We start from the raw sequence: 72,089 nt of genomic DNA on the forward strand, positions 1-72,089 counted from the left end.
TATTTTCAGCATTCTGTTGGTTGTGTAGGCTGAGGATGACGTTTTTTAAATGCTATTTGTTCGGCCCGTCGACCCATGTGGATCTTTTGTCCCTCCTGGCACCATATTGTATGAACCTGCGTGTAATTGGAATGGCGGTTGTGTGGAATGTTGTGTGTGAGGAAAGGAAGATTAAGGACGTCACAAATATCCAGTCCCCAGGCCAGGGATACTAATCATTACAATTAAAAACCCCTGACCCGGCAGGGAATCGAACCCCGCGGCCGCTGGGTGACAGGCGGACGCGTTTCCCCCTACACCGCGGGGACGGACTGAGAATAACTTTGAATAAAGCCTAAAATTAAACCCGTATGTTGAAGTAATTTGTGGTAAAGTCTAGATCTAAAACTTACCAAAATTGGTAAATACCACATTTCCCCTACAACATTTAATGTTTGCTCATTTTATTTCAAGAACGCAATAAACCTGGTTCGCCTGTTTGTTATGTAATCCCACAGCAATTTTCACATGCATTGAAGCGCACGGGGACCGTTCGTATTACAAATTGCACTCTTCATACGTTCAGAACGTTAGAACATTGTTCTTGTTTCGTATTTGCTAGCCTAGTGTATTGCCTGGTTATAACACAACGAACTCTGGCGGAGAATGTGAAACTCATTAAAAGGATTTCCAACTGACAATAATCATTTTAGGCTGCTATAATCATTATAGTAATAATTATTTTGTCGCTGTTATTGTTTAATTATGATTACACAATTGCAGATGTGTTAACTAAATAATTAATAAACTAATAAGGTGTGGTGAGTCGTGTGATTTAATTATTGAGTATTGCCAGGTAATGGCTATTTAACGAATAATTCATTAAACATGACTGAGTAATTTTGAGATCAAAAAAGAGGGAGCTGGACAGACAGAGCGTGTTTATATTCTGGAGAAGGTGGGTTCGAAAACCACCCTCGGCGCCACATTTTGAGCGATTTTTCGGTTAGTCTGCAGGTATCAGACAGAACTGTGAAGAAGAAGATAGAGAAACTCAGATGGAAAATGCTCAACTAGAAGGAAGAAAGTGCTCGTATGCTGCATATCAAGGACCTAGGCCGAACGACCGAGTAAGTTGGTTAGGGTCACGCGTAGCTGTGAATTTGTATTCGGGAGAGACGGTGCTGACTTGTCCACTTCAATCAATCAATCAATCAATCAATCAATCAATCAATCAATCAATCAATCAATCAATCAATCAATCAATCAATCAATCAATCAATCAATCAATCAATCAATCAATCAATCAATCAATCTTCTTATTCTGCTTCCTCTTCTTATTTATCTGTTCACCCTCCAGGGTCGGTTTTTCCCTCGGACTCAGCGAGGGATCCCACCTCTACCGTCCCAATGGCAGTGTCCTGGAGCTTCAGACTCTGCGTCGGGAGATTCAACTGGGTAGGATGACCAGTACCTCGCCCAGGCGGCCTCACCTGCTATATTGAACAAGGGCCTTGCGGGAGGATGGGAAGATTGGAAGGGATAGAGAAGGAAGAGGGAAGGAATCGGCTGTTGCTTAAGTTAGGTACCATCCCGACATTTGCCTGGAGGAGAATTGGGAAACCAAGGAAAACTACTTCCAGGATGGCTGAGGTGGGAATTGAACGCACCTCTACTCATTTGATGTCACGAGGCTGAGTGGACCCCGTTCCAGCCTCCGTACCACTTTTCAAATTTCGTGGCAGGGCCGGGAATCGAAACCGGACCTCCGGGGGTGGCAGCTAATCACACTAACCACTACACCATAGAGGCGGACCAATAAATCAATCACCAGTGATCTGCGTTTTGGGCAGACACTTACATGGTAGATTCCTTTTCTATTGGTTTTCTTATATGATTGCAAAGAAATTGGAAATCCATTAAACATCTTCTCCCTTGGTAAATTACAGTATTCCAAGTCCTTATAAAGGACTATTTTACCCAATTTGTCCTCCTGAATTCCGGCTTTATCTTCATATTTTGATGTTTCCTGCTTTTTAAAATACCACTGAAACTTATTCGTCTACTAATGTCATTACACTCCATCTATCCACTGACAGCTCGGAACATACCACTTAGTCGAGCAGCTCGTTTCCTTTCTTCCAAGCCTTCGGAGCCAAAACTTCGCAACATTTTTTAACGCTCCTCTTTTGTCGGAAATCAAACAGAACAAATCGAGCTGCTTTTCTTTGCATTTTTCCAGTTCACGAATCAAGTGATACAGGTGAGGGTCCCATACACTGGAACCATACTCAAGTTGGGGTCTTACAGAAGACTTATATGCCCTCTCCTTTACATCCTTACTACAACCTCTAAACACCCTCATAACCATGTGCAGAGATCTGTACCCTTTATTTACAGTCTCTTTTATGTAAATTACCCCAATGAAGATTTTTCCTTATATAAACACCTAGGTACATACACAGTGATCCCCATAAGGAACTTTCACCTCATCAACGCAGTAATGAAAACTGAGAGGACTTTTCCTATTTGTGAAACTCACAACATGACTTTTAACCCCGTTTATCATCATACCAAGCCCTCCTGTCCATCTCACAACATTATCGAGGTCATTTTGCAGTTACTCACAATCTTGTAACTTACTTATTACTCCATACAGAAAATCGTCATCCGCAAGAACCCTTACCTCTGATTTCAGTTTATTATTCATAACATTTATACATATAAGAAAATATAAATTTTAAATAACACTGGCTTGAGGAATTCACGTCTTAATTATTAAAGGCTTGGATAAATCTTTGCCTACTGTAATTCTCTGAGTTCTCTTTTCTTGAAGTATGTATAGCTGCCCATTCAGTCACTCATTTCACACTCTCAATTATCTCTATCTGGAATGGAATAAGAAGATTAGAGTTTATATAGAGAAATTAAACGGGCGGCTATTTGGAACATACGAAGAAATGTCTGTCCAGTTCTTTATTCATAACATTTATATATATAAGAAAACATAAATGTGCAATAACACTGCCTTGAGGAATTCCCCTATTAATGATTACAGGATCGGTGAATAATCCGTATTAGCGAAGCAACCGGAAAGATTGAGCGCATAATGCACTGCCTTGCACAATTTTAAAGAATTTGTATTCTTTATACTTCTTCGTGTTATAAAAGTGGATTACTTGCAGGTTCAGAGAAGCTTCCATGAGAATCATAAGCATCTGTGTGGAGCTTTGATACTCTACTCTACTCACTATTCTTATTCATATATTAAATGTATACCTTTGCTGGCGAGATGTAGTGTTTACGGTGCACTATGTCTCCTGGTATGGGCTATATCAAATTTGTTACTTTCATTGACCTGTCTCAGTCTCATCCTTGGCTTTGACAATATGAAAGTGACTGAGGTATGAGTGATGCTAGTAATACCATTCCTTACGCAGCCAGTCCCTGTTATGAATGGTGTGAAAATATCGCTCATAGGGTCGGTTGGTGCATACATTTCAGTGGGCTTGGCAGACTGATATGTAATAGCAGCTGCTGGCTCGGTGAGGAAAGCCACGGGAAACTACCTCACTCCTCGTTTCCCTAGTACGCCTCTTCAGTGACGCCTAGGCTATTTATGACAGCTGTTGGCGGAGCTGCAGAGGATCAAACCAGCTTTCGGGCTGATTACCCAACATACATACATACATACATAATAAATGTTCTCGACGTTCAAGTCCTTGGCTGAATGGTCAGCGTAGAGGCTTTCGGTTCAGAGGGCCCCTAATTCAATTCCCGGTCGGGTCGGAGATTTTAATCGCGTATTCTGACTCGGGGACTGGTTATTTGTGTTCATTCACCATTCTCCTCGTCATATTCAGACAACACGCTACACTACCCACTATCACAGAAAGAGGTAATAATGATTATATCTCTCCATATAGGTTTGACGTCAGGAAGGGCATCCGGCCGCAAAATAGGGCCAAATACACATGTGCGGCACAACTCGCACCCGTGACCCCACAAAATGTAGGAAAAGCGGTAGAAGAAGATTAATGTTCTCGACCTATGATATGACTACGGTTTGAGCCCCGCGTCTATCTATAATAATAATATCTCAATACAATATAGATGTAAGACTTGATTTCAACTCCCTCTGGACAATGTTGGATAGAACTAAGCTGTAGAAGTTTGATTCGAGGCAGGTGTTCCATATATCGCACCGCCTACTCTTGAGGAATGTCTACGGGGGATAACAATTGAGTATTCCCATTTACCGGGACATTTACCGGGCACGGATAGGCTTTTAGGAAGGGGAGATAAGTGCCCTTTGTAGTAGCATACCAATGAGGCTGTTCCCCCTGACGGGACGTCGTGTATCAATAGACATGAGCTACAGTACAATATATCTCCTCCGTGACAGACTTCAGCAAGTGAGGCTTGTCGCAATATAAACTACTCTTAGTGGTTGTGATTATTGTTTTAAGACATCACCTTTCTTCCTCGTATCGCAAGGAGAATTACAGAATTCCGTTTTCTGTACTTCAGCTGTAGATATAAGAAACATCGCTGACAGTGAATTTTCAGTGCTTTTCCACTTATAGTAAAAGCTCCTTAAAGTGCTTCCAATTGTAACGCTATCCTGTTCGTAATGCTAATTTTATACGGTCCGTGGATGATTCATATGAAATTTTCCATAATATTACCCTCTTACAATGCTTCCAAATTCCGCTTATAGCGTTCCATTCCAGATAAAAAATGAGAGAACATTTCGTGTTGTACCCCTTTCTTACCACAGGGGTATGGGTGGAGAGTAAATCACATCAACTTTCAATATTTAAAAGCATGGTTAATAAATAATTGCTGTGCTTGTATTTGTGGTCATTGCACCTCGAAAACATGACCTAAATTTCAACCAAAAAGTGTGAAATTTCCCTTTGGGAAAATCAAATGACCTTAAATATATGTCTCAATGATTAAATCTCTTCATATAAGTTTGACGTCAGGAAGGGCATCCTGCCGAAAAACAGGGCCAAATACACATGTGCTGCAAAACTCGCACCCGCGACCCCACAAAATGTAGGAAAAGCGGTAGAAGAAGAAGAAGACGAATGTTCTCGACCTATGATATGTTTACGGTTTGAGCCCCGTGCCTATCTATAATAATTCACATTGATAGCGGTTAATTTACTTGCATCTAACGAATCGTTTTCGAAAGGTATCTGTATGGAATTTGGCGCGGTGTAGGGGCCGCGTGCTTGCGTCTTACCCGGAGGCCCCGGTTTCGATTCTCGGCCAGGCCAGGAATTTTTACCTGCATCTGAGGGCTGGTTCGAGATCCACTCAGCCTACATGATTACAATTGACGAGCTACCTGACGGTGAGATAGCGGCCCCGGTCTAGAAAGCCAAGAATAATGCCCGAGAGGACTCGTCATGCTGACCACACGACACCTCGTAATCTGCAGGTCTTCGGCTTTAGCAGCGGTCGCTTGGTAGGCCAAGGCCCTTCAGGAATGTGGTGCTATGGGGTTTGTTTGGGGGGGGGGGTAGTATGGAATTCGGAGTTGGAAAGTGTAGGATTTAATACAAGGAAAGGGCTAAACTGACCTATGGCTTATGAAACTATCACAAATGAAATCATCAGTTCTCTAGACGGGATGATGCCTCTCGGATGAAAGACCCTTCTGTATGTATTTCAGTCATGTCGATCCATTAACACTTCAAATCACAGGCTGCAAGATCACATCAGCCATCATTACTCTATCGCCCCTCTTTGAGAATACGTCTTTCAGTCATGCCCACCCATCAATATTTCACAGCATAGCCTGCAAGATCACATAGACCATATTCTTTTTTTTTTCGAGCTTGCTTTACGTCGCACCAATACAGATAGGTGTTATGGCGACGATGGGATAGAAAACGCCTGGGAATGGGGAAGCGAGTGGCCGTGGCCTTAATTAAGGTACAGTCCCAGCATTTGCCTGGTATGAAAATGGGAAACCACAGAAAACCATCAGGGCTGCCGACAGTGGGGTTTACCGAGCTCGATAGCTGCAGTCGCTTAAGTGCGGCCGTTATCCAGTATTCGGGTTATATTGGATTCGAACCCCACTGTCGGCAGCCTGAAGATGGTTTTCCGTGGCTTCCCCATTTTCACACCATGCAAATGCTGGGGCTGTACCTTAATTAAGGCCACGGCCACTTCCTTCCCACTCCTAGCCCGTTCCTGTCCCATCGTCGCCATAAGACCTATCTGTGTCGGTGCGACATAAAGCAACTTGTAGTGGGGTTCAAACCCACTATCTCCCGGATGCAAGTTCACATCTTTGGGCGCCTAGCCTCACGGCGAACTCACCCGGTACGACCATCTTTACTCTAACGGCATTCATTGAAATTACGTCACTCAGCCATGGGCATCCATCAGTACTTCACATCACAGGCAGCTCGGTTACTAAGCAACATACCGTCACACATTTTATCGCTAATTTCGTAATGCAAATTTTCATATGACCCCTAGCCATATGTAATATTTATGTCAAACACCCTCCGGTCAGTGCCGTTCAGGAAAGGGTGTAATTTACGCCTTAATGGTACTTCCCTTTCCATGAATGGAAATTAACACTCAAGAGAATCGCTGGGAGATGTCAAATTAGGAGAGTTAATATCTGTTCACAATGCAGTGACGTCAGAAAACCACGATATCGATGAAATGATTGTGGATCAAGCTACCGCTATTGTCCAAGATGAAGACGACGAGGAAATTGAATCAGCAGGGGAAATTGTCCCCCACATGAAACGAAACGCTTCGAGCAGAAAAACTACTTCGAAAATACATCAGTGGTGTTACCAGTGCTATAGTGATGCTAACAGTTACTTGAACCGCAATAGAAAATATTATAATTCATAATAGCAGTGCACACAAAAATCAAAGACTTTTCAGAGGAAATGAGATCGTACTTACACCAATATAAAGGCCAATGGCAGGCATTTATACAAGTGGAGGCACATGCTTCCCCTAGTGCAGCGTCACTGCATTGTCGTACATAAGATAATTGAAGTGGTTTCTCAACGCACATTAGCCGCCAGCGTCCCGGAAAGGTGTGGCAATCTAACTGATTAGCCGACTACTACACTGTTGGTAATTTCACGATTGAAATGGTCGAAAGAGATTAAATGTTTTTTTATCGTTTCACTGAATCTGCTTAATAATAAATAAACTTCCTATGAAGTGATGTCAAAGTTTCTTTCCCCATCTCATTGCATTGCAGAGTCCCACTATTTTAAGCGTTTAAATCACCGTCCCTTGGGGAAATATTATTTATTTATTTATTTATTTATTTATTTATTTATTTATTTATTTATTTATTTATTTATTTATTTATTTATTTATTTATTTATTCATTCATTCATTTACTTTACAGGGTTGGTCGTTCCCTTGGACTCAGCGAGGGATCCCACCTCTAACACCTCAAGGGCAGTGTACCGGAGCATGAGACTTTGGACAGGGGGCTTCATCTGCTATGCTGAACAGGAGCGTTGTAGGGGGATGAAAAGTTCAGCGGGGATAGACAGGGGAGAGGGAAAGAGCGGCCGTGGCCTTAAGTTGGGTACGACCCCGGCACTTTTCCTGGAGAAGAAGTGGAAAACCACGGAAAACTACTTCGAGGATGGCTCAGTTGGGAATCGAAACCCCTGTACTCAGTTGACCTCCCGAGGCTGAGTGGACCCCGTTCCATACCTCGTATCACTTTTCAAATTTCGTAGTAGAGCCGGGAATCGAACCCGGGCCTCCGGGGATGACAGCTAATCACACTAACCACTACATCATAGAGATGGATGATGATGATGATGATGACGATTATTATTATTATTATTATTACTATTATTATTATTATTATTATTATTATTATTATTATTATTATTATTATTATTATTATTATTATTATTATTACGTTTCTATGAATGGAATTGTCTGGACCCACGGTGTAGAGGGCATCGCGTCCGCCTGTCACCCGGCGGCCCCGGGTTCAATTCCCAGCAGGGTCAAGGGTTTTTCATTGTATTGATTTATATCCCTGGCCTGGGGGCTGGGTGTTTGTGACGTCCTTAATCTTCCTTTCCTCACACAAAACATTCCACACTACCGCTGCTCCAATTACACGCAGGTTCATACAATGTGGTGCCAGTAGCGGCAAAAGATCCATATTGGTGGACGCCCCGAACAAACAGCTTAGAAAAAAATATGAATGGAATTTAACACTCAGAAAAAACCATGGGAATGCCAACTTAGATGATTTCAAACCTGTTCACAATGTAGTGGCGTCAGAAAAGCACGATATCTATGAATAATAATAATAATAATAATAATAATAATAATAATTATTATTATTATTATTATTATTATTATTATTATTGTTACGGACATATCCGTGGTAGGTAGAGGTGAAAGAAGGTGCGGGTGTGAATGGGTTTCAAGCTACGGAATTAACGTGCAATGTAAAATTAATTTAAAATTTAACTAGGTTATATTTTCTTTTCAAAAACAAGAGATAACAATCATAACAGGTACAGAGTAGCAAAAATGTAGGTACAACATTACTGGATTCGGGCTCAGTGCCCTTACTTCATAACTCTTGGGCAATCAGCCCCGCCTTGCTCCAAAAAAATTTTTAGCCAAGGGGCAGAAAACCCCATTCATGCCCAGGAGCACTGGCTCCAAACATTACACATAAAGCCTGCACGAGGCATACAGAAACAAATTTCAAAGAGCGATCCGCTCTCAAAATTGTAAGCCTATCACAAGGCCACACCAAACTCTACCTTCAAGCTGTCCTCTAAGGACGTATTCACAGGGGTAAAATACCCAACCTACGGAGGTCTATTACATGAAAAGAAGGTTGATTACATGACCTCTAAAATAACAATTTGAGAGGAGGCGAACTTGCACTCCTAATACACTTTGTTTTTAAAACCTAATCTGGCTCTGGGCCACTAACGCAAGGGCTAATCCCATACTACAGAGGTGACTTAGAGAAGAACACTTTACCTTACATAAACGAAGAATAGTTTGAGAAAATAAGTTCACCTCAAAACAAATGTGAGTGGGAGCTCGAGAGGGTTAGCACTCTCTATCCCAATATGTAGCTTTACAAGAAAAAGATGAAAAGAGTAATTACATTTTAGGAGAAGGTTACATGATGGAAATGCTTCGAACCCGCCACGAGTGTTAAACTGCCGACCTAGCAAGAAAAGAAGTTATTAATAGGCCATTACCTTGTGTTGAACGGCTGAAGAAGAAAGAGGCGCTTCCCGCCTCCTGCTATGTACTTAATACACTGAAAGATGGAACAGAAGTGGCCCGGAGACCCCAAAATCAGCAGTTTAAATACTCTCGCGGAAGTTTCTAGGCGTTAGGGGAATGAAAACACCCGCCCACAATGTTTTTATTGGATAGGACCCCGCAATCGATTCAAGTTGGGGGAAGATACATCTGATTGGATAGAAATTAATTTAAGAAATTCGGGATTGGCTACATGCAAAACAAGGGGAAAGAGAGGGGTATACAGCCAACTTAAACAATAACAGAAAGAAATTTAACAAGAAACAAACTTTTGAAATAAAAATTACTCCAACAAAATAGTTCTTTGACTCCGCACTAGGGTGCGCTATTGTTGATCTTCAGTAGTGTCCTCTAGAAGAGAAAGTTCACACTTCTTACTTCAAGCGAAACAAAAACACATCAAAAGTGACACAGTTCAAAAACTCAAAATTTTCCACGTGGTGACATCTTCTGAGAAAGTAGAGAATTAATAGAATAGATAAAGTTCAACCTTCCTCCAGAAGAGGAGTTTCAACTGGCGCAACTTTTAAATAAACGGTGTAGAGGTGTACCGCCCGGTACAGACCTCCCCCCCCCAAAAGTTCCTCCAGGGGTGACACATGAAATCAGTTTGAAACAAAGTCCAAGTAATGATGTTGATACGAAGATAGATAGCAGAAGCATTTACAAGATTTCTTAATTCAGTTTCAAAATGTTGTTGTTGCAGGTGAATGAAAGTCTTTATGTTTGTAGAATTTGAATTTCTGAAGATAAACTTTTAATACTTAAAGGTGAAGAAACATTTTGCAATGTCCACCAAATATTGTTGTTGAATTCCCAAGTGTAGTTATTGCTTATGGTGACTGTCCATGTAGTTGATGTAGATTGAGTCGGATGCCCAGACCGGCCGTTGCAGCTTGCGTCCAACGGAGGCCGCTCGGACCCCTCAAGTACCCTGAGATACCGCTCGCCCGCACTATGAGGGGAGCAGAGGTGTTGAAGTACGCCGCGCCCGCGGTGAACAGATACAGGCTGCGGGCATGTAGCAGGTCGTGCGCCGCACATCAGCCTTGGCCGGGAGGAGAGCTCCGGCTCGCCGTGCACATGTCGTCCTCGCTGGAGAGGAGGGGGCCCATCCCCCTCCCCAGTCGCTGCACGGCGCTGCGCGGCTGCGGGGGCGCTGAAACATTAAAGCTAGGCGGCAGAATTGTGTTGGACTATCATCTTCTTTGAGGGTACAGGCTTGTGGAGAGGTTGAGGGGCCAGCGGCGTGTAGATATCCATGGCATTTACTATTATGAAGCCACAGTGTAAGGTGGAGCAGGAGACGGGAGCGTGGTAATGGCCGTGGCAAGAACAGGATGGCAGTTTAACGGGTCGGGGCAGGTTTTACACAAGGCTTACATCTAAAACCAAAATATTACAGAAGGGGCAGAATGCCTTAAAAGTGAAACTCAAAAAAAATATAACCTTCATATCCTTTCAAAATAATATGAAGCAAGTTAACACAGAAATTACACCGGTTTCACCTGGGACAGGTGAACTCTAAATATCCTCTCGGTGGCTGGATTACTTAGCAATAAGGTAACCGGCGTAAGAAAATCGAGAATGATACAAGGCCCATGAAATCTGGGGGCAAGCTTGCCCGCGGGAACAAAATTTTTGACCATAACCTGGTCACCTACCTTCAAAGTGGTGGGTCTCCGTCCACGATCATACCTTTCCCTAACCTTTTCATGAGACACTTTAAGATTGGCTTTAGCCTTCTTCCAAAGATCTTTAATGTTATCCGGATCTATTGTCTCGGGTAGAATGTCATTCAAAGACCAGAGGTTAGAGAGCGGCGAGTTGGGAACAAACTTGAACATCAAAGAAGCTGGAGTAAACTTGTGAGATTCATGAACCGCCGAATTCAAAGCAAAAGCTATCCAATGCAGGGACGTGTCCCACCTGGAAGGATCTTCATGATGATAGGCAATGAGTGCGGACCTGAGATTACGGTTAACCCGTTCAGCCAGAGATGGTTGAGGGTAATAAGCAGAAGTAGTTACATGAGAGATGGACAAGTCAAAACAGAATTTACGAAATAAATTTGATGTGAACGCCTTAGCATTATCAGATACAATATATTGACACGGACCAAAAGAAGCAAAAATAGAATTTAAGCAAGTAATGGTTGACTGAGCGGTAGCCAGCTTAGTCGGAAATAACCAGGAAAATCTTGTAAAACCATCTACACACACAAAGATGAACTTGTTGGCATTGCCCTTTGACTGGGGGAAGGGTCCCACATAATCAATATACAGGCGTTCCATGGGGCGCGACGCTTGATGAGAAGACAAAAGGCCTACTTTAGTGGACATGGTGGGTTTACTGATCAAACAAGATTTACAAGCTTTTACGAGTTCCCGAATTTCACCGTCCATACCTTTCCATATGAACATTTCACGAATCTTTTCACGAGTTTTAAAGATTCCAAGATGCCCCCCCAATGGGGTCTCATGATAGTATTTGAAGATCATAGGTACAAGAACCGCTGGAACAACAACTTTCATCAACTTATCATGCCTCGAAGGGCAACATAGAACACCATTCCTCAGAACATAAGGGACAACATGTTCCCCAGAAGAAAGGGTTTCCATTATCGGAGCCAGCGTAGGATCTTCACGTTGGTATTTCTCGATATCCCTAAAGAGCATGGGAGCATCGGTTAGGATGGCATTAACCTCGGATAGTATGGACTCGGAAGGTGATGAACTGTCGACCGGTTCATGGGTCTCGACCTCGTTTGAAAACATACGGCTGAGTCCATCAGCCACAACATTTTCGGTACCTCTGATATGCCTGACATCGAATTGGAAGGCGGAAATACGGATGGCCCAACGGGCTATACGACCAGTACGACGCGGTCTACCTAAGACCCAGCTTAAGGCTTGGTTATCTGTCTCCAGGTCGAATTTGACATGTTCCAGATAGAGACGGAACTTTTCTAAGGCGAATAAGACTGCCAACCCTTCGAGCTCATAGATGGAATACTTGGCTTCTTGAGCCGATAGAGTCCTAGATGCATAGGCGATGGGACGCCTCCCTAGTTCAGTCTCTTGAAGAAGGACTGCAGCTACAGCTGACGACGACGCGTCCGTTTGGACGATGAATTTCTTCGAGAAATCAGGCATAGCAAGTACAGGGGCATTACAGAGAGCTAATTTAAGATCTTCGAAAGCGGCTTGTTGAGAAGGTCCCCACTCGAATTTGATGCCTTTCCTACGAAGAAGGTTTAAGGGCGCCGCTCTATTAGCGAAGTTAGGAATAAACTTCCTGAAGAAATTCACCATACCAATGAATCTAGCGATACCTTTGATGTCCTTAGGAGGTTTAAAATCACGGATGGCCTGTGTTCTAGAATGATCGACAGCTACCCCATCGGGTGACACAATATGCCCTAGGAATGACATAGAGGGCTTAGCAAAGGCAACCTTGGACAACTTGACAGTTAACCCAGCCTTACGAAGGCGATTCAGAACTTCTCGCAGATGATCTAGATGTTCTTCAAAAGTCTCGGAAAATACGACGACATCATCCAAGTAGTGATATAAGTACTCAAATTTGATGTCGGAAAAGACCCTATCTAGTAGCCTAGTGAGCACAGCTGCCCCCGTGGGGAGCCCGAAAGGCACGCGGTTGTATTCGTATAAGTTCCAGTCCGTGGCAAACGCTGTAAGATGTTTAGACTCTTCGGCAAGGGGAATTTGATTATAGGCCTGATTCAAGTCCAAGATGGTGAAGAACTTGGCCTTACGAAACCATGAAAAGCAAGAATGAAGGTCGGGAAGGGGCACAGATTGCAACACCACCTTCCGATTGAGAGCCCTGTAATCAATGACAGGCCTGAAGCCTCCTTGAGGTTTCGGGACTAGAAAAATAGGCGAAGAATACGCTGACTTAGAGGGCCTAATAATACCATCCTTCAACATCTGATCGATGATTTCTTTCAGAGCCTTCATTTTAGGTGGAGATAGCCTATACGGTGGAAAACGGACAGGAATCGAATCCGTGACCTCAATTTTGTATTCAATAAGGTCAGTAACACCAAGAGTATCAGAGAACACCTCGGGAAACGACTGACACAGTTTCCGAATACTATCAGCCTGCTCCTCAGGTAGATGTCTAAGGTCTAACAACATCTCATCCTGGGTAGGCGAAATAGATGAACATGATACAGAATTACACTTTAACAAGGGAATTCTACAATTGGACGCAAATTTGAATGTGCACGACCTACTCTGGAGATCGAGCACCAGACCAGTGTGAGAAATGAAGTCCGCTCCCAATATGATGGGGCAAGACAAGTGCTTAGCCACAAACAGTTTGATTTTCCATGTAAATTTAAAAATACGAATTTTGACCAGTACGGAACCTAGAATTTCTAATGGCGATGAATTAGCCGAAACATATTGAATAAGAGCTGAGACATGGTCAGGTAGTTTACAAACAGATTTCAATTTAGAATACCATTCAGCCGAAATAATCGAACAAACACTGCCTGAATCTAAGAGAGCTGTTATAGGCTCGTTATTTAACTCAATCTTAAGAAAAGGAACAGGTGCGGGGGTATCCGCCGCAATCCTAAGACATTCTTTAGGGCATTCAAAAGATGAATTTGAAGGCTGATTGTTCTCTGCATTTACAACCTGTTTACTAGGGGCTGAGTCTCGGGAAGATGGATTAGTCGACTCAGCCGATGCCACTAGTCACTTTTTATTATTGGCATAGGTGGAATTTGCACCAGAAGTTGAGCAGGAGGGGGTGCTATTTGAGTTTGGGCAATTTTTGGCGATATGTGAGAAGGCCCCACACTTAAAACAGCCTTGTGATGAACCAGCTCCATAATTTGCCCTACTAGACTTGATCAGAGGACACTTATTGCGCAGATGGTCAGGCGACCCGCAAGCATAACATTTACGAGGGGTGACTGATCGGCGAGGTGGAAGCCGAGTATTACCAAAAGAAGGCGGGGGTTCTTTTGCCACACGCAAGGAATCGGCATACCTAACTCCTTCCGCAGAGACGGCTAATGCTTCCAGTTCAGAGAAGGTTTGCGGGCACGCCGCGAAACACAAATATGACCTGTAGGATGGTGAAATCCCTTCGATAATAGCTTGCACGATCTGATCCTCAGGGAAGTGGAGAGCAAACACCCTAGTATAAAACTTAATATCTTGGATGAAGTCTGCCAGGTTTTCATCCAAGCGCTGTACCCGATAATAGTATTTCTGAATAAGAGATGACCTCGCGCGGGCAGGAATAAAATTTGCAAGCAGATGTGCATGGAAATCTTCGATAGATGACTGTTCAGCTATGGCTCTTACTATTTTATCTGAGAGAACCCCAATAGCATAAGGATAGATAATTTGCAAAATTTGACATGGGGAAAGAGAAAACACAAGGGCATGATCCTGAAATTCCACTAGAAATCTTAAAAATGAAATTACGTCACTGGTGGTATTAACGGAAAACTTGGATATACCTCTGAGCAATATTGCCAATGGATGAGGCAAGCTGCTAAACCCGGGCGACATAGTAGGTAAAGGTTTCAATGGCAAGGAAGTTAATTCAGCACGTACATTGTTCAACGATGTGCGGCGTTCAGACTCGTTGTCCAATGGGGCAGAGATAGTTTGAGCAGCAACGGTTATCCTATTGCCTTCTCCCTTAGCAGGTTCTTCCTCACTACTTACATTCACTATGGTGGGCTGATCAGATTTGGGAGGAACTTCCCCAGTTAACAATTGAGTGACTTTACTAGACAATTCAGAGATAGTTTCAAGGAGCGTATTAGCTTGCTTCCTCTGAACGTCATTCACCTTCAGAGACAACAGATCATTAACTCTATTTGAAAAGTGATATAATCTGCCTTGCACACGCTTAATTTGGTTAGGAGACGGATCATTTTCATCAAAAAAACTAACTACGGAAGCTAGCCCAGTAATATTCTCCGTGATCGTGGAAAGAGAGTCGTCAATTTCTTTCTCTCCCAAATTGGGGATGGAAATGGGCAAATCAAGGGACTCTCTAAGCTTGTTAGTGTCTATTGCAACCGTGCCTCCAGATTGAACGTTTCTGATAGTTAACTCGTATATCAACTCCTCTTTGCGCAAATAGTTAAGGAGGAGAACATCGCGAGGGCCGGACATGATGACAGAACAATTTAAAAAAAAACTCTAAAAATTCCAGCAACTGAGAAAATTGTTAGAGTTCGAATTAAAGCAATGTTTAGCCGTCAAAAGGGGCTAAATTGAGACCCATTCAACCACGCTCTGCTACCACTTGTTACGGACATATCCGTGGTAGGTAGAGGTGAAAGAAGGTGCGGGTGTGAATGGGTTTCAAGCTACGGAATTAACGTGCAATGTAAAATTAATTTAAAATTTAACTAGGTTATATTTTCTTTTCAAAAACAAGAGATAACAATCATAACAGGTACAGAGTAGCAAAAATGTAGGTACAACATTACTGGATTCGGGCTCAGTGCCCTTACTTCATAACTCTTGGGCAATCAGCCCCGCCTTGCTCCAAAAAAAATTTTAGCCAAGGGGCAGAAAACCCCATTCATGCCCAGGAGCACTGGCTCCAAACATTACACATAAAGCCTGCACGAGGCATACAGAAACAAATTTCAAAGAGCGATCCGCTCTCAAAATTGTAAGCCTATCACAAGGCCACACCAAACTCTACCTTCAAGCTGTCCTCTAAGGACGTATTCACAGGGGTAAAATACCCAACCTACGGAGGTCTATTACATGAAAAGAAGGTTGATTACATGACCTCTAAAATAACAATTTGAGAGGAGGCGAACTTGCACTCCTAATACACTTTGTTTTTAAAACCTAATCTGGCTCTGGGCCACTAACGCAAGGGCTAATCCCATACTACAGAGGTGACTTAGAGAAGAACACTTTACCTTACATAAACGAAGAATAGTTTGAGAAAATAAGTTCACCTCAAAACAAATGTGAGTGGGAGCTCGAGAGGGTTAGCACTCTCTATCCCAATATGTAGCTTTACAAGAAAAAGATGAAAAGAGTAATTACATTTTAGGAGAAGGTTACATGATGGAAATGCTTCGAACCCGCCACGAGTGTTAAACTGCCGACCTAGCAAGAAAAGAAGTTATTAATAGGCCATTACCTTGTGTTGAACGGCTGAAGAAGAAAGAGGCGCTTCCCGCCTCCTGCTATGTACTTAATACACTGAAAGATGGAACAGAAGTGGCCCGGAGACCCCAAAATCAGCAGTTTAAATACTCTCGCGGAAGTTTCTAGGCGTTAGGGGAATGAAAACACCCGCCCACAATGTTTTTATTGGATAGGACCCCGCAATCGATTCAAGTTGGGGGAAGATACATCTGATTGGATAGAAATTAATTTAAGAAATTCGGGATTGGCTACATGCAAAACAAGGGGAAAGAGAGGGGTATACAGCCAACTTAAACAATAACAGAAAGAAATTTAACAAGAAACAAACTTTTGAAATAAAAATTACTCCAACAAAATAGTTCTTTGACTCCGCACTAGGGTGCGCTATTGTTGATCTTCAGTAGTGTCCTCTAGAAGAGAAAGTTCACACTTCTTACTTCAAGCGAAACAAAAACACATCAAAAGTGACACAGTTCAAAAACTCAAAATTTTCCACGTGGTGACATCTTCTGAGAAAGTAGAGAATTAATAGAATAGATAAAGTTCAACCTTCCTCCAGAAGAGGAGTTTCAACTGGCGCAACTTTTAAATAAACGGTGTAGAGGTGTACCGCCCGGTACAATTATTATTATTATTGTACCGGGCGGTACACCTCCACGCCGCTAGTTCATATATTGCGCCAATTGAAACTCCTCTACAGGAGAAAGCCTGAACTTTAAAGAACTGTATTAACTCAACAGTTTCTCCGAAGATGGCTCTGTGTGAATTTTGATGTGCTTTTGTTTGTAATTGATCAAGAAGTGTGGACGTTCTCTACCAGATGTCTCTACTAAAAACTATGATAACGCACTCTGGTGTAATGGAGTGTACTCTCCTGAAGAAATATTGTATTCCTAAGTTTTGTCTTTACTAAATTTTGTTCTTTTATTTTTGGGGTTGGCAATATTAATCTTCTGTCCGCCAGTTTTGAACTCAGCCAATCCCGAATTTCTTTAATTAATTTTTGACCAATAGTGTCTTTCTTCTTCGATGTTGATGTGTAACTTTTAGCGACCCAATAAAATTGAGGGGGGTGTCTACTCATTCCTGAAAGGTCTCGAATTTTCCACGAGGGTATAAAAACTGGTGATTTTCTTGTCTCCTGGCCACTAGTATAACATCTACTCTGTGTGTGTGACTATGTAGCAGGGGGCGGGAAGCCCCTCGTTCTTCGGGCAGCGACTCTCCTACAAGGTAATGGCCTTTTAACTTCTTTATTTGTTTTTGCTAGCTAAGCAGTTTAACTCTCGGAGAAGGATCGAAACCTTTAATATGTAATCCATCTCCTTAAAATGTAAATCCCTTTTTCTGTCATGTAAAAACTACTATTTCTTGAACTGTAATTCGGGGATAGAGAGTGCTTTACCCTCTCGAGTTCCCCTTCATTTTGAAAATTGAGGTGACTACGCTTTTCTAACCGTTTTTACTCTTCCTTAAAGTGTTTAAATCTTTCAGACGAGTCACCTCCTTAGCTTGGGACTAGCCCCTGTGTATAGGCCTAGAGCCACCTAGGGTTTAATATGTAGAGTTAGGAGTGCAAATTTACGCCTCCATCCCCTTTGCTTTGGGCCAGTAACTTAACCTGATGGTTTGTTTTATTTACGTGAAGGCCCGGTAGGTTGGGTATTAAATACCCCTGTTTCTTTGTATGCCTTGATGGCAGTTTGGATAAGAGACTGTTATTGCCTTCATGGGCTTAAAAGATCGAGAGCGGGTCAGCTCTTTATGGAGTTGTGGTAAAGGTGCCTTAGAGAGGCTTGAGGTTAATAGTTGGGAGCAAGTGCTCGTTGTATGAAGGGGTTTTCTGCCCCTGGGATCTGATTTGTAACCTGGCAAGGTTCAGCTTGCAGCTCGTGGAATGTAAAACGGGGCTCGAAGCCCAAATCTTATTACGAACTGTAATTTGTAATTGCTTTATTTGTTGATCTGCTACATGGTACCTGGTAATACTCTGTTATTTGTTGAGTTTGAAAAGAAAATATAACCTTTGTTATAGTTTAAATTAACTTTAATTTTGTAATTGAGACCCATTCCAGCCCGCACCTTCTTTCACCTCTAACTACCACGGATATCTCCGTAACAATTATTATTATTATTATTATTATTATTATTATTATTATTATTATTATTATTATTATTATTATTATTATGATTATTATTATTATTATTATTATTATTATTATTATTATATAATTCACAATTTTATAATTGGGTTCATGACCTTCTTCGGTACAATGTACATGGAAGAAGTACTATTTAGTACTTACGCGCATATGCTTCATACATATCGGTATATACTTACATTGTTGACATATAAACTTGACAGATATTTATGAGATATTTACTACATATAATTGATCAAAATTATTAGTGGACGATTTTCATTAGTCCTCTGTGTATGGTGGATGGTTCATGCCAATAAACTTCCTTACTATATGGTAAGTAGGGCCTGCCTGGCCGAGGCGGTAAAGGCGTGCTCGGTTCGCCCGGAAGGACGTGGGCTCGTATGCCCGTCAGGAAGTCGTAAAATTTAAGAAACGAGATTTCCACTTCCGGATGTGCATATGGCCCTGAGGTTCACTCAGCCTACACCAAAAACGAGTACCAGGATAATTCCTGGGGGCAAAGGCGGCCGGGCGTAGAGCTAACCACTCTACCCCATCACGCGCCGAGGTTAACAATGGTGGTAGCCTTTACATTCCACCCCTCCAAGGGCCTTCATGGCCTGTACGGAGGTGACTTTGCTTTGCTTTGCTTACTATATGCTAAGTGGCCAGGATTGCTGCTTTTTGTAATTCTCTGTAAGTGAGAGGGTGGAGAATAAAAGATTCAATGCTCCTGTGTAGTGTCTTTGGTATAATAGCATTACATCCAATCACATTGTTGAGTTTCCACATGGTTTTAATCTCTGTGGCCAGATCTGTGTATTTGGAAATCTTCTCTGTATATGTTGATTGGAGCTTGTGAGTATTAGGGCATGCTATGTCAATTAAGAAGCAGATTTTCTTGTTTTTATCTACAAAAGTTATATCTGGTCTATTGCAGGTAATAGCTTTTTCAGTAATGATACTTCTGTCCCAGTAAATTTCGTAATTTTCACTTTCCAAGACTGATTGGGGTTTGTACTTCCAATATGCTGTGGCACAATGGATTAGGTTATTATTATTATTATTATTATTATTATTATTATTATTATTATTGTTGTTGTTGTTGTTGTTGTTGTTGTTGTTGTTGTTGTTGTTGTTGTTGTTGTTGTTGTTTTGCATACCATAGTAGGGTTACAGTTAACAATCAGATAGAACATTATAGTGAAAGCTTATTAAAAATGTGCTGAATGCTAGAATTAGAATAAATAGCAACGTTGTTTTGTTGGTTTACACTGTATGATTCGGTTCATGTTGAAAATAGTTCAGGTGACCGCCTAGACTGTGCCTTGCTGTTCCAAATACAAGACATTTATAAAACGTACATTCAAGCGCGGTTCGGGTTATGATGCTGTGAGCTTGCATTCACTAGATGGTGGGTTCGAATCTCAGCATCAGCAACCCTGATGATTCCGTAGTTTCTCAATCTCACACCAGCAAATCAGTGAGGGCTATGACCTCTACCTTCCTAATTGTGGATCTTTTCCATCCCGGTATGGCCGAAAACTATATACTTGTCAATATTGCGTTAACCAATAGCAACGAGATGTAATCACATATACAATACATCCGTAATAGACTTACACCTTTTAGAAGTTAGTCTGCAATTGTCTGTGAATTAACTCTACCTCAGTGACGTCATTCAGTTCAACGCCTCTTATATTTACGCCATTAAAATTTGAGTCTGACCCACCTGGTAGAGCTGACACCGTGGTTAGCCGGTTCGAGTCCCGTTGGTCGAAAAATGTTCACCATCAGAATGCTCACTGGCAGGGTAGGAGAGGTGGTGGTATACAATTTCTAATCATTAGACTGCGTGCCAAAATCCTGGATTAAATTCTAAACCTTCCTGCAGTGTTCATGTGTTGATGGTGATTCGTCCTTCGGATGAGGACATAAATCCTTGAGGAGACTTCTTGGTGCTATTCGACGGGAGTAGGCTATGTGTCAGCACTGGGTTTCACTCTCTCCCTTCCTATAAGATATCACGTCCTTCATTTCATCTCATTAACTTCTCTGATGAGAGCATCCGGTCGTAAAATCTCGCTACTAAGATTCATCTTCGTATCTGTGTTCGTTTTACGGGTTCATTTGTGGTACCCATAATGAATTAATAGTGGCGTTCACGATTCGTACTGTATTCTAGCCCGTAAACACACATCTCGTTATATTACACCGGTTTGCGCTTGCTGTTTAAAGGGGCCCAACATCCAGGGCATTGGCCCTACCCCGCTTTAGGGAAGAGGGACCGATGTATTTCAGAATTGTAGGAAAATCGGCGGGATGCATAAAACTAAATTGCAAGAAGCTGGTGAACCAACCGGTATAGTTAATACTAGCTGGTGTAGCCTACCCGCTCTTCGCTACGGAATTACATTGTATACGGAATTCTAGGTTAGGTAGTGTACGCGTTATGAGCAAGATTTTGTTGAAGTGCATAGCTTTTTTAATGTCACCCTAGAGACACGATAGGGAACTCCCAAAACGTCTTTTCTCATATGAAGACTGTTTTAGGGAATTTCATTGTAATGGTAGGCCTGCCTGCCTACCATCAGTCACATTCAGGTTGGCGAATTTTCATTATAATGGTGGACCCTCACTCTCCACCTACGTTTTTAAATCCTCAGAAAGACTGTCTTAGTGGTTTTCCCAACTGAAATGAACATACGTTATTACAATAACGTCAGTAGAAATGGCGCGATTAATTCCAATGCCATCACATGAAATACTCGATCAAATGAAAAACTACACATTTTCTCACTTATAACGAACAGGACTACGCTGCCGATCTAACAGTCCAAAGTTCCAGAGCTGGAATGATCAAAGCCGCAGACATCCGTGATCCGTGAACACTCTTCGTTCTTTTTTCGGTGGGGAGGGGGTCGAATTGTAGAGACTCCCACGGCAAAAACCTTGCCATTTTACTAATCTATTTACTAGGAGTACCCGATGAGTCGAAAAATCTTAATTCACTACACTGGCGGCGGAAAAATCTATCTGACTTGGAGGCAAATTTTTCCTCCAAGCCAGAGGAGAAAACCCCTCTTTACTGCTAATTTGAATAAAATGAATGCAGAATTTAATAAAAGTGAAGAGGAAGAAGCTTTTCTTAAGAAACTGCTCTTTTCAGAGTTGAATTTTGAGTTATTTAGTTAATTGTGGTGCTATAATTTGGAATAGGCCTAAATTGTTACTCTAGACCAGGCCATATTACTACTACTACTACAACTACTAAGTGAGCCTCTGCCTTAAGTATACACACTGCTCGTTCAAAATAGCGCGTCAGAGTGGGGATAGAATAGCTGGAATACTATGATGAACCAGTGTGTTACGTACCAGCTGTATCAGAATATGTATGAACCAGAGGAATGGCATGCTAAAGAAGAAAGATTTCTAACTCCCCAGCTATTTCCCGCCAATATTCAGCCAGACTGTTGTACTCAGTACGCAGCAGTAATCCCATCTATCGGAGTTGAGAGGCAGCATAAGAGACAAAGAAAATCACAACAAACAATGGTCAATGTAATGTTATTGTTGATCAATGTTACGCGCTTTTGATATTGTAAGCCTTCACATTTAGTTTTCATCCGACTCTGAAATACCACTCTTACCATAGTCGGTACGGTAAAACTTAATAAAACATAAGTGATCGGAAAATGTATTCTCTATAACTTTTGTTATGTAATACTTTTCGATATCACCAATAGCATAAGTATTTAAAAATTGCATTTTAGGCGCCTTCCCCTAAACTACCATTTAATCCAGCGTGAATAAAATTATTTATAGTCTAGATTGTATCGACTTGTTCTCCAAGTTCGCATACCAATTTTCATTAATATAGGACCAATAATAACATAAATGTTTGAAAATTAAATTTTAGGCCTTCCCCTAAACTACCATTTCTATCAGAGTAAATAAAATTATTTATAGTCTAGATTGCAGCGACTTATTCCTCGACTTTGCATACCAATTCTCATTAAATTCGCTTTAGCCATTTTCTAATGATGCGTGTGCAGACAGACAGACAGGCAGGCAGACAGACAGACAGACAGACAGACAGACAGACAGACAGACAGACAGACAGACAGACAGACAGACAGACAGACAGACAGAATTTACAGAAAAGTAAAAAGTGCATTTCCTTGTTACTGTGGACATGACTCATACATAAATACCATTCTTTTCAAATTCTGAGCAATGTACAGAAAAAACTCTTATTTTATATATATAGATTATCGTTTAAACTTGTTCAACAATCGTAGAAGTTCTCTTTTTCGCTGGAAAACTGTTGATAAACATTCTTATATTAACTAGCCAAGAAATCTGTGCCACAATATGCTCCTTCTTGTTTCTACTCGGAGACCGATTTTCAGCCGATGACTTCTTGTGTCAGAAAGTGTAAAACGCCCAGAATAACGCGTGATGCGGAGAATAATTGGCTTGTGACACTGTGTGCTCCACTAAACAGGATACTTATCTGATGAAAGATCAAACGTGTAATTACATGCTTGATTAGAAGAGCAGAGGATGCTATTAGAGCAGGAAAATAAGAGTGGACATAATTGCGCGAGAAGTTTACCACGATGCAAGAGAAAGAACTACAGTATGGAGACGCAAGGTGGTCAGTAAGTAACATCTGATTCAAATTAAATGGGACAAATCGCATGAATTTGAAAGTGAAACCGCACCCATGCAGGTCTTGGAAAACTCTACCGCTACCGCGCCCGCCTTTGACTCCACACATTAATATGTTTCACAATTCTGCAGTAGAATGAATGAATACTTGACAAGATGTAGCATTCCCTCGTCTCAGTTGCCTCCTTATTTTCAGAATCTCTCAACCAGTCTGCTTGTGTGATCACCAAAATCTCCTCTTCACAGACCATAAAAACATTTAAAACTGGATATTTTGGCTGGGGGGTCTAGGTCTACCTGGCATTAATGTCATCAATCTGCCGACACCATTGTAGTCATGACAACCAGTGTTTTGCTACGTATACTAGGTCAGTAGCGTCATATTGTCACCGTTCGCTTTCTTCCCGTAACTAAGAGCTTGAGGAAATCTCGTTCTACTCCTCAGTCTGGAATTAAAATTATTGAACTGGTCGGCAAACGAACCCATGGCCTTGAAATAAGAGACAGGCAAGCTACTTCTACACCACAGGGTCCGCTAATAATAATAATAATAATAATAATAATAATAATAATAATAATAATAATATATGTGGGTATTTCGATTTTGAGAGTCAACTCAAAACCTTAGCGGTCCCTTTGATGTTAGTCAGACTTCTGGGGTGAAAAGGCTTCCGCAGCGCCAAATGGTTCCCTAGGTTTGTTACTTGTTCCTGAAGTCAGGAGCTTTCTTCAGTTTGGTTAGATATTCTGGTGAACTGACTTGACGAATTAAAACATTTTGTCCTGTATAAATATGGAAAATATATCACATGTTGTATGTTATTCGGGTTGGTTACCAACTCTCATATTTCATACGTAGATGGCTATGAATACAGTAGTTATTGTTCTCAGTGGTGTATGTAGCAAAATAATAATTATTTAATATGATATTGATATCGTATTGCACTGTGTACTTAGTGAGCTTTGTTCGAGTTCATTCCATTGCTGATAAGTTCGCAAAATATGTGCGACGTTGAAGATGGATCCAAGAAAACTGTTGGCAATACTGGCTTCAACAGCGTGTTCAGTATTCATAATGGCAGCCAGCTGTGAGCAAGACGTGTGTGATGCTGTGACGCTTGAGTCCCCTGTGAAATACTTTAAAAGCAAACAAAAGTGGAGAAAAATTAAGTAGGAAATCTAAACCAAATTGTTTTAAACTTTTACATTAGCCTACGAGATTAGAATCCGCTGTGGACTGTGGAAGACGTGAAAAGGACCGCGCAGCTGACTGGCGTTTCTGTGTACAGTGATTACGCCGCTCGCTTGGAATTTAAACTCCACGGAAAATCCAAGTCTCCACCGAAAGGTCGATGTATCAGCTCATTTCAAACTATGCACAGGAAGGGCCTTAACACGGAATAGGATCCTTGGCGTAATCGATGATAATAATAAGAAGGAGAAGAAGAAGAAGGAGAAGAAGCAGCAGAAGAAGAAGAATTTGTACTTTATATTCGAAACCACCCTCTACCTGCAGAAATGTTGTCATGAGGGGATCATGAGTTCGTTTTTACCTTCCGAATGACGAGACTACAATATTTACAACATTCCTGGAAACATTGTATTTTGCAATCCCACTCACGGGTGAGTTTTTCAGCTTTTTGAACTGTGAGAAACTGCCACTGACAGTCGTTGCACGAAAGCAGAATCGTATACTTATGTTGTAAGTCTCCATGTGCCTCACACAAATTGCAATGTATGTATAGCCTTCAGCCCCAAGGCTGGTTGGGTCCTCAACAGCTCTGCCATCAGCTGTCAAAAATGGCCTAGACATCACTGAAGAGGCGTACTAGGGAAATGAGGAGTAAGGTAGTTTCCCATTGCTTTCCTCACAGAGCCAGATGTTGATATTACATATCAGTCTGCCAAGCGCACTGAAATGCATACACCAACCGACCCTATGATCAACATTTTCACACCATTCATAGCAGGGACTGGCTGCACAAGGAATGGCATTACTAGCATCGCTCATACCTCAGTCACTTTCATATTGTCAAAGCCAAGGATAAGACAGAGACAGATCAATGAAAGTAACAAAATTGCTCTAGCCCATACCAGAAGACATAGTGCACTGTAAACACTAGGTCCTGCCAGCAAAGGTATACAAAATGCATTATGAAATAAAAATAAACCTTGCTTTTCTTTCCTCGGTATTCGTCAGTAATCTGTAGCATTTACATGGTCAATAAAGGAATACTGGAATACTAATAGGTAGGGTACGTAATCAAAGTACAGCTATGTGAAAGGAAGTTATTTCGTTTGATGCCTCACTATTTCAGACTGAAGTACTTGTCATATAGATGCACGGCGTTAATGATAAGCTGGTTGTGGTAGTTGATGGTGAACTGGGACGGGAAGGGGGAACTGGGGACGTGCTCGGATGCGGAAGGCTACTTTTCCTAAGCTCTTGAGTGGAATTTCAGTATAGCCGAAAGCAGCCGTTGTAAGGCAGACCGTCCGACGATGGTGGGCGGCATCTGACTTGAATAGGTAACTGCGTGTTGTTGTGGTGGAGGATAATGTTGTGTGAGTTACAGGGATGTTGGGAACAGTATAAATACCCAGTCTCCGAGCCAAGTGAATTAACCATTTAAGGTTAAAATCTCCGACCCGAGAATCGAAACCCGGGCCTTCTGAAATGAATAGCGCTGCGGTGATCATTCAGCCAAGGAGCCGGACAAAATAATAATAATAATAATAATAATAATAATAATAATAATAATAATAATAATAATAATAATAATAAATACAGTGGTTGATCATATTATTAGGGCCACTAGGCGAATGTTGTCATTTTCAAACTTGGTAAGACATATACAATTAAACTTCACTGAAATATATTTAATTAATCTAAAATTGACTTTTGACAAACATATTACACAATTTTACATTTGAAATATTAATAAAAATCAAGAAAACTAAGGAAACTAGGAAAATCTAATATTTTGTAACACCTCCCTTCGCAGCAATTACCGCTTGGACTCTATCTGGCATACTACAAATGCATCTGAGGCAGCTATTTTTAATTTCATCATCGTGATGCTACACATCGATTAGTCTTTATATCAGTTGGATCTTATTCGTGACATTATGAGCACAAATTTTCCTCTTCATTAGCCCCCAAAGGTTATCGGTCGGGTTGAGGTCAGGAGAATTGCTAGGCCACTCCAAAACCTTCACTTTATTGTCCATAAGAAACTTTGTCACAGTTTTATCCTTGTCACAAGGTGCAGAGTCATGTATAAACACAAATTTGCCATCTGGGAACTATTCCCGAACTTGTGGAAGTAGCCGTTTCTCTAGAACCTTAATGTACTGGTGTTGGTTCATGGTTCCTTCGACAATATACGGGCGGCCGGTTCCATTGCTACTGATGATGGACCACACCATGACACTTAACGGGTGCTTAACGGTCTTGACAATGCAGTCACTATTGTATTTATCACTCTTGCGCCTCCACACAAATGCAGATCTGTCAACAAGGATGTGTACTGATGACTCATCCGAAAAGCAAACCTGAAAAAAAATGTAGTTCTGTATAAAAACCTGTTTACGCCAAGTTCGATTGAGCATAACAGGGAGGAAGTAAACAAATTATAATTTTTGTGAACAGCTTTCCCTTTTCCATTCATTTGAAGTCCAATTTCGATGTTGTTTTGCCCATAATAGTCGCTTCTTCATCATGGTCGGTGTCAGTAATGGTTTCTTTGCTGGACGAAGACAAGCTCTTTGATTCTCCGACGAGCTGTCATTGAAGATACGTTGATCGCTGCTTGTCGAATCTTTGTTGAAATGACTTTCATTGAAGCTTTTCTGTATTTAATGACGATGTTTCTTAACTGGCGCTCTGCTCGTAGAGAAGTGATTCTTTTGCGGCCACATTTACTCGCCCGTTTAGGTGCCAAATTCGTGCCTTGGTCATTTTTTTTCTTAATTATATCCACTATTGACTTTCAAACAGAAGTGATAGACGCTAATTTTCTATGAGAATAATCAGTATTCTTTAAAATTGTTTTTATTTCCGAAATTTTACTGGGAGAAAGGTCTTCAGCTTTCCCCATGTTTGTTTTCCAAATACCAGTATTTTCAAGTATATACTTAACTATAACCACCTCACCATATCACATAGAGAGCAAAATGCGCACAAGAAATGTAAGGAAACAAATCTACAATAAATCACGTGTGTTACTCCAACGACAGTCAGCAAGGAACTGTAACATAAATTAGCGCCTTTCTCAATTCTTGACCAGAGTTTTCATTATTAGGCTTCTTAATGTAGGGCTGATTGTTGAATTTAACTATAGAAATGTGTAATTAATAAAATCCAACCACAAAAATAAGCAATAAGTAAACACTTACACGAGGGTAATGATCCAAACATAAATTCTTTCATTTTTACCAAGTGGCCCTAATAATATGATCAACCACTGTAATAGTCTATATTTACGAGGTCCAGAATGCCTTTCATCATCTCACAATTCATGAACCTTACCATTCTTTTGTGGGAACACTCATTTTTCTTTCGATATCGGAACTTTATCTCCCATATGCGTAGAGTCAAAGGATGCATTATCTGTACTCCCTGCAAGTCGTTAGAGACTACTAAGAGGGGAACAACCAAATAATCTGTGTTCACTCGGATGTCTTCAAAGCCTAAAAACGTATCCATGTTTATATCATATGCTTTCCCGTGCAGCGGAGAAAATGTACAAATGCGAAGTTTCTTGTTTGTTTGTTAAGAAAGAAGCCATTCTTTCTCAGTGTCGATTCTGCTAATATGACATCCGTTCTTTCGGTGTGTTGAAAGATGACATACAACACTTAGGACACTATAAAATACTTGAAGGTTTTCTTTACGAGTAACATGTTATGATGTTCTAAGTATGTTTCGACTGCTTAGAAAAATGTATAAATTATAATACCGAACCTGCAACACCTAGAGTTGATACCTTCCCATAGACAGAACATAACCTGCTCTAAATTATTCACTGTTACCACAACCTGACAATGGAATCCTTATACCAGTAGACGTCAGAGGCAAGTGTAACAACTCAGCTTCTAAGCGTGTATGAGTAGAAATACTACGAATATGTAAATAAATCATGTAGTGTGACCTTTAAACTTCCCCCTTTCTTCGTTATGATATCCCTCTACGATTTATGGATCGTTTTCTTCCTCCTTTTTAATTTTCTTTCTCTTCCCCACTATATGGGCAACTGCAGTGAACAAGGACCTAACAGGTATCTCTGGTACACTGATTCTAGAAACTTCTGGTCGTGAATACACGGGTTAAAAGAATTTTTGGAAAAGAGTGAGAAAAAAAGTACTTGTATTTGAAGATGACATATCAACTATACTACGAAAAACGTAAGATTAAGCAATTTCCTCAATTATGCCGAAAGTTGAAGGGCTAAAGGGCCCAGAAAGGTTTGTAAGTTCTGGATAGCTTTCTTCTTCTTTTCCTACCGCTTTTCTCACACGTGTGGGGTCGCGGCTGCCAACTGCGTCGCACATATGGATTTGGCCCTGTTTTACGGCCAGATGCCCTTCCTGACGTAAACCCTATACGGAGGGATGTAATCACTATTGCATGTGGTGTTTGGTAGTGTAGTGTGTTTTGTGAATATGAAGAGGAGAGTGTTGAGACGGACACAAACACCCAGTCCCCGAGGCAGAAGAATTAATCAGAAGCGATTAAAATCCAGGTCCCGGCCGGGAATCGAATACGGGACCCCCTGAACCGAAGGCTGACCATTCAGCCAACAAGTCGGACAAGTCTTGGATAGCTCTATCAAACTAAAAAATACGATAATCACTTCCGGCCTAAATAGAGTTCCAGTAAAACAGCCAAGAATCTCTTGTTTCTTTACTTGTTTTCTTATTATTCAAATCCTAGAAAAATTATCTTAATTCTTTCTATAATGTGTTACTTGGTTCAATACCCTCAGGCTTAGTCTTTTGAATTTTTGAGAAATGTCCATACCGAATATAGTTATAAGGGCTTAAGTGAAACTCTGCGTAGACTCACATTAGCGCTCGTAGTGCTGTTTAAGTGAAACAATGCATCATCCAACATTAGCGCTCGTAGTGGTGGAAAAATGCAAACTGCTAATGTAATCGACCGGATAACGATTTTAAGAAAAGGACTGTAATTTTTAGGAATAAATAAAGAATATATTCTCATAACTTATTATATTTTACTTACCTAAAATTACTAGCTCATGTCCCTAGGGTATTTTCAACATTGACTTGCTTGCCTGAAGGACTAGAACAGTGGATTTTTAATATAACTAGGTTAGATTATAGCCGGCCCCGTGGTGTAGGGGTAGCGTGCCTGCCTCTCACCCGGAGGCCCGGGTTCGATTCCCGGCCAGGTCAGGGATTTTTACCTGGACCTGGAGGCTGGTTCGAGGTCCACTCAGCCTACGTGATTAGAATTGAGGAGCTATCTGACGGTGAGATAGCGGCCCCGGTCTAGAAAGCCAAGAATAACGGCCGAGAGGAATCGTCGTGCTGACTACACGACACCGCGTAATCTGCAGGTCTTCGAGCTCAGCAGCGGTCGCTTGGTAGGCCAAGGCCATTCAAGGGCTGTAGTGCCATGGGGTTTGGTTAGGTTTTTTAGGTTAGATTATTGCGGTGAAACACAATTTTTGCTTATAATCCGAACGTAATTCGTGATGTTAAAAATAATTAGCTACAGTACCATTTAGCGGAATAAAATCACAGTACAGAACATTGTTAATTAAATTCTGGTATCTATACTGTAGTTCTAATGGAAGAGCGCAGACAGGTTTGTAAGTCTTGGATAGCTCTTTTCTTCTTTTGCTACCGCTTTTCCCGCAACTGTGGGGTCGCGCGTGTGAACTGCATCGCATATGTGGATTTGGCCCTTTTTTTTACCGGCCGGATACCTTTCCTGACGTCCGGTTCCATGGCTAAATGGTTAGTGTGCTGGCCTATGGTAACAGGGGTCCCGAGTTCGATTCCAGGCAGGGTCAGGAATTTTAAACAGCATTGGTTAATTTCGCTGACACGGGGACTGGGTGTCATGTGCCATGTGCTAGAGACGACGAATCCCCCCGGCCGTTATTCTTGGCTTTCTAGACTGGGGCCACTATCTCTCCATCACGTAGCTTCTCAATTGTAACCACGTAGGCCGAGTGGACCTCATCCTCATCACGACGCGCAGGTCGCCTACGGGAGTCAAATCAAAAGACCTGCACCCGGCGAGCCAATCATGTCCTCGGACACTCCCGGCACTAAAAGCCATACGCCATTTCATTTCATTTACCTTTCCTGACAAATACTGTAAGCAACTGTGCCTGCCCTGTAGTGAAGGGATAGCGTACCTGTGACTCGCTCGGAGGTATCGGGTTCGACTCCCGACAAGGTCAAGGGTTTTTTTTAACAAGGATCGTAAGTCTGGTTCTTTTTTTACAACTTGCTTTACGTCGCACAGACACAGATAGATCTACTGGCAACGATGGGATAGGAAATACTCAGGTGTGGGGAAGAAGCGGCCATGGCCTTAATTAAGGCACAGCCCCAGCATTTGACTGTTGTAAAAAGTCTGATTGTAGGTCCACTCGGCCTACGTGGTTACAATTGAGAAGCTACGTGATGGAGAGATAGTGGTCCCAGTCTAGAAAGCCAAGAATAACGGCCGGGGGGATTCGTCGTGTCTAGCACATGACACATTCTAATCTGCAAGCCTCCGAGCTGAGCAGCGGACGCTTGTTAGGACAAGGCCCTCCGGGACTATTGGGCTTTATGGTGTCGTTTAGTAAGCTATTGTATATTAAAACACCTTTGATGGATAAAAACATCATTACTGTGTTTTGTTGTAGTTTGTAATGTGCTGTTTTTTTTGTTTTTGTTTTTTTTTTGCTAGTGGCTTTACGTCACACGGACACAGATAGGTCTTATGGCGACGATGGGATAGGAAAGGCCTAGGAGTTGGAAGGAAGCGGCTGTGGCCTTAATTAAGGTACAGCCCCGGCATTGGCCTGGTGTGAAATTGGAAAACCACGGAAAACCATCTTCAGGACTGCCGACAGTGGGATTCGAACCCACTATCTCCCGGATGTAAGCTCACAGCCGCGCGCCTCTAACCGCACGGCCAACTCGCCTGGTTGCTGTTGTTTTATCTTAATTTAGGTAACTTTTGCATTAGTATGAAACCGGAGTAACTCCCAGCTAACTAGAAAACTCGCTAAGGTGCTTCACAACTGCTTCAGTGGATCAGGGATAGAGTGTCAGACACATAATTCTTTCGCGAGTTTGATTCCGGCTGCGGTGGAGGACTTTTGAAGGACGGTCAAAATTCTTGGCACTACTTTGTTGGCATATTAAAGTTCTCTGACAATGAACTCAGTTTTAACCGATAAAGTTAACTCAGACATAGTATCCCTCCGATTAGAATTCTGCTTTCATTGTTAAATAGCGCGACAATCAGAATCTCCTAATTAGGAGGCCTTTATGCCACTAGTTCAGAAGATTTGCATCACAGTAGTTGAGGCTATACGATTATTATTATTATTATTATTATTATTATTATTATTATTATTATTATTATTAGAAATGGCTTTACATCGCGCCGACACTGATAAGTCGTACGAGGACGATGGGATGGGAAAGGCCTAGGAGTGGCAAGGAAGTGACCATGGCCTTAATTAAAGTACAACCCCAACATTTGCCTGGTGTGGAAATGGGAAACAACGGAAAACCATCTTCAGAGCTGCCAACAGTGGGGTTCAAACCCACTATCTCCCGAATGCAAGTTGACAGCTGCGTAACCCAAGCCGCGTGGACACTTGCTCGGTTTATTATTATTATTGGTAGTAGTAGTATTTACGGCTCCTTGGCTAAATAGCTGGCGTAGTGGCTTTCGGTTCAGAGGGCCAATCTTAAATGGTTACTTCTCTTGGTTCGGGAACTGGTGATTTTCTGTACTTAACATCTGTAAAACTCTTACATTCTCTTAATTGCCCTGAAAAATCTTTATTACGGCCAGTGAACATTGGACGATATTTGCCTACTTTCTCAGTTTAATTACAAATTTACACATCAAAACGTATTTGTTAAACAACAATTGGCACAGGAACACATACATACGTTAGGAAAACAGAGCTCGCCATGGAAATATACTGCGATTTATCAATCAATCAATCAATCATCATCAATCAATACTGATCTGCATTTAGGGCAGTCGCCCAGGTAGCAGATACCCTATCTGTTGCTTTCCTAGCCTTTTCCGAAATGATTTCAAAGAAATTGGAAATTTATTGAACATCTCCCTTGGTAAGTTATTCCAATCCCTAACTCCCCTTCCTATAAATGAATATTTGCCCCAGTTTGTTCTCTTGAATTCCAACTTTATCTTCATATTGTGATCTTTCCTACTTTTATAAACGCCATTTATGAACGAAGCCAACATATTATTGTTTCATTATACTTCCAGTTCCATGATTTCTTCAAAGATAAATCATTCCTAAGGGTCCGCAGTTGAGTTAGCATAACGCTACAACGAAATAGAACATTTGGAACATTAACAGAATCACTACAGGTCATTTATTATTAGTCGACTCTCTGACGTCCTGCCCTGCCCATTCGCTTGGCGCAAGACTTAAAAGCAGCAGCTCGTAGCCACTGCCAGACACGCACCAAGCAACACGTGGGTCCTTATCGAGTGGCGGGTCCTCAGAACGTTAAGTGTGCCACTAATAGAAAGAGCCTGCTTAATGCACCACACTGCCAGCTGGGCGATGCTAGGGCCAGGTGAAGGCCTTCAGCTCAACAGCGAGGCGTATGACGGTGTAGCTGTTATGGCCACTTACCGACACAGAAATGAAATCTATTTGGTATACATCATATGTATCATTCTACAGTTACAGGCCTCCATGTAGGGTAGGCGTCGGGAAAGGCATCCGGCAGTAAAACAGGGCCAAATCCACATGTGCGACACAGTTTGTAACATGTGCGACACAGTTTGTACCCATGACCCCACGTATGTGGGGAAAGCGGAAGAAGAAGAAGAAGAAGATTATACTGTTACAATAGGCCACCTGGTGGCCATGGTCGTTAAGGCACTGAAGTCTAAACGGTCTGACACCGTGGCTAGTCGGTTCGAGTCAGGTTGGTCGGAAAGTTTACACCATCAGAATGTTGGCCGGCAGTTTGCGAGCCAAAAGCCTGGATTACCGGGCGAATGTCCGGCTTCATGGCTAAATGGTTAGCGTGCTGGCCTTTGGTCACAGGGGTATCGGGTTCAAATCCCGGAAGGGTCGGGAATTTTCACCATCATTGGTCAATTTTGCTGGGACGGGGGCTGGGTGTATGTTCGTCCTCATCATCATTTCATCCTCATCACGAAGCGCATGTCACCTACGGGTGTCTAATCAAAAGACCTGCATCTGGCGAGCCGAAATTGTCCTCGGACACTTTCGGCACTAAAAGGCATAAGCCGTTTTTACCGGCCGAGTTGGCCGTGTTATTAGGAGCGCGCAGCTGTGAGCTTGAATCCGGGAGATAGTGGGTTCAAACTCCAATGTCGTCATCTCTGAAGATGGTTTTCCGTGGTGGCCGATTTACACAACAGGCAAATATTGGGGACGTACCTTAATTAAGGCCACGGCTGCTTCCTTTCCACTTCTAGGCCTTTCCTATCCCATCGTCGCCGAAAGATCTATCTGTGTCGGTGCGACGTAAAACAAATTGCAAAACGAGCCTGGATTAAGTTCCAAACCTCTCTACAGTGCTCATGTGGAGTGAGGGTATATTTTTATGACGCTGCTGATGGTGACTTATCCGTCAGATGGGGACGTTAAGAATTGAGCAGGCGCCTTGGTGCTATTCGACAGGAGTATTCTACGTGCCGGCAGCGGGTTTCACCCTCTCCCTTCCTACTACCATACATCACGTCATTCATTTCAACGTATTACATCATCTGTTGAGGATTACGTCAGGAAGGACATCCGGTCATAAAAAAACCGCCACTACAGATTCATCTTACCTCATACACGACCCTGTAGAAAAACGGAACAAGGACTGGACAAAGGAAAAGGTAAGTTACAGTATTTATTTATTTATTTAATTAATTAATTAATTAATTAATTAATTTATTTATTTATTTATTTATTTATTTATTTATTTATTTATTTATTTATTTATTCCTGACTTACATTTGTGGCGAAGTTAGGGCTCACGGCCCTCTCTTACACTTAATCACTATAAACAATAAAATTTAAAAATGTAAACATAAAGGTAAGACTTAGATATTCAAAAAAGAAATAAAACTACGGACAGATAATTCTAAGACTAAGGCCTACATATCAGTACAGCAATTAATGTGACAATACTGCTACTACTACTACTACTACTACTACTACTAATAATAATAATAATAATAATAATAATAATAATAATAAATGAAGAAAAGCCATTCACACAAAAATACACACAATGACACACAACTCAGTTTTATGTCCCCAGGAAAAACTTTCGTCAGGCAGATTTGAATTTATTAGATGAAGTAAGGTGCTGAATGTCCATTGGGAGTGTATTCCAGAGTCTCGATGCAGTAACTAAAAATGAATGATTGTAGGAATTCGTTCGACTTAGTGGATTTTCAAGTAGGGAACCAGAACGGGTACTAATTTCATGGAATGAGGAAAGGAAACGAAAATTAGAAGAGAGGTAAGTAGGAGTGTTCGTCGAGAGCACTTGGTAAACAAGTGTCATTAGGTGAAAATTCCTTCATTCATTTATGCGTAGCCATCCCAATGAAATGAAATGTCGTATGGCTTTTAGTGCCGGGATATCCCAGGACGGGTTCGGCTCGCCAGGTGCAGGTCTTTCTATTTGACACCCGTAGGTGACCTGCGCGTCGTGATGAGGATGAAATGATGATGAAGACAACACATACACCCAGCCCCCGTGCCATTGGAATTAACCAATTAAGGTTAAAATCCCCGACCCGGCCGGAAATCGAACCCGCGACCCTCTGAACCGAAGGCCAGTACGCTGACCGTTCAGCCAACGAGTCGGACGCCATCCCAATGTTTTGAAATATGGTGTAACAAGAGCGTCATGTCGCAGTTGGAAGGCATATCGTTTGCATGAGATTTGTGCTCGCTGAAGTCTCAAAGCTTGTTCAGCATTTAGATTGACTAGTACCGTATCACAGTAGTCTAAAATTGGGAATAGTAGTGCTTGGATTAATTTTAATTTTAGTTTTTGAGGAAAAGAATTCTTGTGACGTTCAAGGGATATAGAGCTGCATGAACCTTTCTATTTACATTTGTTACGTGTTCATAACAGGTCAGATTCTCATTGATGGAGAATCCAAGATTAGTTACATTTTTAAGGTACGATACAGCAATCTCATTGATTACGATTGGAGGAGGATTGATATTGCTTATTACATGTAATAATTTAGAGTTCTCTATGATAATACTTTGTGTTTTACGAGGATTTAGGAGTAAGTGGTTGTTTTTAGCATAGGCGGTAAGCCTTTCAATATCCGAATTAATATGCTGAACTGTTTCATGTAAATTGTTGCATGGTGTGTTTGTATATCTGCATATCATAAGCATGTAAGTGGTAGTTGCAATACTGAAGTGTGGAAGATATGCCATTAATATGCAAGACGAACAGTAAGGGCCCTAGAACAGACCCTTGAGGGACAATGATTTTACAGCCCATTGGTATCTATGATTGTTTACCACTACGCACTGGCGACGATTTGTAAGGTACGACTTAAAAAAATTAAGGGCTATCGGGCCGATATGCAGAACGCGTAGCTTGGATAACAGTATGTCTATATTTACCGTGTCGAACGCACTACTAAAGTTAACGAGTGTCAGTATCGTCTCTTGCCGTTTGTCTATTGCTAGTCTTATGTCATCTGTTACCCGAAGAAGTGCAGTCGTGGTACTGTGTCCCTGTCTGAAGCCAGATTGCAATGGGTCAAAAAGGGAATGCCTGGTTAAAAATTCTACTAGCTGCTCGTGTACAACTCGTTCAAGAACTTGTCGAAGTGGTTCGGTTTGCTCTGCAGGTTTCTTTTTTTTCTTTCGGTCCTCACGACCATTTAGCCAGCTACAAATTTTGCATGTTTCTGATCTTTAGTTATGAATAGATTTTTTTTTGTATGTTTCTGATTATTTACCCTCAAGCACACGCGCCAGATCTTAGGACGCAGACACGCGCGTGGGGGTGCTTTCCACCCCACATGTCATTGTATTGTAAAATATGAATTACTGTATTAATTGGAGATTTTAAGATGGATTATGTAAGAATGAATCTTTCTCCGGGGATCCAGACAGAATGGTACAAGAGCGGGGAGAGCACAGAAAAGTTATTTGTACATTTCACTAGGAAATAAAATGACATGGGGTGTATTCCACCCCATACGCGTGTGTTCGAATGTTAATTTTGAATCGACTTTGATGAATTGAACTTATACATTTAAGTCAAACACAAACCTCCAGCCCCCTAGCCGGAGAAATTAACCAGACGAAGTTAAAATCCCCAACCCGACCGGGAATCGAACCCCAGGGACCACAAGCGAGCACGCTAACCATTTAGCCATGGACCTGGACTGCTTTCCAGGTCGAACGGCGCATACGACATGATACGAACACAACGGGTGTAATAGCGTAACTGCTACTGTTCGTTTGTACGTTTCTACAAACATGTCTACGCGTATAAAATATATTAATTTACAGAATTACAAATAATATTGGTGCGCCCCTGTGGTGTAGTGGTTAGCGTGATTAGCTACCAGCCCCGAAGGTCCGGGTTCGATTCCCGGCTCTACCACGAAATTTGATAAGTGGTACGAGGGTTGGAACGGGGTCCACTCAGCCTCGGGAGGTCAACTGAGTAGAGGTGGGTTCGATTCCCACCTCAGCCATCCTGGAAGTGGTTTTCCGCGGTTTCCCACTTCTCCTCCAGGCAAATGCCGGGATGGTACCTAACTTAAGGTCACGGCCACTTCCTTCCCTCTTCCTTGCCTGTCCCATCCAATCTTCCCATCCCTCCACAAGGCCCTGTTCAGCATAGCAGGTGAGGCCACCTGGGCGAGGTACTGGTCATCCTCCCCAGTTGTATCCTGAGATCCAGAGCCTGAAGCTCCAGGACACTGCCCTTGAGGCGGTAGAGGCGAGCCTGGAGGGAAAACAGATTACGAACAAATAATATTGTACGTTCCACTTTAACCATGTTATATAGACCAGATATTAAGATTCACTTTATAACAACATATTTAACCTGCAATCAGGTTTCTTTCCCGTGCTTATTATTTGCTTTGCCTACTAATATACAGAGTTTTTTAGTTCAGTCCATGAATCTAACAGCAATAAACTAAATTCAGAAACTTATGGGAATATACTGTATCTGGCTCAATGCCGCCTTTGTTGAGGAACGACCTTCCGAACTTCCCAACTCTGTAGACTTCTGTTTTAAAAGTCCTTCCCTTCATATTTGCGACCTGTGTCAACACGCTGCCATACTTACTGTAAGTGTGGCTGGTATACAAGAACTCTTTGTACTGACATTCATCTCTAGGACGTGTACAGTCACTCAAAAAATGAAAGAGTTCATGATAATGTATAAGTTCCTCTTAGGTACACTTTCCTCAGAAACAGCTTAAGCTATAGAAGTAATACTTGTTGTGGATATCCACGGGGTTTGTATCTACATGAATGGTGATTTATAGTTGAATACTCGTAATACTGAGAATTGTCTAATAATATATGAAATACGCCGAACATGCAATGCCATGCTCTCATTCTTTTTGAGCGACTATACATTGATTGAGAAGATATGTAGTTTTATAAAGTGATAGCCTATATCGTCCGCCGAATGGCAAACTAGCAAAAAAACACTTAATTAATTTTTAGGAGAGCTAAAAGAAACTTTGACCACTCACCTAAAATCCATTTTTGTATTTACATTTTTGGTTAATTGTGTTAAGAAACTTATTTAACATGTTTAAGGGGAGTTTTGAATTTTGTGCTTTTCTTAATATTTAGGGCAAAAAAAGCAGTTACCGCTACTTTTCGCGATTTTATTAAAATTGCCTTTGGTGATTAGTATTGTAAAGTGTAGATTATGCACTACAACTGTTCCTGTAATATCAGTTTTGCATTTTGTGCTTTTATTAATATTTCGGGCAGAAAAAGCAGTTTCGTTACTTTGTCTGAGCGAGTTTATTACACTTCCCCTTGATGATCAGTGTAGTAAGTCGCTGATTCCACACTACAACTGTTCTTGTTTTAGATAATCATGGATTGAACAGATGCAATTATTGTACTTAGAAGTAAGATGAATTTGAAGAAAATAAGATGTTTTTTTAATATTTTTATTAGAACATTTTTAACTTTAGGAATTGCAGGCACATTCAAGTAATTATACAATATTTATTTTAAGGTAAAATTTTGACAATTACTGTTCCACTGAAAACACACACTTTTCCAATCTATTCAATGTCGGACCCCTCTGAAATGTTTGGCTCAGGTAGAGCATCTCTCACTGTTGCTGATGTTGGAAGATTTTCATAAAAACCCATGATATGCCTTTCAGATTCTTAGGTCATTGAAAAGTTTTAGAATATCCTTCCGTTGGCTTCTCGCAGTGAATGTTCCTAACTTCAACAGTGCAGATTCGCTACATCTGCATAGTGGAAAATACTAACAACGTGGTTTAGTGAGTTCAACAGAGCTGATTATAGCCATACGGAATAAGAAACAATACTTTGCCAGAGGGTAGATCAGGGGTTTCCAAATGGCGGCACGCCAGAGCATTTTAATAAATAATGTGAAGAATAGTTACAAAATAATATTTTATAAGTCGTTCAAAAATGTGTTAATTTTCAATTCGTTATAGATCCAAGTCCGAACTAGTTCATTCTTAATATTATTTCTTCTTTTTAACAATTCACTTGATCTGATGGATTATTTTTCATTTTTTAAAATTTAAAATCCAAATTTCAGATAATAATGATTGATTTTTACGTTCCACTAACTACTTTTGATGTTTTTCGGAGACGCCGATGTTCCGGAATTTTGTCGCGCAGGAGTTCTTTTACGTGTCAGTAAATCATTCGACACGAGGCTGACGTATTTGAACACATTCGGAATGATCTGACATCAAACCTACCAACTTCAGAAGGCCAGCGCCTCAACAATCTGAGCCACTCAGCCCGGCTCCAAATTTCACTCTTTTCTGCAATTGTAAAATAACAAACATTTTTATCTAATTAAAATTATTTAATCTTTATTTCAATTGAATTATGCATATTATTTTTTTCATAATGGTAATTCTGCAGGCCTACTATGTGCAGAATTTTACGAAAATCGGCCTATTATTTAAGTGCGGCCCACGAACATGACTAAGGTTTCCAATATGGCCATGAAGCGCTTACAAATTGGAAACCCCTGGGGTAGATCATATACCAGAAGTAAATTTAAGACCTTAAATGCATATTCGCTAATTTTTCACTTCCGCTAATTTGCCACAATCCCCCTCCTGGGGTGCGTCATGGGTTCATAGCACAAAATGGACGAACAAAGTCAGTAGAGGGCCAGCTCACCCACTCTTTGTTTAAAACCTCCAAGGTGACGTCTCAGATCACAGAAAATCTTTGTGCTGACAACAACAATGCTCACTGCAAATCTTGACGTAGCCAGGACATAGCTATGGTAATCCACCATAACATCAGACTGGATGAAGGCCAAAGAAAGCCTTCCTGCAGGTCACAATACCAACTGGGAAATCTAGCGACTTTGGAGTGGTGTGGATAGATGTAGAGTGAATTTACGTAAATGGGGATCTCTGCAAGTGTGGGGAAAGACAGACAATGTTACACCTGCGAACTGTGCCCATACTTGTGACGTTCCCACTCAGCCCACAGATGTGTGACAGTATATAACGTGGCGGGTCACTTTAATAGTAATATAAATAAATGATATCTCATTGTTTCTCAATAAACAATATCCCATGGGCGCCAGCCTTCAAGCTTATAGCTTGAAAACAATAGTTGATAATTAATAATAATAATAATAATAATAATAATAATACGTCATGAGACTCAAAAAACTCCCAGGTGTAGGGTGACGGGACACTAACCATTAAGTACACTAACTTGGAATTCAAGGATCATTAATAATTATTTCATAAAATACAAATAAAAACAGCTATTTATTAGGATGAAAAACGTGACGTAACGGCGTATTAACGAAATCTGAACTTACGGAAGCAAAAGAAGAAATTAAATTAACTCTAAGAAAATGAACTGTTGCGCGAAGACTTGCAGTAACTTATGCCATAAGCTCACCATTTGTAGACTCTGTTGTCTTGAAGCTGATCATCGATGGATCTCTCGTACCGGCTGCCTCATCTGTTGTTGGATTCCAGTCCTACTTATGCTTTTCCTGCCTTTAGCACTTCCTATTGTACTCCTTACATGAAGTCGTAATGAGTCCTAATTTTAAATGCAAAACCACCATGGGTTATGTTCATGGAGAGAATACACTTGTATTCTTCCGTATTACGGAACATTAGCGTAACTAAATTCATAATAAAAGCTCTCCTCCCCTATACTAGTCAAAACCGGTCTCCCGTTGACTACCTCGCGTCAGTGAGATAACAGGTTCCATTGAGAGTAACTTTTGAGTAGTATATACTCAGATGCGAAGTTAACTAAGTTAAAATCTTCTCCGATGTAGAATCGTAGTAAGAGTGTCTTCCAAGAGTGTCTCTGTGTCTAAGAGTCAGAATAAGAATGTCCTCTCCAGCTGTTGTCTTCGAAGTATATCGGTTCAAAAGTCTCCCTCCATCAGCCATATCACATGGTCCAGTAAGATTCGAGGTCTCATCCCTTCTCCTATGTATTGCTGTGAATCCATCACGTTGCTTCATTACGTCCATTCACATAGGCTAAACTTTCCCGCGAAATCAAAGCGTCAGATAGCGAACTTCGAAAAGTCGGCGTTCATAATGTTTCAACTGTTTCTTCAGAAGGTGGAGAGGGTAAAGTCTCTAGTAACTTTGATGACCTACTTTTCCTGGAAATGGGCTGAAATTAGCCTGCTGACTCTGGTCACCTCACAACGGCTATTGGAAAATATACTGCAAGCTATTAATATGAATGATGTTGAAATACTTTACCCAATATCTGGTTCGTTCAGAATACGTTATAGACGCAATACAAAGAAATGAAATGATGTGAAATGGATGATTAAAACCCTATATATACATATTAATTTAAAAATGACCAATCAGTGATTAATTGGACAGTTCAATAATTTATCACATGCTGTGATGTTCCATACATCACATACACATGCACAACGCAAGAATTAATGAAAGTGGTTCATTTCTGGGCGAAGAGCATCTGATCTGGGACATTTTATTGTATTTTTCAGTTTATAATATTGCAACATTCCTTTACAGCATTGCGTGTTATTGTTTCCGAGAGGATTAAATAAATCTACGAGTATTGAGTTTATAACCTATATTATGTTGCATGCGCCTTTCGAACGGTAGAGCATGTAATGGTTCAAATCTCGTTACAAGATGATATCTGTACTATTATTCGCCTCCGTAGCGTAACGGTTAGTGTTATTAGCTGCCGTCCTTGGGGGCCCGGGTTCGATTCCTGGTACTGCCAGAAATTTAAGAATGGCAGGAGGACTGGTATGTGGTTGAAATGGTACATGCAGCTCACCTCCACTGGGGGTGTGCCTGAAAAGAGCTGCACCACCTCGGTATGAGGACACGAGTTTACTTTATTATTATTATTATTATTATTATTATTATTATTATTATTATTATTATTATTATTATTATTATTATGTCCGTATTATTATTTTATCTGTGAGATTACTATTGTTGTATTATTATTGTTCAGTTCAGTTCTGCAATGATTGTCGCTTGCGTGATTGTAGTTAAATTGTATGTTATGTATGTGTGATTTTTTTTTGCTAATTGCTTTACGTCGCACCGACACAGATAGGACTTATGGCGACGATGGGACAGGGAAGGGCTAGGAGTGGGAAGGAAGCGGCCGTGGCCTTAATTAAGGTACAGCCCCAGCATTTTCCTGGAGTGAAAACGGGAAACCACGGAAAACCATTTTCAGGGCTGCCGACAGTGGGGTTCGAACCTACTATCTCCCGAATACTGTACACTGGCCGCACTTAAGCGATGTGTGAATATTAGCATTTAACCATGCGAAGTAAGACTCGCTACATAATGCCATATATGGATCTGCTCTGTAATAAGTTTTGACATTGCAACGCACATGTTGCAATACTGTTGGCGTTACTGCCGAGTCACTGCTACGTCATTGTGTGCATTTGGCGGTGAGCTCACGTTCTTGGAGTTACCTAGGGTGCCAAAGGCAGTTTCACCATTGTATATAACATTTGTCGCTGGGTGGGAGTAGATCATAGTTATTTCTGGAGATTGCGTAGTTGTGTCAAATAATGTCTATATAAGCTGGTCCAGTGTATTATAGAGTCAGTCGAAAGGATGGAGAGGCCTCAGTGAGTCGTTAGTCATTGAGAGAGTGAGGCCACAGTTGGTCGGTCAATGCTGTTGGAAGGAAAGGCTTGCCATGAAATCATAGAAGGATACACTTGCTATGAAGTCATATAAAACAGACTTACCAAGAAGTCATCTGGATGGAGAAGAAACAGTCACATGGATACTTAGTCGTCAGCGAAACAAAAAGGATACATCACCAAATTAGGCTTGAAACACCTACAGCAAAACACCAACTCAAAGGAATACGTCATAATTACACACAAAGTGTTGAAGGTACAGTCAAGTGAACCAGTGAGGGATAAATTTCGTGTATAATTGTTAAATGTCCGGTCAAGAATTCAAATTCATGCCTAGTTTCTTTCAGTTGCAATGTCATAATTTCATATTCTCATCTGTTTTATCGCAGCAAGATTTACAATTCTTCGATACAATTTAAAGAAAATATTTTGCTCTATCAAATTAATTTATCGTTTTATTTCAAGGGTACAATTACATAACCTCAAATTTAATGGGGGAAACAGAACAACAATCTCCTTTTCCCAGAACCTATATGGTATGTTGTAAAAAGTAAGCTTATTACCCCACACCCTAGAGATATTCATGATTCTCATTCTATTATTGCTGCAATGAGTTGTAGCTGGCGTCCATCAAATAACGAATGTGTAAGTAATCAGGTAATAACTAATTGTGAGTACAAGGTCCGACGATTGGGTATTTATTTAATGAATATTAATTTTCATATTTTTCAATATAAATGCAGATTTATATGTTTCATAAGTTGGTAAAAGAGTAAGGAACACAACAAGCAGAAAAAACCTACTGGACGGTTTGGATTCTCTTCCCAATCTGCTCCTTGATTACGCTCGCCTTGGCACGCTTCTGCTAGCACTGGCCACTTAACCCGATATATTTTTCACTTTAGCAATGCACATCCCCTACTGAGTTTCAATAATTGACTATATATTACAATGCCAATGCCTTCAATGATAATATAGAACAGGCAACAAAGGAAACCAAACAGGAATATTAAAAGGGAATCACAATTCAAGGAGAGGAAATCACAACCCTGAGATTTGTCGACGATATTGTTATCTTATCTGAGTGTGCGTAAGACATGAAGAAACTGCTTGAATGATTTGTACCAAGTCTAGGAGAATGGGTACAAGATGAAAATAAATAAGTCCAAATTAAAAGTAATGGAGAGCAGTCGAACGATGTCAGGTGATGCAGGAAATATATATATTTTGCTAGTTGGTTTACGTCGCACCGACACAGATAGGTCTTATGGAGATGATGGGACAGAAAATGGCTAGGAGTGGGAAGGAAGCGGCCGTGGCCTTAATTAAGGTACAGCCCCAGAATTTGCCTAGTGTGAAAATGGGAAACCACGGAAAACCATTCAGGGCTGCCGACAGTGGGGTTCGAATCTACTACCTCCCAAATACTGGATACTGGCCACAATTAAGCGACTGCAGCTATCGAGCTCGGTGTAGAAAATATTAGATTAGGAAATGAAGTCCTAAAGAAAGTAGATGAATATTGGTACTGTACCAGTAAAAGAGCCCGACTCTCAGATTAAATTTTAAAGTAGCATGACTATAGTTCTCAGGGCGAAAAACTGGATTAATTGTAGCTAGGGCTCGGTACAGGAGGTAGGGTCCTATCTACAGAAAAACTTTGACTCTGATTGCACAAGAGTTTATTCAAATAAGTCACGAATTTGCACATCACCTCTAAGTAGAAATGGATTGTCTTCCTCGTATTCCAATAGCATGGCTCGGGTTCTCCAGCTCACCAAGCCAAGCTGGTTGAAGCACGTTCCAGAAGACTCCAGGGATTCCAGGGACTCCAGATACTCCAGACAGAGGCAGCTGGACTGTCTGGATTGACGGCAAGTAGAGATGTCTCGAACTGTGAGGCCCGGGTTGAACCCCGGTGATCCAGGCGATGTTGTAGATAGGCATGTACAACCTCAGCCCAATGAGACTGAGAGGATTGATGTTCCCAAGGTCACTAGTATCACTGAGTCTATGAAAACCTTGGATGATCAACTTATAAGCAGAGTTCTTGATAATTGTACATCAAGACTTCCAACACTCCTAAAACGACATGAGTGGTATTAATAATTTAAAGTTCATCACTAGGAAAATCCTCGTCCCTGAATAACTTTTGGCTACGAAAAATACAAGTCCCTTCTTGTGAAGTTAAACTCAAAGTTCATTACTGGCGAAGGTGCAAGTCTTTGCCTAAACTCGAATGAAAACACAAGTCCATTCACTTGGAAGTTTGAATATATTTAAAGTTAATCACTGGTGAAATTCATAAAGTCTTTGAGTGACCACTGACGAAAACACAAGTCCTTCCACATAAATAAATTCACTGACGAGATTTATAAGTCTTTTAAACCAACACTGGTAAATGTACAAGTCTTAGAGTAAATGTAAGTGAAATCCTAACTTCGTTTAAAGCCGTTGGAAAGTTAAAGTTCATCACTAGCATTGTTTAATCAATCACTGTCTATTAGAAGGAAGAGTTCCTCAACAGTCGCAAATATTCCACGTAAATAATACAAGTCCATTTCACGAACACTTAGAAAAATTCCAATCTCGAATACTCGTAAATAATACAAGTCCATTCAATGATCACGTAGAAAAGTTCTGGTCTCAAACACATGAAAATAATACAAGTCCATTCAGTGAACACTTAGAAAAATTCCAGCTTCGAAGACGCGTAAATAATACAAGTCCATTTAGTGAACACTTAGAAAAGTTTCAGTCTCGAAGACACGTAAATAATACAAGTCCATTTAATTAACAATTGTAAATATTCTAAGTTCAATTACGAAGACTTAGAAAATTTTCTACAACACTCGAAGTCTTATGAGTCCACTTTATAGTACTTGGAAGAATCGTCTTCCCACACTTGTATAATGACAGAGTTCCACGATGATAGTAGCAGCAAGAGTGTCCCCGCTGACTACTCAGCTGAGACTGTGTGTATAGGCTACGGTAGGTCCTCCTTTTATTCAATCCGGGATGTCTACGTCATAATACGGTTTGATTGAATATCTCCCGAATCCTTCGATGGATTTGCTTGAAACTCGAGCATTGGGACGTTTAGGTGATCCCAAACAAGATGACATATCGCTCGATTCGCTAGCATCATTATTATAGAAATTTCAAAATTTTCTCCATCGAACTCTCTAGAACAAGTGACGTGGAATCCAGAAAATACCAGTCAAGGCTGGTAACACGTGTTGAGACGAGCGGGCGGTCTAGCTAGCCCCTGTGGCTACGTCACAGCTCACAGTCGTCATACACTCGCTAGCTGGTCCTCGCTGCTGGTAAACAAACCAGGCGCTCTCGGAACATTACGCGTGGTAAATAAACGTAACTTATGCTCAATAAATACTTATGTACAGGTCGTAACCGGTACAGTACTTAGATAGTAAAATATGGCAGAAGTAAAGTGGGCATAAAATGCAGACTAGCACAAGCAAGGAAGGTCTCGCTTAAGACAAGAATTTGCTCACTTCGAACATTTATAATAGGAATTTAGAAAATGTTTTTGAAGACTTTCCTCTGGAGTGTGGCATTGAATGGAAATGAAACATGCACGATAACTAGCTCAGAAAGAAAGGGAATAGAAGCTTTTGAAATGTGGTGTTTCAGAAGAATGCTGAAGTGAAGTGGGTAGATCGAATCAAGAATGAGGAGATACTGAATCGAATTGGCGAGTAGAATAGATAGAGTGATCGGACAGATTTTAAGATACCCTGCACTTCTGGACGGAATTGTAGGCGGTAAGAACGGTAGGGATAGACCGAGGAATGAATATGACAAGCAGATTAGAGCAGATTTAGGATGTAGTAGTTACGTAGCAATGAAATGTTTAGCACCCGATAGGGTGGCTCGGTGGGCTGCATCAAATCAGTCTATGGACTGACGACTCAAACAGCAACATGGTTAGAGACATGAAGCAGGTAGGGGAAGGTTGATGAAGGCCGATGACAAGCAGATCATAATGAATTAAAGCCAATGACCTTTGGTCTTAAGGCGATTATGATAGCCTACAGTACAGGGCTTGGAAATGGAAGACTTAATTAAGGTACACCTCCAGCATCTGCCTGGTGTGGGAATGGGCAATCATCTTCAGGGTCGCCGATTGTTGTATTCGAACCCAGTATCAGCCGAATGCAAGCTCGCTCGGTAGCAAGGAACCGAACTAAGACTGGCCTAAATTTGGTTTCCCATGGTTCACCCCATCTACGTAATCCTTTAAAAGCTAATTTATAAGACCTATCTGTGTCGGTGCGACGTAAAGCCCCTAGCAAAAAAAAAAAAAAAAAAAGGCTAATTTTCAAACATCTGGAATTGGCCCCTCTTTTAAGATATTTTTCACCTTGTGTGAAACTCATTTCAGAATTTCTAAGCATCTTGCAATACATTTTGGCCACAATACTGTATTATTATTCTGCAGAAGAGGCAAAATTTGATTTCCACTGTCACTCTTCGAAAGTTTTTGCTGAAAAAAACGTAATTCTCCAACATGTTGCTGTCATTTTGATGCACACATGACTCGGCACTAATAATAATTCATAATATTTCTTCTTCAAAAAGTTAACGACTTGACCCCTCCATTATTATTTACAAAACACAATACTTCGAAATAACCATAGACACAGCCATAGAGATGCAAAACTCTTGTTCAGTCTGTACCGGAGAATAACATCACTTTGGGGCATAATTCAAAAGCAGGAAAACAGACGTCACCAGAAGACGTATTGCAGAAGAGAACATACACAAACTGAGTCCTGGCATTGCTTCCACTTACTTGTGCCAGGCTCCTCACTTCCATCTATCCTATCCGACCTCCCTTTTTCAACCCTGGTTCTTTTCCGACCCTGACGCTATTAGGTTTCCGAGGCCTAGGGAGTTTTTCATTTTAACGTCCTTCGTGGCCCTTGTCTTTCTTGGGCCTATAAGTTTATTTTTCGAAGTGTAGGATCCTTTCCATTTTTTTCTCTCTCAATATTGTTATATAGAGGATGGTTGCCTAGGTGCACTTTCTCTTAAAACAGTAATAACCACCACCAACACTTAACGAAAGGAATGATGAAGATTATTCTTCAGTCGGGAAGGAAGTGTACAGCCCTACTACATCCGACGTTGTGTCACCTTAACCGAAAGAGCTGATTCCTCATTGGTCGTTTTCACATGGAAAAGATTATGTTTTTTATTTGTTTAAACATGGATTTTTGGGGTGGGGGTGTATCTGGAAGAGCGTCATCAATTTATTTACCAACACCATTGCAACCAGTGTTATTCTAAGTATACTAGGTCAGTAGCGTCATCTTCTCACTGTGCGCTTTCTTCCTGTATTTAAGAGCTCAAGAAAATCCTCAGTCCAGAATTAAAACCCTTGAACTGACAGGAATACGAACCCACGGCCTTGGAATAGAAGACAGGCGTGAGGTCTAGAATATGTTTCATTTTGCCACAATTCTGGAGCCTTACATTCTTTTACTGATAGTATTTTTTTTTTTTTTTTTTTTTTTTTAGAAGTTGCTTTATGTCGCACCGACACGTGTAGGTCTTAAGGTGACTATGGTAAAGGAAAGGGCTAGAAGTGGGAAAGAAGCGGTCGTGGCCTTAATTAAGCTACAGCCCCAGCATTTACCTGATGTGAAAGTGGGAAACCACGAAAAAACATCTTCAGGGCTGCCGACATTGGGGTTGGAACCCACTATCTTCCGAATACTGGATACTGGCCACACTTAAGCGACTACAGATACCGACCTGGGTTTCTGTGGATATACTCGTTCTTCGTTATCGGAACTCTTTCTTCTCCGCTGTGGGTGGAGTCAAGTCTCCATGTCGTAAGAAGCTACTAAGACGGGACAAACCAAATAATCTATATTCGCTCTGTAGTCTTCTACGTCCACTGTTCTATGGTTTTTCCGTGTAGCTGAGAAAATATACGAATGCGAAATTTTAATTTATTTTTATATTATTCCCTTTGGTTGTTCACCATTTGGCCAGCTGTTTGTGATAATGTGTAATAGGATTGGTGCTACGCTTTTTGGCCATGAGGCCAATAATGGCATTATAACAAGGTGGGAGGTCCATGGAAGAAGGGTAGTAGTGAATAGGAGGTAAGCTTACAATTAGAAGAATATCATTATTGAATAGTTTCAATGGTTGGATTTTGTGTCGGGTTTTATATTGTTAAAATAGCGTCTTGTAGGAACTGCATCAGTGCTCCGCAGATTTTGCTGTCGTGGGCTTGAAGAAGAATGTTGACATTTCTAGGGAATGGGACATGTAGTGACCGGAGCTGTGTTGTTGCTCGTACCTGGAACAAGAAGATACGATATGGCTAAGATGACCATCATCGTAATCGTCATGTGGGCAAACTTTCGAGTTAGTCACTCCGATGCAGTGTAGATAGTGAGGTTAGCATCTGATGATAGTTGTTAGATGTTTCCTTGCGATGTATATCGAGACCAGATTATGTTGAAGAGTTGTTCAAAGAACTCCTCTCTGTATTACACCAGTCTTCTTTTATATAAGGACGAGGTGAAAAAAGTACAATTCTTATTGATAATCTCCTTCAGCTTATTACAATATATACTTTTACACGGTCTGTATCCATTAAGTTGTATAATACGTAACAGTGGTGCAGAGAGCCCGCTTGCTATCTCCCAGTGCACTGTTTTACAGCAGCCCCGTGTCCGACCAATTACAAGCCACAAACTCTGCTCGACTTTCTTCATTCTCTGGGATCCGCTGATAAATCCGCACACCCGAACATCTTGGCGCTGAGGTAATGCGGAAGGTTTAGCCAGCCCTTATCTAGAGCCAGGCTCCAGCCCAGTAAGCTGCGGGATTAGTTGGGGTTCAGACAAGAAACACTTCATCCCTTTGTTTTACATCTCAGGTGAAGGTAGAGCAGAGAGTAGCACTGTAACAACCTGAAGTATGCGAACACGAAATACACATGAATTGTTTGCTTGTTTTGGGGTATCATTAGCTGTCATCAGGACTATCTCCGGAGGCTACACCCAGTCATCATCACCTGGATTACCAACAATTAAGCCACTCTACTGTGTACTCAGTTATGCATTCACCTTCTCTGCATGTAAAGTCCTCAGATAGATTCCCGACACAATCGCCCGGCTTGGTATTAGGAAACTAAGTCCTATTTAACCGTGAGAAAACGGTGTCGATGTCACTATTTATATGCAGGTGAAAGTATTCGTTGCCAGCATATTGGAACGCCCACATAAAACGATACTTCTGAGATCTATTATTACTATTATTATTATTATTATTATTATTATTATTATTATTATTATTATTATTATTATTATTATTATTATTTCTTCGTTATGCCCAACTAAGAAGCACGATTGAACGTATTTAACTGATGTCATTGCTTTTCTCTTCTCCCAAATCTCTTCATCTTCTCGCCGTAGCTTTTCTTGCGACCTTCTGACCAGGTTTTCTTGGTAGTAGTGCTTGGATAATGTTTAAAGCGGTGGTTGTCGACTAATTTTCTGAACTTAGATCTGTCTAACACAATGCCTATCTGTAATGCCTATTTCCTGAAGACTTCTTCCAACTTCGAGCAGCCAAGTAGGCAAGGTTCAACATTATTTTGTTCATCTCTGATTAATCATTCGGAGAATATGGCCATAAAATTTCAAACGTCTTTTCCTAAGTGTGTCTGAGATTTTCTCTGAGTGTTGGTGCAGGTCATGAGATTTCCTTATCATCCAAATACCCCCTATACAGACTGGACCAAAAATTTTCCTTAAAACTCTTCTTTCTTGCTTTTCTACATCTTTAATGAATGATCTGTCCCCAACGATCAGTGCTTCAGATGCATCTTGTGAAATGAAATGGCGTATGACTTTTAGTGCCGGGAGTGTCCGAGGATGATCGTGATGAGGATGAAATGATGACGAAGACGACACATACACCCAGCCCCGTTCCAGCAAAAATAACCAATAATGGTTAAAATTCCCGACCCTGCCGGGGATCGCACCCACGACACCTGTGAACAATCGCCAGCATGCTAACCATTTGACCATGGAGCCGGACATGCATACGGTGCTTCAGGCTTGATTACAGTGTTAGAATGTCTTAATTTTGAATTTCGCGATATAGATTATTTATTATATCTGCTCCTAGAGAGTCTGCATGCTCTTAGTAGTTTAGAGACCCTTTCTTTCTTTGCTCCCGTGGCAATGATCACGATAACAGTCACGTAAAACTGAAGGTCCCGTGACAATGATCACGATAACAGTAACGTAAAACTGAAGGTCTCGTGAAAATGATCACGATAACAGTCACGTAAAACTGCAGGTCCCATGGCAATGATCACGATAACGGTCACGTAAAACTGAAGGTCTCGTGAAAATGATCACGATAACAGTCACGTAAAACTGAAGGTCCCGTGACAATGATTACGATAACAGCCACGTAAAACTGAAGGTCTCGTGACAATGATCACGATAACAGTCACGTAAAACTGAAGGTCTCGTGACAATGATCACGATAACAGTCACGTAAAACTGAAGGCCCCGTGGCAATGATCAGGATAATGATCACATGAAACTGAAGGTCTCGTGACAATGATCACGATAACAGTCACGCAAAACTGAAGGTCCCGTGGCAGTGATCACGATAACAGCCACGTAAAACTGAAGGTTCCATGTCAATGATCACGATAACTGTCACGTAAAACTGAAGGTCTCGTGACAATGAACACAATGTCAACAATCACATAAAACTGAAGGTCCCGTGCCAATGATCACGATAACAGTCACGTAAAACTGAAGGTCCCGTGCCAATGATCACGATAACTGTCACGTAAAACTGAAGGTCCCGTGCCAATGATCACGATAACTGTCACGTGAAACTGAAGGTCTCGTGACAATGATCACAATGTCAACAATCACATAAAACTGAAGGTCTCGTGCTAATGATCACGATAATAGTCACGTAAAACTGAAGGTCCCGTGCTAATGATCACGACAACAGTCACGTGAAACTGAACGTCCCATGTGAATGATCACATTAACAGTCACGTAAAACTGAAGGTCCCGTGACAATGATCACGATAAGAGTCACGGAAAACTAAATGGTCCATGTCAATGATCACGATAACTGTCACGTAAAACTGAAGGTCTCGTGACAATGATCACAATGTCAACAATCACATAAAACTGAAGGTCCCGTGCCAATGATCACGATAACGATCACATAAAACAGAAGGTCCCGTGACAATGATCAGAATGTCAATAATCACGCACAACTGAAGGGCTCGTGACAATGATCACGATAACAGTTACGTAAAACAGAAGGTCCCAGACTATGATGATATAAACTGCTTTTCTTGTTTTGTTGTTATCTCCTCATGCCCTAACTAGAGATCAGTGGTGATTGATTGATTGATTGATTGATTGATTGATTGATTGATTGATTGATTGATTGATTGATTGATTGATTGATTGATTGATTGATTGATTGATTGATTGATTGATTGATTGATTGATTGATTGATTGATTGATTGATTGATTGATTGATTGATTGATTGATTGATTGAAGGTTATCACTTCGGCGGTTCAGTTCAATACTATCGTAAGTAATATTTTTTTTTATATCGGCATAACTTCCGTATCTTCTGATCAACATTAACACCAGTATTCACAACTTGTATGTACGGAACAGCACATTGTTGGGTCCCTTATGTCTGTTGTTTATTAATTTCCTATGTTGGCTCTGTTGGCTTCTTCCCCTTCAGTGATAACGTTAGCGATTTTACCGTTAGTTATTTTATTACATTTTTATCAACGCCTTGTGCTTATTTGAAGTTCCAGAGTTGGTGACAAGTATGGGCATAACGTAAATTCGCATAGTTTTTATGTGTTGTCGCCTAGTTGAAGGCGGTGGTCAATATCGATTGTATGCTAGCGATAAAACCACTGGTCTGGATTGGTTAGATCCATATACTGGCAAGACAATTGGCCTGAATTGGTGAAATTCTGTTAGTGACAAAACCACTGGTCTGGATTGGTTAGGTCCGGTAAGTGACAAAACTATTGGTCTGGATTGGCTGGGTTCGGTTAGAGACAAGACCATTGGTCTGGAATGGTTAGGTTCGGTTAGCGATAAAATCATTGGTCTGGATTGGTTACGTCCAGCTAGTGATAAAACCCTTGGTCTGGAATGGTTAGGTCTGGCTAGTGACAACACCGAGGGGCCAAGGGTGTAGCCAGGGAGGGGGTGATACTGGGGGTTAAAAAACATCCCCCGATGGATTTTGAACAATATGAAACTGGCAATAAACAATAAAATTAATAAACTTTCAGAGAAATAATCGTAGAACCAATAGATGTGTAATTCACTTGTATGTGAAGTTTTATAATGACAAGTCATTAATGTACCTTCATTTTGTTCTACCATCATTTTGTAATTACAACCCCCCCCCCCCCCAGGCCTCTCGGAGTGACAACACCATTAGTCTGGATTGGTTAGGTCCGGCTAGTGAAACACCATTGGTCTGGATTGGTTAGGTTCGGCTAGTGACAACGCCATTGGTCTAGATTGGTTAGGTCCGGCTAGTGACAAAACCATGGGTCTGGTTAGTGATAAGACCATTGATCTGGATTTGTTAGGTCCGGTTAGTGACAAAACGTTTGTTTAGATTGGTTAGGCCCAGATAGTGACAAAACCATTTTTCTGGATTGATTAGGTCCGGTTATGGACAAAACCATTAGTCTGGGCTGGTTAATTCTGGTTAGTGACAACACCAACGTGCTTGGGGAAAGAAGGGAGGTCTGGTGGCCTGTAATAAAATAATTAACGGCAAAATCACTGACGTTATCACACAAGCAAAGGCAACCAATAAAACAATAACCAATGGAGGTAATTAATAAACGGCAGACATAGGTCTGGTGGACCTAGTAATCTGTTGTTCCGTACATAGTAGTGTTAACACTGATCGGCAGATACGAAAGTATATAAGAACCACCGGACGATATCAACATTCAAGTACAATTACAAACTTCTTTCTTTGCCTAATGCTCTCCTGTGTAATCATTTACAATCCCGTCATGGAAAAATTCTAGCTTGTATCATATCTAAAACGGATGTACTTCAGTGATGTAACAGAGACGGGGAAGCTTTTCGGTCTTGACGTCGCTGCGGGAGACCACATTAAGAGGCTGTGACGCAAGGCGCAATAAAAACAGTCGGTAATCATTTAGTTCGCAGGTTCACTGCGTAATGGCTCAATATTACAATTGCTAATTGTGAGCTGCACGCAGCATGCCTTCGTCATCTGTTTCCCAGTGGAAACACGAAGCTACCATGAATCTTATATATCAGGAAGGAGCTCGCTTCCACATGAAACAATTACAGTGCACAGGGCTTTCTCGTGAGGGTTAGAACAAACTTATTACACTCCGCCATTTGAATGACTGCCGTGAATGCAGATCAATGGTGATTGATGTTGGAATAATTAAAAGTTAATCACGAAAATGACGACCGAACGGCTGTACGGTTTGGTCACGTAGCTGTCCGTTTGCATTAGGGAGATAGCTGGTTCGAGCCTCACTCTCGGGCAGCTCTGAAGATGGTTTTCCGTTGTTTCACCTTTTCACACCAGGCAAATGCTGAGGCTAAATCTTAGTTGAGTTCTCGGTCACTTCCTTTTCATTCCTAGGTCTTTCCAATCGCCATAAGACCTAGTGACAAAACCACTGGTTTGGTTACTGAGAAGACCATTGGTATGGATTGGTTAGGTCCGGTAAGTAACAAATTAGTTTGGGTTAATTCTGCTGTGTCGGTGTGACATAAAGAAAATTGAAAAACAAAACGAAAACGGAAATTCTCTTCATTATTCTTTTTTGCTAGGGGCTTTACGTCGCACCGACACAGACAGGTCTTATGGCGACGATGGAATAGAAAGGCCTAGGAGCTGGAAGGAAGCGGCCGTGGCCTTAATTAAGGTACAGCCCCAGCATTTGCCTAGTGCGAAAATGGGAAACCACGGAAAACCATCTTCAGGGCTGCCGATAGTGGGATTCGAACCTACTATCTCCCGCATGCAAGCTCACAGCCGCGCGCCTCTACGCGCACGGCCAACTCGCCCGGTCTCTTCATTAAAAACCATCCAACAGCCCGCTCATTGGCTATCACAACCCGGGTGTCACTATATTTAATGAAACAATTTTAACAAAAATACAAAACCCTCAAATTAAAAATCACACATTCTGCTGCACCGACTACCCGAATCGGGCTCGGGGAGAGGTAGCCATAATTCTAATTACTCCATCCTATCAAAAATTCATTGCCATTCCCTTCAAGATTTTCAGACAGAAAATTTAATAATAGAAATCAACATTGGCAATCTTTGGTCTGTATTAATCAGATTTTTTCTATGACTTGTTAGAGCTACGTTTTGTAATTACTGGACATCGGATTCCTATGGTGTAGGCCTATAAATCACCAACACTGAAAGCTTGCACCTATGCTGCAAGAAGTGTTGTAATATGCAGTTAAATATATTACTGGCATACTTTTTAGTGATAGATTTGTGTACGGGAATGACGAGTAAGGAGGGATCTCTCCCGGTTCCGGCAATACTGCCAACTGAATGGAAATGAAATCTGAATTGAATAGATAGTATGACCGATCGATATGAATTTGCTAAACCTTTTTGATCTTAAACCAACAACTGTGTCGCACACACATTATATAACATTTCTCGATGCGAATCTTGTTCCTAGCATGAATTTTATAAGTTTTGCTTTGGTGTGTAAACAACAACAGTACTAGTACGTAAAGTGTACGTCAGATGTCGCACAGCGATGCACAACAGATTTATGGTTTGTGTCTCAAAGGTTGCCAATACGAATCTCGAAAATTGCCGAGGTCGACCGATTCAGCATTAGAGTAAGTAAAAGTAAACTCGTGTCCTCATCCCGAGGTGGTGCAGCTCTTTTCAGGCACACCACCATTGGAGGTGAGCTGCATGTGCCATTTCAACCACATACCAGCCCTCCTGCCATTCTTAAATTTCTGGCAGTACCAGGAATCGAACTCGGGCCCCCGAGGACGGCAGCTAATAACACTAACCGTTAAGCTACGGAGGCGGACAGCATTAGAGTGTCCATCTATCACTAACATGTGTGCGAGTAATACACTGGTCTTCACGCTATTAAACACTTAGTAACATTCCTTTACTAGACTCACACGATTCCCTCACACCGATATATAAAATCATGGCCATGAATAAACAACGGAATAAAAAACAAAATAATCACACCACTCACTGCTGCGACTGTCCCACTAGTGCAATGTACTCACTGTTAAAACAATATGCACAGGATTTCTGGATAAGATAAAAAAAAAGCAAAGTCATCTCCGTACAAGCCACGAAGGCCCTTGGAGAGGTGGAAGGTAACGGCTTCCAATACCCGTAACCTCGGCACTTGGTGGGGTAGAGTGGTTAGCTCTAAGCCTTTCCCCCCAGGAATTAATCTAGTACTCATTTTTGGTGTAGGCTGAGTGAAGCTCAGGAGCATGTGGATCTCCTGAAGTGGAAATCTCGTTTAAATTTTACGACTACCTGATGGGGAATCGAACGCACGTCCTTCCGGGTGAACCAAACACGCCTTTACCGCCTCGGCCTGGCAGCCTCTTCCTAGATAAGACACAGTGTGTTAATTAATACACATGATAAATCAATTAGTGTTTGTAAGAAAACCGTGTAAGAAAACGCAAAAATGAAGAAACGTACTTAAATACACATTACTCTTTCATTTTACACTGCACACCCTCTTTCTTTCTTTCTTTCTTTCTTTCTTTCTTTCTTAATCTGATTACCCTCGAGGGTTGGTTTTTTCCTCGCGCTCAGCGAGGGATCCCACCTCTACCGCCACAAGAGCAGTGTCCTGGAGCGTGAGACATTGGGCCGGGATACAACTGGGGAGGATGACCAGTACCTCTCCCAGGCGGCATCACCTGCTATGCTGGAACAGGGGTCATGATAGAGGATGGGAGGATTGGAAGGGATAGACAAGAAGAGGGAAGGAAGCGGCCCTGGCCTTAAGTTAGGTACCATCCCGGCATTTTCCTGGAGGAGAAGTGGGAAACCATGGAAAACCACTTCCAGGATGGCTGAGGTGGGAATCGAAACCAGCTCTACTCAGTTGACTTCCCGAGGCTGAGTGAACCCAGTTCCAGCCTTCGTATCACTTTTCAAATTTCGTGGCAGAGCCGGGAATCGAACCCGGGCCTCCGGGGATGGCTGCTAATCACACTAACCACTACACCACAGAGGCGGACATACCCTACTTTTCCTGTCCATAATTTCCTCTGCAGTACTCTGCAATAGTCTTCTCCGAGTTTTCTGGTATAAATCTGTGGCGTTAGTCTGTTAAAGTAAGCTTCAATTCGGGGAATGATCTCTCTACAACTACGGATGTGGCAGGACAGTACTTGAATTCGTTTTTTTTCTTTTTCTATTTGCTTTACGTCGCACCGACACAGATATGTCTTATGGCGACGATGGGGTAGAGAAAACCTAGGAATTGGAAGGAAGCGGCCGTGGCCTTAATTAAGGTACAGCCCCGGCATGGGAAATGGGAAACCACGGAAAACCATCTTTAGGGCTGCCGACAGTGGGGCTAGAACCCACTGTCTCCCGATTACTGGATACTGGCCGCACTTATGCGACTGCAGCTATCGAGCTCGGTACTTGAATTCGGGATCGAGTGTACGTGTTAACTACTCTAGTACGAGTATATCAACGTCAACAGTACTAGCCAAATGTTTGTTTAGAGCTACCATGTGTCGTAGCCCAGATTTCGTTAAGGACGTACAGATGCATGGCTGGCCTTTGGTCACAGGGAAACCGGGTTCGATTCCCGGCAGGGTCGGGAATTTTAACCATAATTGGTTAATTACCCTGGTACGGAGACTGGGTGTATGTGCCGCCTTCATCATCATTTTATCCTCATCACGACGCGCAGGTTGCCTACGGTCTTCAAATCAAAAGACCTGCACCTGGCGATCCGAAGTCCTCGGACACCTCCTGGCAGTAAAAGCCATACACTATTTCATTTGCCAACAGCCGTAGCCGTGTTGAAACACCGGATCCCGTGGGATCTCCGAAGTTAAGCAACATTGGGCGTGGTCAGGATTTGGATGGGTTGCCACGCACTGTTGGTGGGGGGTAAGGGAATAGAGGAGCAGAAAAGAACTGGCCACTCTACCGCACGTAAACTACGGCCCAGGAACATCTCTGCGGAGGTTCGGACCTGCCTTCGGGCAGAATAACCCTTACCATACCTATTTCATATCATTTCGTTAAGGACATCACAATATTTTGTTTGCAGACGGAGTCCGAGGATTCTTGGGATACCTTCCAGTTCACGCTTCACGTTCTCCATAATGTCCTGGGAATCACCGAGGCTCAACCCACGTGTTTCTAGCTTCTTGACTGATACTAGTACGATTTGGATGTGTGTCTTGATAAGTGTCAGTCCCTTTGAACCGTTTCATTGCCGAAAGGATTCACGGCATTAATTACTTCACATTTTCTTGAGAACTGCTTGTAAAACATATTAGAATATGCACAATAAGAGTCAAAAACATCCACAATAATTCCAAAATTTGAAATGTATGCACTAAGCTCACATATAAACACTATTAAACGTAATATTCGTCCAATGTCACCTACAAATGCACTTCCTTATCGGTTTTGGAGGTCTACATATCAATAAGAAAACATGCATTTCCGTACAAATCCGATATCTAGTAAGCACTTTCTTCTTTCCCCCGTAGAACAAACGTACATTCGTCATGGGCGATGGTAATAAAGACCTTCCTCATGCAGAGATACGAGTATTTTGTGAGAAATTGTGTGAAGGTATAGCTTTTAAGGATACTTGTATACCATCAACAAAAGAATTTAAAAAGATCGACGCAACTGAATTACAGGAATGCAGTTCTCGGCCAGAACTAAACCGCACGGGGATGAGCTGCTAGGTTGTGGTAGAGAGATCTGTGTCTCATATACCTACTCACCTGGAAATCCGCGTACAAAAAGCTGAAGAGGAAATCACTTGAATGTGGGTCACAAGGACGAGACTCCCAGTGGCTCTTAATGCCATTAGTCGTTCTCCTGTTTCGAAGTAGTGGGTTCGATCCTGACTGAGATCGGTGGAAATTAAGGGTTTTTAAATTCAGCAACTGCGTGTCGTTGTTGTCCGCCACGTTAATGAACATGAACGGGTAAAATACCGACATTCTAACATTTCAAAGGAAACAGTGAGCAAATTGGTTACCTTGTGTTTGCTCCCAGCTAGGCCAGGAACCGATGATGAACAGCAGCACTTGGGCCAAATCTTCGCTCTTCCTTACTCTCCCTAATTCCCGTTCTTAAAACTTGGCCCCTCGTTTCCCAGCTGTGGCCAGATTCAGCTCCGGGACACGGCCTGATGGCAGTATTGAAGCAAGATACCCCGCTGAATCCCTGAGGATCGGCAGAACCCAGAGGGCAAACGACAATATCTGCCTGTGCTCTTATATGCTGTAAACTGAACTGCCTCTTGTTAATGAGTTGTTGTTCAGTTGTTCAGTAGCGAAGATTAGTGGGGATGGGGGTGATTACACCCCCTCCTCCACTTCGTAGAGGAAACATTAAATTTTTATTCCATTTAAGCCTACTGAAACTAGGAATTATTTTAAAAAGGCGATTTGTACAAGCCTGTTTCCCTTATCAGCTAATTGTCACCATTATTTTCTTTCAGTATTAACAAAATTATTAGCGGAAATACGCACAAAATGTCGTTTATCCCGGATAACCGATATGGATAACGTCACAGCAAGTAGTGGAGACTTTGCATGTGCTGTAAGGAAGCAGGGGTATACATTTTTGCCAAGGTCATGCGCACTGAGGTATAATTCACCCGCTTGCCGCGCGCATTCGTCCGTCTGCCAGTCTCTTTAGTGTCTGTTAGTTTCTTAGTGTGTAGTCTAATTATAAATGATTGTAACTGTATAATCACGCCATACTTCTATTTCATAGTAATAAATGTACAATATTGTTCCATTGCTGAGAGTTTTATGGTGTGGTATTGAAACAAAAATTCAAAATAATTCTATTATTACTGCACGTAAGTTGGTAAACTGCCAGCCTTTACCTCTCTGTCGAAATTCACTCAGAGAGCATTAAAAGCTTACCATTTTGTAGCTATAATTTTTCAGTTTTGATTTCCCGCACACCCCCCCCCCCCCCCCGTCCGCCATTGTCTTTGCTTGCCCACTCCCAATCGCCGCTACTACTGTTGTTAAGAGAATTCAGGAATGAATCTTCCCGATTCAGAGCCGTCTCTGTCATGCAATCTCTAATCGGCTGTGCTTGTTCTTTGGTTGTTGTCTGTGCATTTCACTGTTCGTCTCATCGTTTGATTGCATGTCTGTGTATTAAACTCATTACTGTTTTTTGATTGGTTATCCGTGAGGTATTTTGTAACAATATGCTGTACGACGCACTGACACAGATAGGTCTTATGGTGACGATGGGATAGAAGAGGGCTAGGAGTGGGAAGGAAGTGGCCGTAGCCTTAATTAAGGTACAGCCCCAGCATTTTCTTGGTGTGAAAATGGGAAACCACAGAAAACTATCTTCACTGCTGCCGACAGTGGGGTTCGCACCCGCAAACTTTCGAATGAAAGCTCACTGCTGCGCACCCCTAACTGTGCGGCCAACTCGCTCGGTTCCATTGATTGTCTGTGCATTTGGTTGATTCTGTGTTTTATTGTCTCTTCCCTCATTTTCTTGCTTATCTGTACGTTTAATCCATTATGTTTTACTTGCGTTTCGTTTCGTTTTGTTTCGTTTCGTTTCGTTTCGTTTTGTTTTGTTTTGTTTTGTTTTGTTTTGTTTTGTTTTGTTTTGTTTTGTTTTGTTTTGTTTTGTTTTGTTTTGTTTTGTTTTGTTTTGTTTTGTTTTGTTTTGTTTTGTTTTGTTTTGTTTTGTTTTGTTTTGTTTTGTTTTGTTTTGTGTTTTGTTTTGTTTTGTTTTGTTTTGTTTTGTTTTGTTTTGTTTTGTTTTGTTTTGTTTTGTTTTGTTTTGTTTTGTTTTGTTTTGTTTTGTTTTGTTTTGTTTTGTTTTGTTGTATGTCCGTGTATCTGAATTATATTTTTGAATGTGTAATTGATCTACTGTTTGTTTCCTTGACTGCTAATGTACTTTCTCTCAGACATGTAATAGGTCTACTTTATTAGTTAGAGTATAAATAAGCAAGACTGAACATTATTATGAATTTTAAATAAACACACATGGTATTTACTCTTGGTAACATAGAAGTGTATAAAGTCACGTACTACTCTGTCAGCTCCTATGCATTATTTTTGTCCAGTTTTCCTTTACGTCGCTCCGATACAGATAGGTCTTATGCGACGATGGGATAGGAAAGGCCTAGGGGTGGGAAGGAAGCGGCGTGGCCTTAGTTAGCGTTTGCCTGGTGTGAAAATGGGAAACCACGGAAAGCCATCTTCATGGTTGCCGACAGTGGGGCTCGTACCTATTATCTCACGGATGCAAGCTCACAGCTGCACACCCCTAACCGCACGGCCAACTTGCCCGGTGCTCGTATGAATGTAAGGTCTAGACATCATATTTCATCAAGAACACACAATACTAATATCATCTCAACCCAACACAATAAGATCCTTCAGAATGAGGTCGCGTGTTCGAGCCCCGAATCACATCACATACCTACTACGAGAGAGCGTGGGAATCCAGCCTCGCGCACGGCCTCCACGATCCTTGGGCCGTCAGTTCCCGGAACAGAATACAGATAACGCTGGATTGTTTACAAACAGACTCACTTTACTGAGAATCGTTACTCAAATATTTTGCTCCTGAAATTTCGTTTCTCAGCAAAGATACTTGACAATAAAATATAAGTACATGGTGTGTAGTGGCTTAGGAAAAAGAATACGTTTATGAGGCATAACTTTATTCACTATGAAATTAACCCAAGGACCATGTAGCCCAAGACCACTGTTGCCAGGCTCATGGCTTGCAGATTCTTGAGTGTATCGTGGTCAAGCATGAAGATTTCCTCATCTCCACTTTTCCTTAGCTGCTATGGCTACTATGCCCTGCTATGGGGCAGGGTGTCACAATACAATTCCAACCACCAGACAATGGTTAAATTCCTTGGACAAACCGGGAAGAAAACCCAGGACCTACCGAAACGAACGCCACGACGTTGGCAACTTAGTGAATAATAATAATAATAATAATAATAATAATAATAATAATAATAATAATAATAATAATAATAAGTATTGAAATTGTAAGTGCGGCCAGTATCCAGTATTCGGGAGATAGTAGGTTCGAACCCCACTGTCGGCAGCCCTGAAAATGGTTTTCAGTGGTTTCCCATTTTCGCACCAGGCAAATGCTGGGGCCCTTTCCTGTCCCATCGTCACCGTAAGACCTATCTGTGTCGGTGCGACGTAAAAACACTAGCAATAAAAAAAAAGAAAGTAAAATAATTCAAATATCTCGGAGAATGGATTTGTTGGAATGTTGTGGAATGCAAAGCATTGGCACCCAGGAAAAATAAACTCGAACTGGTCTTCCAACTAGCAAAATATACATACAATAAAAAATCCCTTTCATGGGGGGAGGGGGTCAAAAATTAAACATGATAAAGCAGTGATTAAACCAGAGGCAACAGAAAGACTAAACATGAATTTCAAAGGACAGATGGAGAAACTCGAGCTCAAAGAAAGGAAGATCAGAGTACCAAAATTTCAGGATAATAAGATAATACACATCAAGAAAATTGGGAAACTCTGAGGTATTATGCGAAAGAGAAGGAAACATTTTTACGGTCATCTTCTCAGAATGATATCTAATGGATTAAGCAAACAAATCTTTGACTCCTTCCATAACCGGAAAACAAAACCCAACTGGTCTAAAGAAAGTTAAAAAAACCTACTAGAAAAAAATTACAAAAATTCCACTATTCGATCGAACAGGTAAAGTAATAACTAAAGACGAAATTATAAGTTTCCACAACAAATCTACATTAAAAATGAAACCTATTATCTCGGAAGATGAGAAGAAATGAAGATCATAAAGAATGAAGAAGGACTGGGCACGAAGAAAAGAAAAACACACAAAGAAATGGTTGATTTAACGTACCTCGAAGAGGATGAAACGAAAAAAGAAGAAGAAGAAGCAAGAAATTAACAACACCGGCAACGAATGTGGGAGTACTGAGCAAATTTAAGAAGTTGCCCAAAACGAAATGAATAAATAATAATAATAATAATAATAATAATAATAATAATAATAATAATAATAATAATAATAATAATATGTCATTTCACTGTTAGGGATGAACATCTTGGAACCAAAATGGACGCTATGCAGCGAGAAAATTAAACACAACACACAAATCTAATCGTCAATGTCGAGAAGTTTGTATTCACATCAGGGATAAGCAGAGAAATAGTATCAAGAAGGCGATGAAAAAGAATGAAGGATACAGGATTGTTACAAATTTATTATTACAAAAATCATTCCAGAAGAAACCATCTCAAGCTGATCGGTACAACATATTAATACGTAAAGAAGATGGTGTTGATCGGAAAAGGCTTAAACGGGAAAGGAAACAGGATTAACATCAAGAGAATAGAGCGAGGTTACAGAAATATTGCATAGAATCGCGTATTAATAAGCTGAGAAATTAAAACGACTTGTTGGAATCGTTACGTGACCAGCTACGTCACAAGGCACCACGCGAAAATAGCACATAGCATTCCAAGCTACTGGCAAGAAATACTTCGGCAATTGAAAACAAGATATAGGAAACTTAATCTGATTATAATTGAGATTTTAATATCCATATTAGTAATCTGCAAGACCTAAGCTGAATCTAATCGCAAGAAGCATTCTTTCCAATACGTTTATGAATGTTAGAAGGCTTTGAATACTTAGATGACGAAAACGACCATGTTTATCTGTATTTTTGTCCTAATTGCGCAAGAGATTGCCAGCATCATGCACTAAGAAGACCATGGTGACCTGAAGTAGGCGGAACTATCCCTAGATGACCGAAAAGGAGGAAAGACCTACCCATATGTTTCCCAGAGACCGGCACGATGTAGCAGTCGTATCTGACGAGATGTCTTAACGCATTCGGACACACCAGCGAGGGAATACAGGGAAGACAAATAAGTTTATTGAAAGAACATTACCGTAAGTAACTTAAATAACTTGTTTTTAAAAGTGCCATTTTCTAATTGCATGTAATGAACAGTGATTTTACGTGTGAAAGAGCATTGATGTAACAGCTTAGGAGGATAATAGGTAGTCATCTAACTTAAAATGGCAATCCTTTGGGTTAAGATATATTTAATCAGTGAAAACCAGATTATGCGTTCGTAATGCTGTCTATGTTAAGTAGGAGGTTAATTTATTTCTGTTGTGAATATTATACCGACATTGTGATTAATGTTATGATTGAATTAGGGTGTTATGTAACGAAATGGAGATGATACGATACGATATACTGGTTATATTGAGATCATAAGAACATACGAGCGATATGAGATAAATCTGAAGAGAATTGAGAAGGAAATGTAATATATACAAGTAGATAAATAATAATTATGAAGTCATATGTGTCAAGTTAAGATTGATTATTGGGGTTATTGAAATTAAGGATGAGATATGATACGAAGAATATGAAACATATGAAGAATGATTGTGTAATAAGAAGAATAATTACCGGGCGAGTTGGCCGTGCGCGTAGAGGCGCGCGGCTGTGAGCTTGCATCCGGGAGATAGTAGGTTCGAATCCCACTATCGGCAGCCCTGAAAATGGTTTTCCGTGGTTTCCCATTTTCACACCAGGCAAATGCTGGGGCTGTACCTTAATTAAGGCCACGGCCGCTTCCTTCCAACTCCTTGTCCTTTCCTATCCCATCGTCGCCATAAGACCTATCTGTGTCGGTGCGACGTAAAGCCCCTAGCAAAAAAAAAGAAGAATAATTATGGTGATGATTACTATTTCGTCGAGATAGAAGAGATGGATATATTTTAATGGTGATATTAAGTTAGTTGACGCGGTTTAAGGTTTAGAGTAAATGTATTTAATTTAATAACGTATATTAATCCTTCAGTATTCCACATATAACATTAAATATGTTCCATGTAATTTACATATGTCGGATAGATACCTGTAGATCATCCAAAATGAATCCATATAAGGAAGAGAGAGTGGAATTAGCCCACATTTTCCAGAATTCTTAACCACAATCATGTTTATTTAAATAAATAGAGTTAGGATGCTTACTTGCTCATTGTGTAGCACATGTGGATTTGGCCCTGTTTTACGGCCGGAGGCCCTTCCTGACGCCAACATTATACGGAAGGATGTAATCAGTAATCACTATTGCGTGTTTCTGTGGTGGTTGGTAGAGTAATTGTTGTCTGAATAACAAGAGGAAAGTGTTGGCACACGAGCACCCAGTCCGCGAGCCAGAAAAATTAATCAAACACGATTAAAATCCCCGACGCGGCAGGGAATTGAACCCGGGACCCTCTGAACCGAAGGTCACAACGCTGACCATTCAGCAAAATAGCCTAGTGAAATGAATGTAATTAAACGTATTTACTTAGCACAAGGCATTTATATCAAATAACGTTTTTTTGTTGTTTTTTTTTCTCCTCACCATAATCTATCACAGTGCCTTTGCTGGCGGGACCTAGTGTTTACAGTGCACTATGTCTTCTGGTTTGGGCTAGAGCAATTTTGTTACTTTCATTGATCTGTCTCAGCTTTATTCTTGGCTTGGACAAAATGAAAGTGACTGAGGTATGAGTGATGCTAGTAATGCCATTCCTTCTGCAGCCAGTCTCTGCTATGGATTGTGTGAAAATATTGCTCATAGGGTAAGTTAATTCATGCATTTCGGTGGGCTTGGCAGACTGATATGTAATAGCAGCTTCTGGCTCGGTGTGGAAAGCAACGGGAAACTACCTCACTCCTCATTTCCCTAGTACGCCTGTACAGTGATGCCTAGGCCATCTATGACAGCTGATGGCGGAGCTGTTGAGGATCCAACCAGCCTTCGGGCTGAGGACTAAACATACATACAATCTATCACACTGAATAGAACGAGACATTAGGCACAATAAAACCATTAAAAGTTTAAATCTGTTTGGATACATGCCCTTCATTAGTTGTAACTGAGAGCCTTGTAAGCAGCTGCTAGGCCAGAGGTGCTCAGCTGGGTGCGCGGTGAGGCTAGCCCAATGCGGCCGGGCTGGCCTGACGTAAATGCGGGCAGCTTGCGTAGAAAGGATAGGCCTACCTCACAGTGAAGCGAGAGAGCGAATATACTGTACTTGGCAGGTAAGAGGTGCGGTAACATTCGATTGTGGCTACGAAGCTCTCCTCCACTACTCAGTCGGCGAAATATTGACTGGGGTACGGTATTTATATAAAAAAAGGCACTATAATCGCAAGAAAAACCGTAGTTTTATTTTCTTATAATTGTACCTTCAAAGAAAACTGTCACGTTAAAATATTTGTGTTTCAATTTAAAATGATACGGGGTTTAAACATACAAGCTACGATTTACCATTCTTTGAATGAAAATGACAGAATTTCCAATAAGAAAAGTAATTCATTCAGCAAAACATAATATATTTACTTTCAACAACTTTAATGCTTGATATTGCACAGTGTTGTAGTGTTGTGTGACTTTCTGTTCACTGATTTCCTGAAAATAGCATTTAAAACTTGTCCGCCTCTGTGGTGTAGTGGTTAGTGTGATTAGCTGCCACCCCCGGAGGTCCGGGTTCGATTCTCGGCTCTGCCACGAAATTTGAAAAGTGGTACGAGGGCTGGAACGAGGTCCACTCAGCCTCGGGAGGTCAACTGAGTAGAGGTGGGTTCGATTCCCACCTCAGCCATCCTCGAAGTGGTTTTCCGTGGTTTCCCACTTCTCCTCCAGGCGAATGCCGGGATGGTACCTAACTTAAGGCCACGGCCGCTTCCTTCGCTCTTCCTTGCCTATCCCATCCGATCTTCCCATCCCTCCACAAGGCCCCTGTTCAGCATAGCAGGTGAGGCCGCCTGGGCGAGGTACTGGTCATTCTCCCCAGTTGTATCCCACGACCAAGAGTCTGAAGCTCCAGGACACTGCCCTTGAGGCGGTAGAGGTGGGATTCCTCGCTGACTCCGAGGGAGAAACCGAACCCGGAGGTTAAACAGATGATGATGAAAAATGAAATGAAATGTCGTATGGCTTTTAGTGCCGGGATATCCCAGACGGGTTCGGCTCGCCAGGTGCAGGTCTTTCTATTTGACACCCGTAGGTGATCTGCGCGTCGTGATGAGGATGAAATGATGATGAAGACAGTACACACACCCAGCCCCCTTGCCATTGGAATTAACCAATTAAGGTTAAAATCCCCGACCCGGCCGGGAATCGAATCCGGGACCCTCTGAACCGAAGGCCAGTACGCTGACCGTTCAGCCAACGAGTCGGACAGATGATGATGATGAAAACTTACCGAGCGTCCGATGATAAAAAAAACCCATGGCACCACAGCCCTTGAAGGGCCTTGGCCTACCAAGCGACCGCTGCTCATCCCGAAGGCCTGCAGATTACGAGGTGTCGTGTGGTCAGCACGACGAATCCTCTCGGCCGTTATTCTTGGCTTTCTAGACCGTGGCCGCTATCTCTCCGTCAGATAGCTCCTCAATTCTAATCGCATAGGCTGAGTGCACCTCGAACCAGCCCTCAGGTCCAGGTAAACATTCTTGGCCTGGCCGGGAATCGAACCCGGGGCCCCAGGGTAAGAGGCAGCCATGCTACCACTGCATCACGGTGCCGGCAAGCATAGGCATCTCCGTACAGGCCATGAAGGCCCTTGGAGGGGTGGAAGGTAAAGGCTTCCGCTCGTAACCTCGGCACTTGATGGGTAGAGTGATTAGCTCTACGCCCGGCCGCCTTTGCCCCTAGGAATGAACCTAGTACTCATTTTGGTGTAGGCTGAGTGAACCTCGGGTCATGTGCACCTCCGGAAGTGAAATCTGTTTTCTTAAAGTTTACGACCTCCTGATGGGGATTCGAACCCACATCCTTCCAGGCGAACCGAGCACGCCTTTACCGCATCGGCCAGGCAGCCCCTCCGATGATAATAGCTAGCCTCTAAATTGCGAGCGAGTTTCATCACGGGTCAAATTCAACGAGGCCCTCTTTCTTTCATTATCTTCTGCCTCCATTTTAAACTCGGGTGTCTGCTGTGACGAGAGTGACTGGGAGAACTTCGCCTGGCCTTCGCGACCTGTGAGTGTAACCAAAACGTCACTGTGGCTGAATAGCATACGCTCATCGCCTAGCTGTCCGGCTCCATGGCTAAATGGTAGCGTGCTGGCATTTTGGTCACAGCTTCTCGGGTTCGATTTCCGGCAGGGTCGGAAAATTTAACCATCATTGGTTAATTTCACTGGCACGGGGCTTGGATGTTTGTGTCGTCTTCATCATCATTTCATCCCCATCACGACGCGCAGGTCGCCTACGGATGTCAAATCAAAATGCCTGCACCTGGCGAGCCGGACCTGTCCTCGGACACTCCCAGCACTAAAAGCCATACGCCATTTTGTTTTTCATCGCCTGCATGCCTACCCGCTTTCAATATTGTGCGCCTGCAGAACGAAATGGCCAGCGTGAGCACGTCTGCTGCGCTGTACCTTCCGTCAGAGCGTGTACTCTGCTCCTTTACTTGCCTGAGCTGGAGCGATGCGTATTGTGCCGAATTTTGCCCGCCTTTGACCTAGAACATGGGGATGAAAGTGAATGGGGGAGTTGTCCAACGCAATAATGTTCGCTAACGACCAAGCAATTCTAGCAGGTAATGGCACACACGCCTGTAAATCTTCGATTAAAGATATGCAAATACCGGGCGAGTTGGCCGTGCTGTTAGCTTCGACCAGCTGTGAGCTTGCACCCTGGAGATAGTGAGTTCGAACCCCACTGTCGGCAGCCCTGAAGATGGTTTTCCACGGTTTCCCATTTTCACATCAGGCAAATGCTGGGGCTGTACCTTAATTAAGGCCACGGCCACATCCTTCCCGTTCCTAAGCCCTTCCTATCCCATCGTCGCCATAAGACTTATCTGTGTCGGCGCGACGTTAAGCAAATAGCAAAAATATGTAGCAGGCAAATTGAATAAGTAAAAACTTGCACGTTCCTTGAACTGAAAATAACAGAAGATGCAAGATGAACCAAAGAATTCAAGTATAGAATAGCAAAGGATAAAATAGCTTTAATGAATAAATACATAATATTGTGCACAAAGGAAGTCGAAATCATCGAATTAGGGTGGCAATCGCTCTTATCTGGACAGTGCTGTTAAGAGGCTTGGACGTTGAAACAGGTATAAATCAAACGCCTGTGAGTATTTGAAATGTTGTGCTATCATAAAATACGGTATCATGGACTGGAAAAGTGTCATATGTTACAGTCCTTGATAAAGTTAAGCACGAAAAAAAGGAAACCACTTTTCCCTTTCAGAAAATCAAATGATCATGAATATGTCTCCCGGTCATGGTCATCTATCATCGGCTGCTAATTTTAGAAGGCAACCAGCCATAAGGCATAGCTTGCACGGTTGCTAGGTAACATTATCTGACCATCCATCCATACCTACATCACTGCCTGCGCAGTTGCTAGGTAACATTGTATGACCATCCATCCATACCTTACATCACTGCCTGCGCAGTTACTAGGTAACATTGTCTGACCATCCATCCATACCTTACATCACTGCCTGCACGGTTGCTAGGTAACATTGTCTGACCATCCATCCATACCTTACATCACTGCCTGCACGGTTGCTAGGTAACATTGTATGACGATCCATCCATACCTTACATCACTGCCTGCACGGTTGCTAGGTAACATTGTATGACCATCCATCCATACCTTACATCACTGCCTGCGCAGTTGCTAGGTAACATTATATGACCATCCATCCATACCTTACATCACTGCCTGCGCAGTTGCTAGGTAACATTGTATGACCATCCTTCCATACCTTACATCACTGCCTGCGCAGATGCTAGGTAACATTGTATGACCATCCATCCATACCTTACATCACTGCCTACACGGTTGCTAGGTAACATTGTCTGACCATCCATCCATACCTTACATCACTGCCTGCACGGTTGCTAGGTAACATTGTCTGACCATCCATCCATACCTTACATCACTGCCTGCACGGTTGCTAGGTAACATTGTCTGACCATCCGTCCATACCTTACATAACTGCCTGCACGGTTGCTAGGTAACATTGTCTGACCATCCATCCATACCTTACATCACTGCCTACACGGTTGCTATGGTTACACTTCCGTCACATATTTTGTAGCGTTACGTTACACAACTTTTTTTTTTGCTAGTTGCTTTACGTCGCACCGACATAGATAGGTCTTATGGCGACGATGGGTCAGGGAAGGGCTAGGAGTGGGAAGGAAGCGGCCATGGCTTTAATTAAGGTACTGCCCCAGCATTTGCCTGGTGTGAAAATGGGAAACCACGGAAAACCATTTTCAGGGCTGCCGACAGTGGGGTTCAAACCTACTATCTCCCGAATACTCGATACTGGCCGCACTTAAGCGACTGCAGCTGTCGAGCTCGGTTCACACAAATTCCAGGATAACCCTCAGCCATAAGCAGGGCCCGGATGTTTATAACATGTTATAATTTTTTTCTCTATATTCCTTCCATGGAAAATACAGGTTAAGTTTTTTAAATCTACGCTGACTAAATTATGCAATTTTCACGGGTCGTATAACGTCATATTTTGGCTTCTTTAACGTTTTTGGCATTTCCCGGTAATTTTTCGTATTATGGTCATACTTCTCCATGAATATTCGTATTTTTGTCATAATTTTAATTTTTAATTCCATTTTCGCATACCTACTTGCAGTCATCTCAAAGTAGGGTTTTTTACATCTGCTAATTGTTTTCTGTAATTTCTTTCAATTATTAACACCGAGCTCGATAGTTGCAGTCGCTTAAGTGCGGCCAGTATCCAGTAATCGGGAGATAGTGGGTTCGAGCCCCACTGTCGGCAGTCTTGAAGATGGTTTTCCGTGGTCACACCCGATGCAGACAAGAGCGGAAGGCCCCATCGAGGGCAATGTCCACACGGAAGACCTCGAAACTTGCTCCATGAACCAGATCATGGAAACTTTTGCTGCGGACACTATGGGACTGTGAGGAGGAATGTTCAAGGTAGGAAAACTTTGAGGGCATTCAGTGCATCTGATCAGTCCTAGAGCAATACACTACAGAGAGAGAACAGATACGAATTAAGTACATAGTTGTAATATTGTAACACTTCTGCTGAGAAAGCCTGGAAAGGATGAAGTCGAACACACCTGACATGCTAACTTGTTACAGTACAACCTCCAGCACTCAGGAGAAAGTTACAGCTCCGGCCCTACAGTAGATAAGGCTACTCCGCAAAAAGCTTTCAATTAGATCGCTTATCTTCTGGACGATGAATGCTCGAGGATTACGTCAGTGCGATCGTGTTTTCATTTCTAGTCTGACATGTTATGTCGAGCTGAAGGCTCTCAAAGTCTGTAGACTGACAAGAAACCGGACAGAGCTTGATATTTTTATCCATGATTTGAAAGGCTCGTTGGATGTTTAAGTAAGTTTCTAATTCAACTAGGCGTCCTCAACTTTCAAGACATAAGGAGTACAAAACTGGACAGCGACTTCACATATTAGCTGAAACGCGGATGGAGGAGGATCATTTTCATTGCAGGTGGTTTAACCTGTCCGGCTGAAAAGTCAGAATCGAGATATTCGCTCTATCGTATCCCGGGTTCGATTCCCGGCCGGGTCGGAGATTGTAATCACGTCTGCTTAATTCCTCTGACTTGTGTTTTTCTCAACACTTCACACTAGATACCACCACATAAACATACAATGGTGAATATATCCCTCCATACTGGGTTGGCATTACGAATGACATCTGGCAGTAAAACAAGACAAAATCCAGACGTGTGACACTGTTCGCACATGCGACCCCACCGGAGTGTGAGAAACGCGTAATAAT

This window comes from Anabrus simplex, chromosome 1 (genome assembly GCF_040414725.1).
Source record: "Anabrus simplex isolate iqAnaSimp1 chromosome 1, ASM4041472v1, whole genome shotgun sequence".
Lineage (NCBI taxonomy): Eukaryota > Metazoa > Arthropoda > Insecta > Orthoptera > Tettigoniidae > Anabrus > Anabrus simplex.